We start from the raw sequence: 72089 nt of genomic DNA on the forward strand, positions 1-72089 counted from the left end.
ATTTCTCTGGAGGAATAGTCGTATTTTCTTGTTTCATTTTGTTTTAATCTTATTTCATTCTTTCTTATGAGCTATTGTTGGCTAGAGATTAGTTTAGGGTCCTTTTCTCAAAATAGTCCAGAAAAACACCAAAAGAATGACTTAATGGGTGTTATATGTGTAGGGACCCAAAAAAATCTACATGAAATGGTATGGTGCAAAGGTCTATAGACCCCATGGACAGGCCGTCGTTCAATCGATGAATTTCGATGGTGTTCGTAAAACCAAGGTATTTCTCTTAACTTTCTAAGTCTAGATGCAAATGACTGTCACATTGAAGATTCATCGACTGACCTATGGACCGTCGACGGGGTACCATAGGTCTTAACTACCAGTGATCCAACCCGACCCAGCCGTTAATACTAAAGGAAATAATGGTTCATATTCATTCCCACCTTCAAATTCTTTTAAAATCCCCTTCCTAAACCATTTTCTCCCTTTATATATTTCCTTTATCATTAACGATCATCCTCCCATATTCCATTTCACTTCCAAATCAAAATCCCTCACATTCCACAAAGTCTCACTTCCCCAATTCTCTTGTCTCTCCGTTGTTCTTTGCCTGGTGATCATGTTTGGGCGCATAGGATACTGTTTGAAAGTTCATTTCACAACCACACCACTCTAAACATAAGGTAGTTTGATTTCCTTGACACTTTAAATTCTCGTTCGTAATTGTTTAATAGAAATTCGGATGTTGGTCTTGATTGAAGGACTAAATTAATTGAAATATCATGCTTATAACCCGTGTACTACGTCCCTCAGAATGAAAGAATGTGTTTGTGTCGACTTATAACATGTCTAAATTGTGGGTAGTGTTGTAGTTTTTGCCAAATTTTGACATAGGGTTTTGTACTGTGGTTGAATATATTTGAAAACAGAACTCTAGTAATGAAGAAATGGTCGTCCGGGTGTCAAAATGTTATGTCTAAATTTGAATGGGTCTAAAGTGGTCAAAACTTGAACATAGCAAAATGGCCTGTAGTCTGTCTCAGACCATTAATATGAGATCCCTTTGACGGACCGTCGATGGATCAACGGGCCGTCGATGGGTTCTGTCAATTGAATTACTCTAAGATTTTTGAAGTTTTAAATGATGGAAGTGGACTACGGTCTATAGATTGATCGATGCACCATTATGCACGCCCACCATTTCCTTTTGAGAAACTGTTTTCACTAATTTCTATAAATATTCTAAGTATTAGACGTGTGAAGTTGACTGCGGTCCGTCGGTTGGTGGACTGGCCATTCTTCATGTCCGTCATTTCGATCTAAGAGGTCTTAAATGTTTGATTAATTTGACAAAAATTCTTAGTATCAAACGACAGACCTATCGACGGATTTTCAATTGATCGATGGACCGTCGATAGTGCCCGTCGACCTGAAGTTGAAGAACTGAACTGTGTTGTGATTTTTGTTCCTTTCTTTGCTCTGTTTATTTCGAGTATGTAGTATTGCTGAAGTAAGACTAATAACTGCTCCACAGGTACACAGAGCTCCCAAGAAGGAAGTCGTCTACATCAAATGGGGCAAATATAAGTTAGTTGCCCCATCGCGTCGGATGATTTAAGACTCCGAAAATGAACAAGATCCTACATATATTCGTTCGGGTACCACCACCCCAACATCAGCTGCACAAATCATTAGGGGTACACCTCGGAAGGTGGTTCCTGTCGTAGTCACTGTCTCCTAGTATGATGAGGAGCGCATACTGACTAGCCAACCATCCGGGGCTGCCTCTTGCTTTTAAGGAGCATCAGGCTTAAAATCTACTTCTGAATCAGGGTCGGCCGAATCATCTGGGTCAAATGTGGGCACTTCCTCAGGTTCCGCCTCCCAGGGATCCACTTGGTCGGAGATCCACAACTACCAAGCCTCGTATAATGAGGTTGATAGCTTAGAGTCTGCACCCGTACCTCGAGCAAATGAGCCTGCACCCGTTGTTGTGGAACCCAATAGGTGGTGCATTGATGGGAAGTACCAGGTATACATGGACACCAATATATTGAACGAGAAAGGAATGATGACCCGGTTGGTGACAGTAGAGTGTCGAGTTCTTACGAGGAGCTTGCACATGATACCCGAGGTGCACAAATTGTTTAACCATCACAAGTTAGACTGGATGGCATGGATTTTGGGTACCTACAATTATGAGTTAGTAAGGGAGTTCTATGCTGCCTATATGGATACTCTTAGAGGCTATATCGATAGGCGGGCAAAATCTACCAAACAGGACGCTCTCACCTCTGTACTAGTTTGGGGCTGCAGGGGTGACATCTCGAAAGCCACCCTCCATCGATTCCTATATGTCCCCACCACTGAGACACAATGGGCCCCCATTACTCCAGAATTCAACTACTTTAAAGCATCATCAAGCAGAGAGAGACCATGAAGAAATGGATAGCCTAACATTTAGAGACTATGTTGAGAGGGCCGACTTGGTGTTAGACCCCAGATGGTTGATTAATAAGGCCAATCTCACATTCATGGCCAAGTTTTTATGGTTGGTAGTCTGACATTGTCTATCACCGACAAATACCGATAATGTTCTTATTTGGGATAGGGTGGTGTTGGTAGCAGCCTTGGTGGCGAGGTTGGAGATAGATTTTACTAAGGTGCTGATCACAATGATCCACGAGAGGGATTTGAAGAACTCTAATACTTACCCCTTTTCTTGTCTCATCTTCCACTTGTGCAAGGATGGCAGAGTGCCAATTTTGCAATGTGATACAATCCGTAGTCCGGTGTTGACTGTTAATATAGGTCTCATCAAGGATGAGGCCAATGTAGAGGCACCACGAAGAGGGCCTAGAGTTGAGATGCATCTGTTGAGTGAGAAATTGGTGGACATTGTGAAGTTAGCCTAAAAGGCTGACGCTGCTACTTTAGAGCATGTTGACACCACCCTGTCCGATTCTGCTCATGCCGCCATTCGAGCCCCTAGATCATCCCGGTAAAAGCCCTCAGGTGCAGTACCGGTCCCCAGTACGGCTACAAGATTAGAGGCCCAGATGGACACTCTGCTTCTCCACATATAACCTTGGATGCAGAAATTCATTTATGAGGATGAGGATCGAATAGAGAAGAGGGTGGCCCAGCAGACTAAGCAATAAGTTCAGGCAGTTCACCAGCGCCTTGACGCCTTTGAGCTGAGGGTGCTAGCATGACCAACCCCTACCATAGAACTCACTAGTATTCAGGATGCGGTGGCTAGTTCGCGAGTGGATATGGACGCCATTCTAGAGATGAGAGAGAATGAGCCGAAGAGTGTGCCTATTGAGCTAGCAGAGAACACAGTGCATGGCGCTATTTTCAAGCCTTCTGTTGAGCCACAACCTAAACCACGTGGTCGTGCCATGAGGCACTATTCTATCCGCACAACTGATGATGGAGATGATGCTTGTGCAAGGAAGAAAGAGAGGATGGTCATTGAGGCTGCTAGGAGGACTTCTTCGGTGGATGAGGAGGCCCGACAATTAGGGCACGAGAGATTACTGCTGGGGCGTCTAGTTTCATACTGGTGATTGGTGATAGGAGCACCACTGATGGTGCGGAGATTGATGTGGGAACCACTGAGGGTAACCCTAGTACTGTTGTTGTAGGTTACGGGAAATCGGACCCGCCCACTTGTTGAGGGATTGTTGGTGCTATGCGCCTCAGGTTTGCTTTACCTACCACCATGTACATATGATTTTTTATACAAAGGGAACAATGGCATGCTCTTTTTGTTGGGGATGGGGTAAATGGAAAGTGATTGTTAGGGTGAAGTCTGAGTAGCCCAACTCACAATCTTCTCTTGGGGTTTTCTTGCCTGTGTTCTTTTTCCTCAAGAGACTAAGTAATTTTTTGTTAAACCGGCATGTCGTTATTTATACAAAGTATAAAAATATGAAAGATGAAACATGATGGTGGAGTTTAAATGATTTCCCATCCTAGAAAGTGCTTGCATGAATAGGTGAAAATGAGTTGAATTATTCTCTAAGCATGACATAGATAGGCACCCGCTGCATAACCCTCAAGTAACATCTAAACTAGGAAATCTGAAAATCTATAGTGTAATGAGATGTCAAGAGAGTTGAGCAGTTTGTAGTGTTCAACAGTTTGTACATAGCTAGAACTTGCCCGGTTAGTCCTGCAAAGTGAATCTATGTTAAAAGACTAGGAAAGTATCATAGGCCCTTTTTTGAATTAGGAAACATCTAGCCTAAAATGAATTTCACCAAAAGAAAGATTTATCCCTTTTGTTTCAAATTTTTTGAGCCTATAATAGACCTAATTTTTTTATCAGTAACTCACCTTCCCAAGGTTTAACGTTTTGTCCCCGGTTCCTTCTTGGACATGTGAACTTCGAGTTAGGACAAAAGCATAAGTTGAGGGTGGCTAATGAAGAAAATGACCTCGTCTTGTCCCTGACCTGACCTCGGGTATTATAAACCTCAACTCATGGAAAATCCATGAGTTGAGGGTGGCTATTATGAGTGAGAACCCAAAAATGGGTATGAAAAAAGTTGAATCTTGAAAAGAAAACAGAAAATGAATGAAAGATGTGACTCAGTGAAGTTAACTATTGAATAAAAAGGAATAGAAGATCAAAAGAAAATAAAGAAAAGGATTTGGATAAGAAAAACTTTAAAAATAAATAAGAGTCATACCCAAAAAGGTGATCAAAGAAAAGATGAAAAGCGAAGATAGGTAGGGTGTAAAAGAAATAAAAAGAGGTAGAAAGCTTAGCAGAAATGTCAAGGAGGGAAAAATAGTAGTAGAGCTATACCCATATGTACCACACCTGACCCTGAGCCTATGTTACAAGCCAAGAAAGTTTTACAGTGATCCTAGAGTCTAGTGTGGTGAGCCTAAGGAAAAAAAAATAAGGTCAAGCCTATGGCGACGAGTACTATCTATGTTTGAACTTGTTTTTGAGCTTGAGTGTTGAACAAAGATTCTTGTACCCAAACATAAAATTACTATGTGAAAAATTAGGATCTCTTTTTAAGTGGGGCACTAGTTGCGGTGTCGGAAAGTTGGTACCTTAGTGAGAGGCAAGACTGTAGAAGTGTTAGTGCATGGTGAGTTTGTGTCATGACATGATCCGCACGAGTTAGATTGTTGAACCTGAAAGAGTTAGCATGCACTAAAATAAAGAAAAAGTTGGGATTTGTAACCATCTGATTGCAAAAGCTTAAAATAGTATAATTTTGTACATGTGTTATTTTGAGTCATATTGCGTTTCTTAAGGACAAACAACAAATTTAAGTTGAGGGTGTTGATGTACCGTAGTTTCATGGTGCTCCCAATGCATTTTTCTTAAGATTTGTGTGGGCCTAATGCCTTTTGTAATAGTTTTAACATGCTTTTGTGTTTGTTTTATAGGAAAGATGTTCAGGCGGCAAGATGAGGAAACAACTAAAGAAAAAATGCAGAACAGGACTTATGAGTCCATTGACGGTCTGTCGTTCCATTGATGTACCATAGTTTGGAATCGAAGATGAGCAATTAAGGACATTAGAGACCACTCGGAGAAATGTGACTAAGTGTAGAACCACATAAGGAAACGATGATCCGTCTATTGATCGACGAACCATACTGCACAACCGTTGTTTTTATCAGAGAAGGTTCTAGTCCTGTATGTTTGAAAAATTAAAAGGATGCGGCGACGGAGGGCATCGACGGACACAAGATGCATAGACAGACCATACTGTTGTCCGGTTAATTGATTCAGAGAGGGTGCAAGATGAGGAGAGAAAAATTATTCTATGTCGTAAACGACAGAATGAGTCTACGAACCGTTGATTGATCGTAGGTCCGTCAGCTGGTCCATAGATTGAAGCCATGTGAACTGAGCAAGCTTTAATTATTTCAATTCCTTTTAGATTAGGACAATGTTTTCTATAAATAGGATATTAAAACCTCGTTTTTGGGATTAAAAATTGTTAGTAGTGTTCTAGTTTTTTTTGGAGATTAGTTTTTGCAAACTTTGGCAATAATCATTTTCTGAATTTGGTTTCAAGATTTATCTTGCAATTTCAAGTTGATTTTCTTTGTTTATTTTATTGTTGAAGTTATTTAATGATTTATTCGTTAAAACTTATGAATTGTTATCTTGCTTGCATGGGTAACTAAATCCATGTTGTGGGAACCATGGGTAAGTAACAAAGTAGACCTAGCAAATACACCATTCTCAAATAGGTTCTTGTATGAATTGATATTTCTTCCATTTAGAAGTCTTTTTAACGAGTGCACGCCTTAGAACTAGACTTATTGCTACTTGCCGGACCAATGAGGTAGTAATAGGAAAAGAATTATTAACATAGATTCTGTGGTATACTATCTAATAGGATAGTGCCGATTGGTGAGAAGTCAAACTAAGCTATACATCGATTATGATGTCTAATATGAAGTAAAGGTTAGGATTAGTAGCTGATACACATATAGACGGACCAAGGTATGGGGTGAAATTCTTTAGATGCCGGACCAAGGATTAGATATGCATAACTTATCACTTTACATACAAAACACTAGGGAAGAATTGCTATTGCTAGGAATACGTTGTTATGAACCTATGGGGAACACATATACCCTAGTTAGCGTCACAACTTGATAAAAAATCATTTTTAATTTTGTTTACTTGTTAATGTAGAAGTTTTAAAGAAACTTGTTTCACCCCCCCCCCCCTTTAATTACTTGTTTTCTGAAAAACCTTGGCTAAATAGACATAATCCTACATAAATTGAAGTTAAGTCAAAACCATTTTTCGTCGTGGGATTGACCCCAATCTACTAGTTGGGTTCTCTACTTGATTACGACCACTTATACTTCTTTAGGGAGGTGAAATTTAGGCGTATCATTTATGTGCTCTAATATGCTACTACACATGTTGACTTGACTTTACTTGATGATGTTGCTCTTGTATGATATATGGTCTTGTCTTGATGAATATGTGTTCATTGTCTCATATGTGATCTTGATTGTGCATACATACTTTTCAAAGTAAATTAGCATGATTGTGAACATATGTCCCTTTAAGCATGAATTCAATGTTTCATATGCATATGTTTCCATACTTTAAACAAGTGGTGTACTAACCCATGTCTCTATGTTTTCTATCAATATGTAGGTTCCGGCGATTGAGTTCCTAGGAGGCCGATTGAAGAAGACTTTGGATCTTTTTTCAAGTATTGGTAGGTTTTCATCTTCGAGGATGGTACCTTCTCTATGCTCTAGCCTTCAAGTTGTACTGTCATAAAGACATTGTTCATTTTTTTTATCAATTATATATTGATGTAAGCCTGTAATGGTATATTGACTTTGTATTAGCTATATCAAACATTTGTATTCATTTTAGATGGTTCAATACGAGACAAAGCATTAGACAAATTCCTATGAATCGAAAATGTTGTCTAAATGAGGAGCTTCTGTATGCTTCATGTGTGACGAGTCTAAGTAAACTCCTTATATTATGTGAGAGAAGTCTATGTAAACCTCACTATATATATATATATATATATATATCAATATATATATATATGTATATATATATATCAATATATATATATATGTATATATATATACAATAAATGAGGAGATTGTGTATGCTTCATATGTGAGGAGTCTAAGTAAACTCCTTATATTATGTGCGAGAAGTCTATGTAAACCTCACTATATATATATATATATATATATATATGAACAGTTTTAAATTTTTGCACTTTTTTAACCTACGAAATGTAATGACAAATGCTAATAGGCTAGTCTTAGTCCTCTGTGAGGACGACGACTCCGGTTACATCTAGGGGGTGCTCCCCTGTCCTGACAAACTTGCTATCAAAGTATGAGGTTAAAGAAATCTTAGGATTGATGTCTCATTGAACTACCTTTACGTAGAGTCTTGTTCATGGGTGTGAATCGCGCCGAACATATGAATGAGAGGCTATGTGACGTTTACGAATTCTCACTTATTGGAAATCTTGAAACTCGTGCCTTGAGAGTTAAAACTCTACATGTCCTTTTCTTCTAATACTTTTCTTGTGAATATCGGATATGACTACAATACATGAAGCCGCAAGAAGAGTGGAGGAAGATTTTTGGCTAATGCGAGAGTTCCTCCTCAAGATAAACAAGCCCCTCCACAAGGCAACCAAGTTCCTGCACANTATATATAAAGTTTTAATTTTCCACACTTTTTAACATATGAAATGTATTGAGGAATACTAAGAGGCTAGTCTTAGTCATGTCCGAGGACGACGACGCTGCCCCGATCATGAAAATCTTGGTATCAGAGCATGTGGTTAAAAGATATCATAGAATTGATGTCTCATATAACCACATCTAAGTAGAGTCTTTTTCATGGGTGTGAACCGCACCACTCTTATGAATGAGAGGCTATGTGACGCTTAGGAATTCTAACTTATTAATAATCTTGAGTGTCGTGCCATTTCCTTAAATTTCTAATCCTTTTCTTATGGATATAGTACGACTACAAGATGTGCTGCCGCAAGGAGAGTGGAGGAAGATTTTGCTAATGAGGGAGTTCCTCCCCAAAGCAACATAGTACCTCCACAAGACAACCAAGTGCCTCATGAAGAACAAGCTTTTGTCATTCCTCCACCTATGAAGGATGAAGAGATAAGGTAATCTTTTGTGACTTTTGCTCAAGCCATGACTACCCAAGCACAAGCGTTAGCTACTCAAGTTCAATCCATGGCGGCTAAAGCAAATAGGGAGGTTGGACATCTTGTTCAATAAAATTCTAGTGCCACGACTTCCCATTTTAGGGACATCACTAGGATGAACCCTCATATGTTCTTTGGGTCAAAAGTGAATGAAGACCCCACAACTTCATTGTTAAGGTCTACAAAATTCTTTATGCTATGGGTTTGACTTAGAATGAAAAGGGTGAACTAGCTTCCTATCAAATCAAGGATGTAGCTCACCCATGGTACACCCAATGGAGAGACAATATGTCCTTGAGGGCGAGTCCTATCACTTGGGAAGTATTTAGAAGGGATTTCCTTGATCAGTTCTTTCCTAGGGATAAATGGAAGCGAAAGTGGGAGAATTCATGTACCTTCGTTAAGGAGGTATGAGTGAAGAAGAGTACTCCTTAAAGTTCACCAAATTTTCCAAATATGCACCTTCCTTGCTTTCTAACCCAGATATTAGATGAGTCACTTTGTGATGGGAGTGTCTGAGGACTTAGTTGAAGAGTGTCGTTCGGATATGCTACATGACAATATGTATCTCTCTAGTCTAATGGTGCATTTTCATCAAGTTGAGGAGACTCGACTTAACAGGAAGAATAGAGAGTTTAAGAGGAAAAAGTCTTATGATGGAGGTATTTTCAAGGGTAGGCTTGATATTCAAGACAAGCCTAGGATCAAAAAAAGGGTTTCCAAAAAAGTCCCTTCAAATTTTCCTAAGTCTAATAAGGATAGGGTGTCTAACCCTAATCCCCAAAAGGCAAGAGGTTGAATTCCACCAAGTGACAAACCTACTTGTGCAAAGTATGTTAAGAAGCATAGGGGTGAATGGTTGGTGGGAACGGGAAATTGCTTTGGTTGTGGAAAAGAGGGCCATAACGTTAGGGATTGCCATAATATTAGGATTTAAGAGAAGGGTAATGGACAAGCAAGCATTCGTAGTTCTAATTTTCCATAGAGGAACCGCTTTTATGCTCTCCGCTCTAGAGGTGAACAAGAAGAGTCCCCCTATGTGGTCATCGGTATGTTAAAGTCTTCTCTAATGATGCTTATACTTTACTTGATACCGATTCTACTTTATCATTTGTAACTGCTCAAGTAGCTAAAAAGTTTAATGTTCTACCCGATATTTTGAAGAACCATTTTTGGTTACAACCCCGGTGGGTGACTCAATTGTGGATACAAGAATCTTTAGGAGTTGTCCTATATCTTTGCCCAATAGAGTTCATGGGTTGATTTGGAAGATATTTATATTGTTGATTTTGATGTTATTTTTGGAATGGATTGGTTGCATGCTTGTTTTGCTTCCATAGATTGTCGAACAAGATTGGTTAAGTTCAATTTTCCTAATGAAACCGTCTAAGAGTGGAAGGGGGCTAATTCAATTCCTAGAGGTCGTATCATTTCTTGTCTAAAGGAGTGTAAAATGATCTCTAAAGGGTGTCTTTACCATATTGTATGACTCAAAGATCTTGAGTCTGACATTCCTCCAATACAGTCGATCCCCGTGGTGAAGGACTTACCGAAAGTCTTTCCCGATGACTTGCCCAGAATTCCTCTCGAGAGGGAAATATACTTTGGTATTGACTTATTACTGGATACGAATCCCATTTCAAACCTTCCTTACTATATGGCTTTGGAAGAATCGAAAGAGTTAAAGCTTCAACTCAAAGATGTGTTAGATAAGGGGTTTATTCAAGCTAGTATTCCACCATGGGGAGGTCTGGTGTTGTTTTTAATAAGAAGGATAGGTCCCTTAGGATGTGTAATGATTATACCTAAATCGATAAAGTCACCATTAAGAACAAGTATCCTCTTCCTCGAATTGATGACTTGTTTGATCAACTCCAACTGGCAAGCTACTTTGCTAAGATTGACTTTACATCGGGTATCACCAACTTAAGGTGAGAGGTGAGGATGACCAAAAATGACATTTCAAACTAGGTATTGAAAATATGAGTTCCTAGTAATGTCCTTTGGTCTCACGAATGCTCCGACAACTTTTATGGACCTAATGAATAGGATGTTCCAAAATTACCTAGTTTCCTTTGTGATTGTCTTCATTGATGATATATTAGTGTATTCGAAAAATGAGGTAAACAAAATGGACAATTTGAGAGTGTTATTACAAATCCTTAAGGAACACTAACTATTTTCCACATATATAAAGTGTGAGTTTTGTTTGAGATCAATTGTATTTCTTTGTCATATTATCTCAAGTGATTGTATAGAGGTCGATCCAAAGAAAATCGAGGCGGTTAAGAATTGGCCTAGACCATTTACTCCAACCAACATTAGAAATTTCCTAGGTTAATCCAGGTATTATAGGAGGTTTGAGGATGGATTTGCTTCCATTGCTTCTCTTTTGACTACCTTGATAGAAAAGAATGTGAAACTTGAGTGGTCGGAGGCATATGAAAGAAGCTCCCAAATCTCAAAGGATAGGCTTACCTTCGCTCCAGTGTTGACTTTGCCGGAGGGTACCAAGGGTATTGTGGTAAATTGTGATGTATATCGAGTGGGCTTGGGGTGTGTTTTTATGCAACATGGGACGATAGTAGCCTATTCCGCTAGATTACTTTAGTTTCATGAGAAGAATTATCCAAATAACGACTTTGAATTAGCGGCCATAGTGTTTGCTCTGAAAATATGGAGGCATTACTTGTATGGTGTTCATGTGGATGTGTACACCGACCATAAGAGTCTTAATATGTGTTTACACAAAAGTAGTTGAATCTCCGTCAGAGAAGATAGTTGGAATTGTTGAAAGATTACGACATCAGTGTTCTCTACCACCACGACAAGGACAATATTAATGCGGATTCTTTGAGTCATATGACCATGAGTAGTGTGTCTAACGTAGAAGGGAAAAAAACCTAGTGAAAGATGTTAATAGGTTGGCTTTATTGGGTGTTCGGTTTGAAGATTCTAAAAAGGTGGTTTTTTGGTTCATAACAACTCCGAGTAATCCTTAGTGGTTGAGCTAAAGTCTAAACAACATTTTGATCCACTATTGATGTAGTTGAAAAAAATCGGTACTTATAAAGTTGAATGAGTCATTCTCAAAAAGGGGGATGGTGTACTAAGGTACAAAATAGATTATGTGTACCAGATGTTGATGATTTGAGGAATATGGTGTTAGAGAAAGCTGATGGATCCCGATATTCTATCCATCCGCATGCCATTAAAATGTATTGTGACCTTAGAGAGGTATATTACTGGGATGGCTTGAAAAGAGACATAACAAAGTTTGTATCCAAGTGCCAAAACTGCCAACAAGTAAAATCTGAGCATTTAAATCTTAGCAGTTTAATAAAAGAAATGGGTGTTCCCACTTGGAAGTGCAAAGAAATTAATATGGACTTTGTTGTTGGATTTCCTCAAACCCGGAGCAAAATGACTCAATTTGGGTTATAGTGGATGGATTTACAAAATCCGCTCACTTTATTCCCATTAAGTCTACTTATACAGTGAAAGATTATGCAAGAATCTATATAGACGAGATTGTGAGTCTTCATGGTATACCTTTGTCCATCATAACAGATAGAGGTGCACAATTCACTTCACGTTTTAGAGGTCTTTTCAGAAGGGGTTGGGTACGAAAGTAAAGCTTAGAACCGCTTTTCATCCCCAAATGGATGCTCAAGCAGAGCGTACTATTCAAACCCTAGAAGATATGTAACAACCCTAAAAGTGGATATGCTAAGTAATGCTTAATGTGTTCAGAAGGCCTACGATTAGATCGGGTTCACACGGGTTGATGCGCATAGAAACAGACCTCTGAACCCTTGCTACAGCGAATCCAACTAACTTGGGTATTTAGTTGAGCTAGGAAAGGTTAGGTCCATACATGTAGGGCTCCGGAATATGAAGATTTATCCGGACGAGTCTTTACTAGTCATAAAAAGGGCAAATCTTAAGTTTGAAGGGTATAGTGGTAAAATGGTCTTTTTCCAGGCTAAGGGTAGTATCGTAATTACCATAAATATTTAATTAATTATTTAAATAATAAATTTGATAGGCATTTTGGGGGAGAGAGGGCCGAAAATTTGCCTTTGAAGTAAAGTCTTGCTCCACCGTGGTTCGAACCTAGGTGGAAGCAATGATTTCAATTGTTTTTATTTAAATTGGTAATTAATTTAATTAATTAATATTTATTGGCTGATTTAAAATAAAAGGGAAATAATATTTTTACCATTTAACTAAACCTTATTTGACTAAGTCCTAACTAAACTCCTAATCCTAAGAAAACTCTCCTTACTCACGTGTATCTCTCAACACACAATCATTTTCTCTTATCTTTCACGTTCTCTCTGCCTAAACAACTACAAGAACAGAAAATTGACAAAATTTCTTCACACTTGAATAACTCACACAAAAATATAAGAAAACAAACACTAATCAAACACGTTAGGCAAAGAGAGGGTTTGTCCGTCGAATTGGTGTTGAATTTGAGGGGATTTGGACGTGATCTTTGGAGAAAGTTTTGGGCAGAAAGTCAAGGTTTTAACATCAAAAAGGTATGGGTTCTCTTCTCTCTTGTTCCATTTCCCAAGAGACCCCTAAGGTTCAGACGATATCTATTCCAAAAACTAGAATTGTTCCCCATAGCATGTCCTTGTCACTAGCTCCCATCGAATCATAGGTTGGGTATATTTGCTGGTAGAAATTAGGGATGTAATGTCTTTTTGTGATGATTATGTTTATGTGTGTATGTTCCAAATTATGTGAATATTGAGAATGTTTTCCGAAATTAAGTGAAAAATGATGTATGTGCAATGTGTAGCAGTGATAGACACTCTTGGATTCAAGTTCGAAAAATGACATGTTTATAGTTGTATTTTATGTGCACCAACTTTCTTAAATTGTGATGTTCATAAGTGATGTAAAAAAATGTTTATTGAGTGCAATCTAATAGTCAAATGAACCCATGAAAATGCACCTAAAGAACTCACTAAAAACTACTCCAAACGTCTAAACATTTAATGTGAATGAGGTGAGAAAGTAGGATGTAAAAATTTCCAGCATCTTGTTGAAGAGTTTTGGACAAGCTAAGGGGATTATCATGCTATGTAAAAATGAATTAAAATATGTGAGACCACTAAGAATCGAACCCATGACCTCACCATGTTAAAAATCATTGAAATCATTTGAGAAAAAGGGAATGTGGCATGTGGGATTCGAACCCATGTGCCTTGATCCGAGAATGAAGTTAAAAAAATAAGAAATGAGAGGAGTGGGATGCGAACCCACCACCTCTCAATCAGATTTAAGGAGTAATCTAAAAAAGAAAAATAAAAGGATAAGGCGTGTGGGAATCAAACCCACGACCTCTAGGCAGAACCAATGAAACTTAAGGAGAAAAATTAAAGTGGGGCTGTGGGGGTTCGAACCCACACCCCCTCGGCCCAGAGGAGAGAAATTAAAGTGAAGGAAATAAAAAGAAAATGAGGTTGTGGGGGCTCGATCCCACATCCTCTCAGGCCCAAAGAACAAAAAAAAATAGAGGGAGAAATCAAGGGAAAAATGAAATGAAGGCTTTGGGGCTCGATCTTGGGTCCCCAAGCCGTGTGGATCAAACCAAATATAAATAAAAATGTAAGTGTTGTCCAAGGGATTCGAAATCGGGTACCTTTGCCCAAATTCCGTATTGATACATAAGTCATATGTGAATAAATATTCAAAAATAATGTTGGGTATCTAGATCGTAATCAAGATCTTGACATACATAAAAGATGTATAACTATTGTATCACATGATCTTAGGAAGATATGAATCACATAAACGAACTATGAATGAAGTCTCATGGCTTGTATGTATCGACCTATAAGTCTAGTATTCACATAGAAGTAAGTGAACCTAAGATATATGTAATGAAATGATGAAATGAACAATGAAATGATGAAACCCTAGAAGGGTTAAGTAAGAGTGTGAAACACGCTAAATGACCAAGTGCATTGGCATATGATGAAATGAATATTCACGTCATAAGGGCTGAGTAACTATGAAGATCAAATCGTCTAAATTTAATTAATGTGGTGAGAATATGATAAGTGTATAATGTAAAAGATAAGAGCAATCTCAAATGAGCTTAAGGAAATGTTACGAAAAAGTACTCACCTATGAGAGTGCAATGTTAATGAAAAGACCAGTCTCTATGAACACTCTAATGAAAGTATTGAGAATAATACACTTAATACAAATGATGAGATGACAAGTCATCTATTGAGCTATGATGTCCTCATACTAGAAGCCAGCTTACGTGACTAATGAGTTGGATGTAATGGAACTTTTTACTGAGCACCGATAGACTAGCTATGAGCGGTGATGCCTGCTTTCAGGAAGGGCAGAGGTTCACGTAACTCACATGAGATGAAAATGTCTGGCATGCCGGGTATGGGTCTCCTTATAAAATTTAGTCTTTTAACTTATACTGTCGATATAGGGATCTAGCGGGGTTCAATTCCCATGTACGCTAGCATATTTTGGGTCACATTGGCCGGTGATCCACCTCTTTTCGGTGTGGGGGAAACATTGGATTCCATGATGCTCACATTATCTATGTTAGTTAAAGTTAAAGTTCCCAATGAATGAATGTGGTCAGCCTCAAATGATGCACATAATGAAATGAATGATACCAAAAGTGATAGGATAGAATGAGCAAGAGGTTATCTAGACTTGAGTAATGACATTAGTCATTCTTGATCATTGCACAGCGAACCCGATGAAAGTCTTAAATTACATCTTAGGTATAGCTAGTGTTCATACTAGCCTATTAAAGGAATGAAATAAGTATGTATGAATGAATGAAGCAGACTCTGTGTTTGTTAAAGAAGGCTCCCTGGTTGAGGTCCCATATGTTAAGCCCTCATTTTGGGAAATCTTAATGTCAATTCCATGATTTCAAAGTCTCATGGTATATGAATGAATGGTATGAAAGCTGTTATATGCTATATACAATATGTTATGTGCTATGTGTAAGATGTTATGTGATGTGTGCAATATAATAAGTATGATGATGCATGTTACTCTCATGGCATGAGTTTCCTAATCCAAATTATGAAAGCTCACTAACTTTCCTAATCCCATTTTAGCAAGTCCACTGACTTGACTTTCAATAATCATGTTGTTAGGAAAGAGCAGTTCTTACACATGCATATCCTTGGTGTATTCTTGAATATACCCATACTTATTACAAGTGTGTACTAATCCCACACAATTCTGCAATTTTAGGTGTAGGCACAAGTGGAAGCTAGATTTTACAAGTTTACGTTGCAGCTATCCAGACGTGGAGCTTTCATTCGGGCTTGGTAGGCCCTCATGCTTTAGAGGATGTCTACCGTTATTATCTAGCTTAGAATTAGGAACTATTTCTTTCATTAGATGATCTTATTATTAGATAGTTGATTGTGAACATTTATAAGTTTTAGTAGAATGTCTTATATTAATGTTAAGTAACAAAAATTTAAAATCTTCTGCTAAAATTAACCTAGATGATGCAACGATGACATATGTAGTCTTGTCTGCAACCTCTGAGAGGTTAACGACACCAATCTTGTTTGGGTCTAAACTCCGGTCGTCACAAAGTTGGTACCAGAGCCATGTTAAATTCCGAGGATAGTAAGTTTACATCAATCACATTGAGTAATTTCTAAGTCATCATAGTGAAGTGAACCACTATCCTGATTTAGAGACTGCATGATGCGTAGGAAAATTCCCTTCTTCTGATCTTATCGTGCATTTTCTAATGTCTCATTTCTTGGTTTAAGAGCATATCTAACATCAACTCTTGATATTTCGAAAGTTGAATACGAGGAGGAACGCAGGCAGAGAGATTGGAGGAGCAGCCGCTAGGGTAAAGAAAGTTTCTCCCCAGGCTCCAGCTGCTGGAATGGATATGCCTGTTAACCCAACTTGGTTGACTGATGGAGAAGTGAGGATAGCTTTGGTACAGATGGCCCAAGCCATAACTTTACAAGTTCAGGCTATGACAGCCCAGATGGAGCAACAAGGTGTTCCCAGGGAGATCCCACCTTCCAGCACCATGGCTAGCAGGTTAAGGGACTTCACGAGGGTGAATCCTCCTGTTTACACTCGATCTAAGATTGCTGAGGATCTCGAGGAGGAGTGTATGGCAGCTATGTTGCATGATAGCATGGACCTTTCCAGTCTTATGGTACATTTCCATCAAGTGAAAAAAAAAGCAGGATGAGGAAGCACACTAGGGTGGGGAATAGATAAAGGCAAGCTGAGGAGAATTTTTCAAGGAAGAGTAGAACTGAAATCAAAGATAAGCCCAGGTTTATAAAGGGACTCTCCCACCAAGGGAAGTCAAGTTCATTCAACGGTCGCTACGATAGGGATTCCGAGCCCAGAGTTAAGAGATACAATGTTGTTTGTGAAAAAATAAATATGGAAACTTTAGAAGGTGTATCGATTATCGGCATCTCAACAAAGTCACTACCAAGAATAAGTATCAACTTCCTAGAATAGATGACTTTTTCGACCAACTCCAAGGGTTTAGTTTCTTCTCGAAGATTGATCTTCGTTCAGGGTACCATCAACTTAGGGTTAGGGATGGAGATATCCTTAAGACAACCTCTCATACCCGTTATGGTCACTAGAGTTCCTAGTTATGTCATTTGATCTCACGAATGCAACTGCTGCATTTATGGATCTCATGAACAGGGTCTTGCATGAATACCTTGACTCTTTCATCATAGTATTCATTGATGACATTGTCATCTACTCTATTACCAAGGAAGAGCATGAACGATATTTGAGACTAACCTTGTAGGTACTTAGACAACATCAGCTGTATGCTATATTCAACAAGTGTGAATTCTGTCTTATATCAGTGACCTTCCTAGGTCATGTTGTGTCTGACAAAGGTGTGGAGGTAGATCACAGGGAGACTGAGGTTGTTAAGAACTAGCCAAAACCTCTTACTCCCACTAAAATCCGTAGCTTTCTAGGATCGGCTGGTTACTATCGCCGATTTCTGGAGGGTTTTTCTTCCATTGCTGTCTTACTGACAGCTTTGGCTAAGAAGAAGGCCAAGTTTGAATGGACAGAAACTTGTAAAAAGAGCTTCCAGGAGCTCAAGGACAGACTCACTTCATCCCCGGTGCTTACATTGCCTAAGTGTGGTGAGAATTACACTGTTTATTGTGATGCATCTAGGGTTGGTTTGGGTTGTGTTCTTATGCATGGTTTTAAGGTGATAGATTATGCGTCCAGCCAGCTCAAGGTTCATGAAAAAAATTATCCCACTCATGACCTGGAGTTGGCAGCTGAAGTGTTTGCACTGAATTGTGGAGGCACTAATTTTATGAAGTGCGTGTGGATGTGTTCAAATACCACAAATGTCTCCAGTATGTGTTCACACAGAGGGATTTGAGTCTAGCTCAGCGAAGGTGGTTGGAGCTGTTGAAGGACTATGACATGAATGTCCATTACCATCCAAGCAAGATAATATTGTAGCTGATGCTTTGAGTAGGATGAGCATGGGATGTAAAACCCACGTTGAGGATGAGAAGAAGGAGTTGGTGATAGATATATATACAGACTGGCTAGACTGGGTGCGCAGTGAGTTGACTCTACTAGTGGGGGTATTTCAGTTCATCCTAGTTCTAAATCATTCTTAGTAGTTGAAGTCAAGGAGGGTCACCATCGTGATCCTATGTTGATGGAGCTGAAGGACTCATTGTTGGTTAATATGAATGATTCTTTTGCTTTGGTAGATGACTACACACTTAAGTACCACAACCGGCTGTGTGTACAAGATGTGGATGATTTGCGGACTAGGATCTTTGCAGAGGCCCATGGTTCCAAATATTCCATACATCAAGGTTCCACAAAGATATATCATGATCTTAGGTAGATCTATTGGTGGGATGGAATTAAGAAGAAAATTGCAGAATTATGTGGCCAAGTGTCCTAATTGTCAACAGGTTTAGGCAGAACATCTTAAGCCTTGTGGTCTTACTCAGATTATTCAGGTTCCGACTAGGAAATGGGAGGCCATTAATATGGACTTTGTGGTTGGTCTTCCGAAGACTAGGAGACAACATGACTCCATGGTTATTATGGATAGGATGACTAAGTCTGCCCACTTTATCCCTTTGAAGTCTACTTACATAGCCGACGATTATGTACGACGTTACATTGATGAGATTTTGAGATGGCATGGGATACCTTTGTCTATCATTTTAGATAGAGGAGCTCAGTTCACTTCACATTTCTGGATATCCTTCCAGATAAGCTTAGGCACACAGGTTAAGCTAAGTACTGCATTTTATCCTCAGAATGATGGGCAAGCAGAGCGCACCATTCAAACATTGGTGGATATGTTGAGGGCGTGTGTGATTGAATTCAGGGGTAGCTGGGATGACCATCTACCTTTGATAGAGTTCTCGTGTAATAATCGCTATCACTCCAGCATTGGTATGCCACTGTTTGAGGCATTGTATGGTAGAAGGTGTAGGTCTCCAGTTGGGTGGTTCGAGGTTGGAGATTCATCTATCTTGGTTCCAGAGATCATTCATGAGTCCTTAGAGAATGTCAGGGTAATTAGTGACAGGTTGGCTGCTGCTTACACTCAGTAGAAGTCTTATGCAGACAACAGAAAACAACTCTTATAGTTTGATGTTGGTGACTAGGTCTATTCGATGATATCACCCATGAAGGGGGTAATGAGTTTTTTCAGGGAAGGGAAGTTGAGTACGAGGTATTTTGGGCCATATGAGATCCTACAACGTGTGGGTAAGGTGGCCAATGAGTTAACATTGCCTGCGGATCTAGCTTCTATTCATCTAGTCTTTCATGTCTTTATGTTAAAGAAGTGCCTAGGTGATCCATCATCGATTCTACATATTGAAGGTTTGGGGGTTGATGAAAATTTGTCCTATAAGGAGGTACTGTTGAGATTTTAGACAGACAGGTCAAGCGGATGAGGAACAAGGAGATTGATACAGTGAAGGTATTGTGGAGGAATCATCTTGTTGATGGTGCTACGTGGGAGGCCGCGGCCGATATTTGATCCCGCTACCCTCATCTTTTCAGCTCTTGAGGTTAGACTTCCTACCCTTAAGTCTACGTTTCCTTATCTCTCCATCCTTTGTTGCTATTGCTTGATTGTGTTTAGAAACTGTGTTATGATCTGACTGACATTACGCTAGATAGTTAGTTTTTATCCGGGGACGAATGTTCCTAATGGGGGGAATATAACAACCCAAAAAATGGATATGCTAAGTAATGCTTAATGTGTCACCAATGCCTACGATTAGACCGGGTTCACACGGGTTGATTCACGTATAACAAGACATATGAACCCTTGCGACATCCAAGCCAACTAACTTGGGGAGTTAGTTGAGGTAGGAAAGGTTGGGTCCAGCCATGTAGGGCTCCCAAATATGAAGATTTACCCGTATGAGTTTTTACCGGACTTTAAAAGGGGGAATCTTAAGTTTGGAGGGTCTAGGGATAAAATGGTCTTTTTCCAGGCCAAGGGTAGTATCCTAAATACCCAAAATATGTATTTAATTATTTAATTAATAAAGTGGAGGGGCATTTTTGGGAGAAGGGGCCGAAAATTTGCCTTTTAAGTGAAGTCTTACTCCACCCAGGTTCGAACCTAATGATTTAAATTTTTTAATTTAAATTGTATATTAAATTAATTAATTAATATTTATTGTCTATTTTAAAATAAAATGGAAATAATATTTTTACCATTTAACTAAACCTTATTTGACTAAGTCCTAAACTAAACTACTAATCCTAAGAAAACTCTCCTTACTCACGTCTATCTCTCAACGCACGATCATTGTCTCTTTTCTTACACGTTCTCTCTGCCTAAACAACAAAAAGAACAGAAAATTGACGAAAGTTCTTCACACATAGAACTCACACGAAAATATAAGAAAACAAACGCTAATCAAACACTTTAACCAAACAGAGGGTTTGTCTGTCGAATTGGTGTTGAAGTTGAGGGGATTCGGACGTGAACTTTGGAGAAAGTTTTGGGCAGAAAGTCAAGGATTGAACTTCAAAAAGGTATGGGTTCTCTTCTCTCTTGGTATCTTTCCCAAGAAACCCCTAAGGTTCAAACGAATCTATTCCGAAATTTAGGGTTCTTCCACGTTGCATGTCCTTGTCACTAGCTCCCATCGAATCATAGGTTGGGTTAGTTTTCTGGTAGAAATTAGGGATATAATGTGTTTTCGTGATGATTATGTTTATGTATCTATGTTCAAAATTATGGAATATTGAGCATGGTGTCCGAAATTAAGTGAAAAATGATGTGTATGAAATGTGTAGTCGTGATGTACACATTTAAATTCAAGTTCGAAAAATGACATGTTTACGGTTGGATTTCATGTGCACCAACTTGCTTAAATCGTGATGTTCATAAGTGATGTAAGAAAATGCTATTGACTGCAAACTAATAGTCAAATGAACCCATGAAAATACACCTGAAGAACTCACTAAAAACTACTCAAAACGTTTAAACATTTAATGTGAAAGAAGTGAGAAACAAGGCTGTAATAATTTCCAGCATCTTGTCGATGAGTTTCGGCCAATCTAAGGGGATTATCATGCTATGTAAAAAAGAATTAAAATATGTGAGGCCAGTGAGAGTCGAACCCGTGACTCACCATGTTAAAAAATTATTGAAATAATGTGAGAAAAAAGACAATGTGGCATGTGGGATTCGAACCCATGTGCCTTGATCAAAAAATTAAATAAAAAAATAAGAATTTAGAGGAGTGGGATTCGAACCCACCACCTCTCAATCATATTTAAGGGGGAATGAATAAAAACAAAAATAAAAGGTTGAGGCGTGTGGGTATCGAACCCACGACCTCTAGGTAGAACCAAAGAAACTTAAGTAGAAATATTAAAGTGGGGTTGTGGGGGTTCGAACACACACCCCCTTGGCCAAGAGGAGAGAAATTGAAGAGAAGGAAATAAAAAGAAAACGAGGTTTTTGGGGTTCGATCCCACATACTCTCAATCCCAAAAAATGAAAAAAAAAATTAAACAGAGAAATCAAGGGAAAAATAAAATGAAGGCTTTGGGGCTCAATCTTGGGTCCCCAAGCCGTGTGGATCAAACCAAAATAAATTAAAATGTAAGTGTTGTCTAAGGGATTCGAAATCGCGTTCCCTTGCCCAAATTCCGTATTGATACATAATTCATACGTGAATAAATGTTCAAACATAATGTTGGCTACCTAGATCAAAATCGAGATCTTGGCATCCTTACAAGATGCATAAGTCTTTATCACATGATCTTAGAAACATATGAATCACTTAAACGAACTACGAATAAAGCCTCATGGCTTGTATTTATAGACAATAATTCTAGTATATGCTTAGAAGTAAGTGAACCTAGGATGTATGTAATGAAATAATGAAATGAACAATGAAATGATGAAACCCTAGTAGGGTTAAGAGTGTGAAACACACTAAAAGTCCAAGTGAATTGGCATATGATGAAATGAACATTGACGTAATAAAGGGTGAGTAAATTTGAAGAACAAATGTCCTAATGTTAATGAATGTCGTGACAATATAATAAAAGTCTAACGTAATAGATGAGAGCAATCTCAAATGAGCCTAAGGGAATGTTACCAAAACATACTCACATATGAGAGTGTAAAGTTAATGAAGAGACCAGTCTCTATAAACACTCTAGTGAAGGCATTAAGAATAATACACTTAATAATAATGATGAGACGAGAAATCATCTATTTAGATATGATGTCCTCATACTAGAAGCAATCCTCCGTAACGTATAAGTTTAATGTAATGGAACTTTATACTGAGCACCGATACAGTAGCTATGAGTGGAGATGCCTTCTTTCGGGAATGGCGGAGGTTCTTGTAACTCTCATGGGATGAGACAGTCCGGCAGGCCGGGTCTGAGTCTCCTTATATTTCCTAGTCTTCGAACCTATACTGCCAATATAGAGATTTGGCGGGATTCAATCCCCATGTATGCTAGCATGTTTTGGGTCACTTTGGTCGGTGATACCACCACTTTTCGGTGTGGGAGAGACACTGGATTTCATGATGCTCACATGATCTATGTCGGTTAAAGTTAAAGTTCCCAATGAATGAATGAGGTCAGCCTCAAATGATGCACATAATGAAATGAATGATAGCAAAGGTGTTAGGATCGAATCCACACACGCAAACTTGATGAATGAAGAACATAAGGACTTTCAAGAGAAATAGATGAGAGATCTAGAGAGAAAAAGAGAGAAACCAATATTTTGTGGTAACAACCCGTGAGTAAACTTCCACGGCGGTGGGGTATATATTAATTATTCATAGTATTTTAGGTTACAGAGAATAAATGGAGAGTATTAAACCGCGTGAACATTAATATATGACAGTACATCAAACATTAATCCGGCTCCACAACCTAACAATTCTCCCACTAGGAGATTGATTCAGCATCCAAAAAATACATTCTAAAAAAAACTCTTCATCATCAATATCTTTACCGCACAGCAACCTCTGTAGCAACAACTACAGAAGACCAACCGAGGTTTCTCATAACCCAGTTTCCCAACATCAACACATTTTTCAACATGTCTGTCGGGTTCTTTGCACCCTTTATCATCTGTAAACACATATTACCATCCTCCACTGCCCTGCGAGTGAAATGGTACCGCCTTCTGATATGATTTGTCTTCGAATGATAGACTGGATTTTTCACCAACTGTATGACACTCTCGCTATCTGAGTAAAGAATCTTCTCGCTCTGCTTCTTGCCCAATTCCTCTAGATAATCTGCCAGCCATATCATCTCTTTCCCAACTTCAGCTATTGCCACATTCTCAGCTTTAGTAGATGAAAGCGAAACACATTTTTGAAGCCTGGACATCCAACTCACTGCTGTTCCACCTATGGTGTAAATGTACCTTGATGTACTCTTGCTCGAGTGCACATCCCCACCAAGATCAGCATCCACTAAACATTGTAGAGTCACCTTGCCTTTGCCAAAGCAAAGTGAAGTACTGGATGTACCTCTAATATATCTCAGAAGCCACTTCACAGCTTCCCTATGCTCTATCCCCCGGTTCGCCATGTACCTGCTAACAACTCCCACTCCATGTGCTATATCAGGTCTAGTGCAGACCATATCATACATCAAACTCCCAACTGCTGAAGTATATGGAACAAGTGCCATATGCTCACGCTACTCGGCTGTCTTAGGTGACTGCTCCTTTAAAAATTTAAAGTGATTTCCAATGGAGTAGTCCTTGGTTTAGCATCATTAACCCTAAATCTGCTTAACACCTTCTCAATGTACAACTCTTGAGATAGATTTAAAGTTCCAGCAGATCTATCCCGAGAAATCCTCATCCCCAAAATCTGCTTCGCTGGACCCAAATCTTTCATATCAAACGTTGCAGACAAACTTGTCTTCAGGTTATTAATCTCCCTCATACTAGATCCTGCAATCAACATATCCTCCACATACACGAGTAGGAAGACAATATGAATTAGTGTATTTCTTGAAGTAAAAACACAGATCCTTTTCCGCTTTGCAGAATCCACTCTTGGTAATGAAGGAGTAAAACTTCTTGTACCACTGCCTTGGTTCTTGCTTTAGTCCATACAAGCTCCTGGTGAGCTTGCACACCATGTGTTCCTTTCCTGGAACCACAAATCATTCCGAATGCTGCTTATAGATCTCTTTGTCTAGATCTCCATGTAAAAATGTTGTTTTTACATCCATTTGCTCTAGATGCAAATTCTCCGATGCAACAATACTAAACAGAATTCGAATAGAGGTTAATTTCACAATAGGAGAAAATATTTTAGCATAATCAATACCTTTCCTTTGTGAATATCCTTTTACCATTAAACGAGCCTTAAACCTTCTTTTGCCATCTGGTTCAGTCTTGATTCTGGATACCCACTTGTTTAGCAAAGCTCTCTTCCCTGCAGGTAACTCAATCAACACCCATGTGTCGTTCTTCACAAGTGACCTCATCTCATCATCCATGGCTCGCTCCCACTTGATCGAATCCTCCACCTGTAGGGCCTCATCAAAAGACTCTGGTTCCCCCTCATCAGTCAGCAATAGATAGTGTAATGAAGGTGAATACCTATATGGTGCCCTAATGGTTCTGGATGATCTCCTTAACACATGCTCAGGTGAAACTTGCTCCACTTAAGATTCTTCAGTCGGAGTTTGTTGAGTATTTGCTTCGACATCTCCGGGGTTACTCTTCTCCAACTAAACCTCAACTCCCACTTGCTATGTAATCTCTAGAACATTATGCTCTCTGTCCTTGTACATGATAGACTCATCAAATGTCACCTCACAATGTCTCAGGATCATTCTATTCTTGTCATCCCAAAACCTATAACCAAATAAATCAGAACCATAGCTATGAAGTAAAACTTCACAGCCTTGGAATCATGATTGTCTCTCCTTTCTGGATCAACATGAGCATAAGCAATGCAACCAAAAGTCCTCAAGTGTGAGTACTTGAGTTCTTTTACTGTCCACACCTCCTCTAGAATCTTGAACCCTAAAGGAAATGATGGTCTCCTGTTGATCAAATATGAAGCTGTGCTCACAGCATTCACCCAAAATGTTTTGGGCAGCCCACAGTGTATCCTCATACTCCTTGCATGCTCATTCAATGTTCTGCTCATCCTCTGAGCAATTCCATTCTTCCTTGCCTTACCAGGAACTGTTCTCATCAATCTTAATCCCTCAGTTGCACAGAATGCCTTGAACTCTGATTTTTCATACTCTCCTCCATTATCAGATCTTAGGCATTTGACTTTCAAACCGGTCAGATTCTCAACTTAAGATTTCCACTTCTTGAAAGTTGCAAACACATCTGACTTATTCTTCAAGAAGTAAAACATAACTTCGTACTGGAATCATCAATGAAGGTAACCTAAAATCTGGATCCTGCAAGTGATGATATTGGAGATGGTCCCCAAACATCTGTATGGACCGTTTCAACCGCACTTCCTTTTGCCCTCTAAGAGTCTTTGTTAAGCTTACTATTTTCTGTTTGACCATAACACATCTCTCGCAAAGACCCATATCAATCAACAGACTTCAGACCCTCTAATGCTCCTTTTGCAACTATCATATTCATTCCTTTAGCACTCATGTGTCCAAATCTGTTGTGCCACAAACATGAACTGGAAGCACCTTCAGCAACAACGTCCATGTTAATACACCCTGCAGTGGTGTACAAGGTTCCAGATTTGGTGCCACGAGCTACTACCATAGCACCTTTCACAATATTCCACAAACCTTTCCTAAACTCTGCTGCATATCCCTTGCAATCCAACTGACCAACAGAGATCAGATTTTTCCTGAGCCCAAGAATATATCTGACATCCTCCAATGTCCACTGGTTTCCCGATGTGTTCTTTATGCAAACATCCCCCTCAATCTCTAAGGCTTTATTTTCACCAAGATACACCTTTCCAAAATTTCTAGATTTGAGATTTTGGAACAACTTATTCTTGGAGACGAATGGAAAGATACACAAGAATCCAAAATCCATGATTCAACCGGGCTATTCACACTAAGGATTAGAGCATCCCCAATGTCCTCTGCAGAATTTACAGAATCATTGTCATTTCTAGATTTCTGATTCAGTTTCTTCTTTGGCTTTGTACAGCTCGTCCGGAAGTGCCCTTTTTCTCCATAGTTCCAACAAGTCGCGTTTGATCTGTTTAGAGATTTTCCTCGATTATTTGATTTTGATCAACCATGTTGATTTTGGCCTTTCGTCTTCTTTCTCTACCTTCAGTCAATGTTGAGAGCATTGCCCGATGAATCTCCCACTTCTCATTTGCGAATACTTTCGCTAAGGACAACATCACGGATTTCATCAAACTTCAGTTTCTCAGATCTACGGGAACTGCTAATAGCAGCAACAACAGTATCCCAAGACTCGGGCAGAGATGACATCAAAATCAATGTCTTAATTTCATCTTCGAAATTAATATCCCTAGAATTTAGTTGACTCAAAATCATATTGAACTTATTTATATGATAAGAAACAAATCCATTCTCAGACATCTGTAAATTGAACAATCTACGCATCAAATATACCTTGTTCATCGCCGATGGTTTTTCATACATGTTTGACAGTGTCTTCAACAGATCGGACGTAGTATTCTCCTTCACGATTTTGAACGCCACGTTTCTTGACAAAGTCAACTGGATCAACCCTAGATCCTGGCGATCCTTCAGCTTTTACTTCTCCTCCGTCATGGATTCCGGCTTAACCCCGGTCAACGGTTCGTGAAGATCTTTCTGGTACAGATAATCTTCGATCTGCATCTTCCAAAAACTTAAATCGGATCCATCAAAATTCTCGATTCCAAACTTTGAACTACCCATCTTCAGTGATCGTGTTTAAACTCCTTAGCTCTGATACCAGTTGTTAGGATCAAATCCACACACACACACTTGATTAATGAAGAACATAAGAACTTTCAAGAGAAAGAGATGAGAGATCTAGAGAGAGAAAAAGAGAAACCAATATTTCATGGTAACACCCCGTGAGTAAACTTCTATGACGGTGGGGTATATATTAATTATTCAGAGTAGTTTAGGTTACAGAGAATAAATGGAAAATAAATATTGCAGCCTAAAATATTAATTAGGCTCCACAACCTAATAGTGGGATGATCAAGTGGCAATCTAGACATATGTAATGACACTAAGTCATTCTTGATCATTGCACAGCGAACCTGATGAAAATCTTAAATTACATCCTAGGTTTAACTGGTGTTTAGACTAGCCTATGAAAGAAATAAAATGAAGTACGTATGAATGAAGCAAACAGACTCTATGTTTGCTAAAGAAAGCTCCCTGGTGGAGGTTCCATATGTTGATCCCTCATTTTGGGAAGTCTAATATGTCAATTCCGTAATTCCAAAGTGTCATGGCATATGAATGAATGATATGAAAGATGTTATATGCTATATGGAATATGTTATGTTCTATGTGTAAGATGTTATGTGTTGTATGCAATATAATAAGTATGATGATGCATGTTACTCTCATGGCATGAATTTCCTAATCCAAATTTGGAAAGCTCACTATCTTTTCTAATCCCATTTTGGCAAGTCCACTGACTTGACTTTCCATAATCATGTTATTGGGAAAGAGTTGTTCTTACTCATGCATGTCCTTGGTGTGTGCTTGCATATACCAACACTTAGTACAAGTGTGTACTAATCCCATACAATTCTACAATTTTAGGTGCAGGCACAGGTGGACGCTAGAGTTTACATGTTTACATTGCAGCTATCCGGACGTGAAGCTTTCATCCGGACTTGGTAGGCCCTCATGATTTCGAGGATATCTACCATTATTATCTAGCTAAGATGTAGTATTTAGATAGTGGAGCATGATCCACTAGTGTTTCTTTCCACTTTTATTTCAGACTTTATTTTGGTGCCATTTTTGCTAAAAATACGTTTAATGGAATTAGGAACTATTTCTTTCATTTGATGATCTTAATGTTAGATGGTTGACTGTGAACGTTTATGAGTTTAAGTAGAACGTATTATATGAATGTTAAGCAAAAAAATATTCAAATTTTCCGCTAAAAATAGCCTAGATGAAGTAATGATGACGTATGTAGGCTTGTCTGCGACCTCTGAGAGGTCAACAATGCCGGTCTCGTCTGGGGTCTAGACTCCGGTCGTGACAAGATACATTAAGAGCTTGTGTGATAGACTTCAAATGGAATTGGGACAATCACTTGCCATTGATTGAGTTCTCCTATAATAATAGTTACCATTTGAGTATTTCCATGGCTCCATTTAAAGAACTTTATGGTAGGAGATGTAGGTCTCCGATTGGATGGTTTGAGGTTGGTGAGTGTTCACTTCTTGGTCCCGAAATAATCTATGAATATTTGTAGAAGGTTGTTGTTATAAGGGATAGGTTGAAAATAGCATATAGTTGGCAAAAATCCTTTGCAGTCAATAAAAGAAGAGATCTTTAATTCGAAATAGGTGATATGATGTATTTGAAGATCTCACCCATGAAAGGGGTGATGAGATTCAAAAAGAAGGGGAAGTTAAGTCCCCCGTATGTGGGTTCCTAGAGGTGTTGCAAAGGATCCTAAAGGTTTCATACAAATTGAGGTTACCTAGTGAACTAACTTCCGTTCATCCAGTATTTCATGTCTCCATGTTAAAGATGTTTATTGGTGATTCTGTATCCATTTTTCCTATTGAAGGGCTAGGTGTTGATGAGAGACTTTTCTATGAAGAGGTTCCAATGGAAATTTTAGATTGCCAAGTAAGGAATTTGAGAAACAAAGAGGTGGCCTCCGTGAAACTCCTATGGAGAAACCACCTACTTAAGAGAGCAACATGAGAGGCCGAGGCTGACATAAAGACCCGTTATCCTCATCTCTTTCCTAACTAAGGTTAGGTTTTCCTAATAATAGTGAAAATAATAAGTTTGAATTTGACTTGTTTTGCAAATATGCATATTTATGGAAAAAGGGTCATGTTAAAATGAGTTTTCTTGTGACAATGCGCTTTTGCTTGATTTGCACTTATTTGTGTAAGTGATGTATTTTTTCCTTTATGAACTAGCATTGAGCATGTTAATCTGTTGTTAGAAGTTTTGCAATAAATAAATTGATGATCATGTTGATATTGAAAACGAAATTCTCATGTTGAGATGTTGAGCTCTTATATATGGTAAATTGTGATTTGATTTGCTATGCATAAATTCCATGTTGTTATGTTGATTTAGTTGTAAATCATATTATTATATGTTGTTGTTTGTTGGGCTGCTAGTATAGAGTAATTCTCACCATATAAAAGATTTTTTGTGTCATTCGCGGATGAATGTTCCTAAAGGGGGAATAATGTAACATTCCGGGACTCCAAGACCTAATCTAGAACCTTACATGATGAACTAGTCCTTTTAACACTATTTTAAGACCTAAAATAATGTATCTGAAATATTCAGGAAGTTTTAGAGTTAAATGTCAAGGAACGTCCATGAAATTCGGTGAATTGTGAACTAGACACTAGTGTGCCTTAGCATGTTTCATGAACTTTGTAGAGTCGGAATTCAACAAAATTTGGTAGAAAGGTGTTAAACATGTATTAGAGTGTGTTTAAGGTCGAAGCGTTTGGGTAATATTTCCCAAAGACCACCCTAGGGGTCCTTGAGAAGGACCCTTCCAAAATGACCCAAAAGCTATCAAATGACAGTGGCTACCTATGAAACCAATCGACGAACCGCTGTCTGATCAATGAGGCCTCTATGACTCCTTAGGTAATTCCTTAGTCATTTTTCAAAAATCTCCAAAAAAAAGACTCTTTGAACTCATCGACGCCTTGCCAGTACGATGGCGTTGACGCACCTACCATCCGTAGGTCGAGGTGTCATCGCTTTGTCTGGTTTTCACTATTATGTTTTGGGTTAGTCCAATTAGTTTGTTAGTTTCTTAGGTCGTTAATTAGAATTTAGGGGAAGTTTAATTAAGTTAATTAACGGATATAAAGATTTAACCCTCATTAAACTAACCTAACACACTTCAAATCCCAAACTTAAAATCCTCTTCCATCTCTACACTTTGTCTTTCTATTTTCCATGACTCAATTGTAGATCAATTCAAGATCAATATGGCACCAAGATTCAACTTTTTCTCCATCAATCTTCAGTAATAGATAAGGATGGAAGTTCTTCACCTTTGGGACTCCTTTTGTCACGACCCGAAATCTAGAATCCGGATCGCAACAGGCATCGCTGACCTCTATGAGGTCGCAGACAAGCATCATCTTCCATTCATCACATTCATATGGTTATTTTTAGAGGAAAATTTAAAAATTTTAAACGTATGAAGTATACATAGACTTCATATAGTTATTCCATGAATTCATCATATACTGTGCTCAACATAAATATAACAACCATCTATCATAAGAATTAATTCGAAACAGAATAAGAATATATCATAAATACCTTCGCCAAACACAGACTTATTACAATAGATTCTAAATGAAAGTACGAAATAAATGCTAGAGACAACATCCACTAGATTTTTCGAAAACTAAGGCTAGACAAAAACTATAGCATCCTCGAAATCAAGAGGACCTACCAAATTGTCTGGAGAAACGCTAATGTCCAAACTGTTGCAAGATTCGTCAATCTGTCCCTTAACCTGCATGTATAATATATTAAATAGTAGGGGTTAGTACGCCACTTGTACTAAGTATGGGTGTATGCACACATAGACATAAGGCTATGCATGATCAAAGAAAGCTCTTCCTAAACAACATGCTCTTTCTGGAAAGCCCAGTCACTAGACTTCCCAAAATCGTTAGTTGTGAATTGTGTTATAAATATGATGTATTTTAATAAATTAAAATCACACAACTAATTTTCTATATGATTACAAGACATTAGTATCATCAACATAATTTTAGAACAACTCCGGCGAAGATTTAAGATCTTTGATCCTCTTAGGCCGAGAGCTCCTCTTTGTAAACTTATTTTTCAGTCTTTTTCTTCTTATTTTTTGTAGTTCAATAATTTCTTTGGTCCTAAGTTTACTTACAAGTGCAATGATTCATGGTAGTCAAATACCCACAATGAAACGATGTAAGTAATCCAAGGACTAAGGAATGATTTTCCTACCTTATAGTGAGTCATTCTTTACAGTATATATTTATTAACTTTCATAAGCAATTCTATATTCATCATGCCGTTGATTTCATTACTTTCATGTTTTATAGATTATGCATTTCATATACACGACACTTTGGAATAGTTGATGTAACATAAGACATCTTAAGGGAGTGCCTAACATATGGGACCTCAGTCCGAGGGCCTTCTTTAGCAAACACAGAGTCTGCTTCATTAATTTATTTGTACTTCACATTATTCATTTCATTCATTCATAGGCTTATGTAAACACCAGCTATACCTAGAATGAAGTTTAAGACTCTCATCGAGATCATGAAGTGTAATGACCAAGAATGACCTAATGTCATTACTTGAATCTGATTTCACCTCCTGATTATCTCGCACAAGCACCTTCACTATCATTTATTTCATTATATTTCATACTTTGAGGATGGCATAATTATTTATTTGGGAACTTTGACCTTAACCAACATTAATCATGCAAGCATCATGAAGTCCAGTGTCTACCCCACACCGAAAAGCGGTGGAATCACCAGCCAAAGTTACCCAAACATGCTAGCATATATAGGGAGTCGAACCCTACTAGATCCCTATATTAGCAGTATAGGTTCAAAGACTAGGAGATATAAGGATACCCATACCCGACATGCCAGACACTCTCCTCTCATGAGAGTTACGTGAACCTTCGTCTTTCCCAAAGAAAGGCATCACCGCTCTTAGCTAGCCTATCGGTGATCAGTATAAAGTTCCATTACATTCAACTCATACATAATCGAAGCTGGCTTCTAGCATGAGGACGTCATAGCTCATTATATGATTTCTCATCTCATCATTAGTATTAACTGTGCATTAACTTCAATACTTTCATTAATAGGGTGTTCATAGAGACTGGTCTCTTCATTAACTTTGCACTCTCATAAGTGAGTACGTGTTGGTAACATTTACTTAGGCTCATTGGAGATTGCTCTCATCTTTCACAATAGCCTCTTATCATGTTGTCACCATTTTCATTAGCATCATAGATTAACATAATTACTCACCTCATTACGTGAATGTTTATTTCTTCTTTATCTTCTAGTGTTGACTAAAGCATTACGGAGGCTTGCTTCTAGATTGAGAGTTTTTTACTCTTTTGATGACTTGTCATTCTTACTTTATATTGATGAAATGTGAATTGTCCTTACATAACATCCTTACTTTAAATTGATGAAATGTGAATTGTCCTTGCATATAATCCTTACTTTTCATTGATGAAATGTGAAATTTCCTTACATATCATCCTTACTTTACATTGATGAAATGTGAATTGTCCTTACATATCATCCTTAGGTGTTAATGTGACTAGTCGCACACATTCTAACACCTTCATTCGTGAGTATTCTTTTAATATAGTAGCTTAGGTGTAAGTAAGACTTGTCTCACTTCCTTCAATACCCCATTCTGGTCACTTACCTAATTTAGACCCCATTAATTATGTTATAAATCACGCTACTTCTTTACTTTATTGTAGTAATTTCATTTCATCGTTTATGGACGATGAGCACTTCTTTCATTGAGTTACATATGTTCATAGTTCATTCTTTTAGAGCATGTTGGGAGTTGTCCCAATGGATGGAAAAACCTTGGTTATTGATTCATTGAATTAATTTAGAAGCGCTTATAATATATTTGATACTCTTACTATACAAGATTGGCATATGATTAGTATTGGCATAAACATTTGGGTATAGATTACATAACCATCTTTGCTGGCATAGGCCAATTTTACATTCTTTCATGCTTGGTTGGATATGTATATTGTTCATTATCCAATCTTTTAATTATTTCACATAATATTATAGCCATTTGCATGCATCCCGTTTTTACAATGTTAGCCATTTTAATGGCTTAAACTAAACAATTAGTCAAATTATGATTTCATGGAGATCTTTTCAGCCAACCTTATAACGTAACATTAGGCATAACGTTTTTAAACATCTTGAACATCATAATATGATCATTTAGTGAACACAACATCATAAAAAATTCACATTTACAGTAGGTATGCACAACAAACCGTAATAATCTTCATACATAACACATTCGGACACATGTTAACATAGTATCATTCCCTTAAACAATCTTGGTTCATGACGTTTGGGTAACATTTTTAATACATGTTGGAAAGCATCATTTTAATATTTTATGAAATTAACACCTTCATAACGTCACAATAACAGCAATGCAACATTGGGACTCCTTTCCCCAAAGGGTTCTACAAATTTGCTTTCCAAAAGTTGAGAAACACATGGGTTTCATTCTTAATCCGATATTGATCTTTCTAATTGTATTTTTCTTGGTTGATTTTGATTATTATGGGTATAATATGATTGATTATGGATTAATTAGTGCACTTCTTGATGTTAAACCTAATTCTACAGAATAGATCATTAATTGATCCTATTTCCCTAATCATAGGTTATGAATTGATGTTTAATTGAATAGTGATGATGCAATTGACTTATTTCTTGTGATGATTACTATTATATGATGTTATTAAGCCTATTAATGGATTAATATGGTTGGTCAATGGTAAGACCATGGAAGGAGGCTTGTGAAGGTAAATTGGCAAGACTTATGATCTTGAATCCTTACTTCAATTGTGATGTGTTGTACTTGATGATGGTGTTAAATTGAAGTATTAATTATGGTTATATTATCTAGGTGATGGTATGATGAATGTTATTGAAATGTCTTGATTATATGGAATGTGCGATTTTGTTTAAGATATGATGATATAAGGTTGATTATGGATCACTTATGTGTCTTACTATAACATAATGATGATAATGTGTTAATCTCACATATGAGGGTTGTATTGGAAGAAAGTTCTCATGCAATTCAAGATAAGCTAATGATTATGATATACAAGGGGTTCGTCTCCTATGACCTATACTAAGATATGATGATTAATGAAGGCTTAAAGACGTTTCAAAAAGGGACTTTATCTTAGCACCAAGTGAATTAGTTATGAGAGGTGTCCCTTCCAAATATGGGAAGGTAGTTTCTTATGATATAGAGATTACAATGCAACTGTTCATAAAGAGGGTCTCAAGTATGTCTACTAGTTCTTGAACTATGTTGCCCCCATAGGAAGACTAGCTAGTGGATCCACCTATTATACTATGTGAATGTTTTGGTTCTACCTTGTCAAGTAGACCACCTTCTTTCGGTGTAGAATTTTATGACACCAGATTCCACATTTAGCTCATGTGATCTATGTCGGGTAAGGCAATTCTTCCCGAAATAAAATGAATGTAATAATGTGAAATCTAACTAGGATGACTTGAGGGGGACTCTACTTATGCATTGCACTAGTTTGAATTGAGGGAAATCTTAAGAGGATGTTCTTATGCTTTTAAGACTATAATGGTATGCAAATGTTACATGTTGATGTTCCTATATGATGATAGTTTCACTTATGAACATGTTATTGGTCTATATTGCTGAATATGATGATGACTACTCATGATGCTTTGTTATATGAAGGTAGAAATTGCCTGTGATCCCTTGCTAGGTTTACTTGTTTGTGTGGGTTTATTGGACTTCACTTTATCATTGCACTTGGAAGATTGGTAATTTGATATAAGTGAGGGTCTTGGATATGTTATAATGTTATGAACTCTTATACATGCTCTAATATAAGAGTTCATAACATTATAACATATGCAAGGCACTTCCTCAAAACAAATTAAGAGTTCATAACATTATAACATATGCAAAACCCTTATTCATAACATTATGTTAGAGTTGTTTGGTTATATGCTCTAATATGCTACTACACATGTTGACTAGACTTTACTTGATGATGTTGGTCTTTTATTCTATATGGTATTGTTTTGATGAATATGTGTTAATTGCCTCATATGTGCTCTAGATTGTTCATGAATGCTTTTCTAAGTAAATTGGCATGGTTTTGAACAAATGTTCCTTTAAGCATGATTTCAATATTTCATGCGCATATGTTTCCATACTTAGTACAAGTGGTGTACGAACCCATTTATCTATGTTTTCTACCAATAAGTAGGTTCCGGACATTGAATTCCTAAGAGGCCGATTGAAAAAGACTTGGGCTCTTTCTCCAAGAATTGGTAGGTTCACATCTTCGAGGATGTTACCTTCTCTGTACTCTAGCCTTGAAGTTGTACTATCATAAAAACATTGTTCATTTTTTTATCATTTGAATATTGATGTAAGCCTATAATCGCATATTGACTTTCTATTGCCTATGTCAAACTTTTGTACTCATTTTAGATGGTTAAATATGATACTAAGTATTATAGTACTTCCTATGTATCAATTATTTTTTTTAAATGATGAGCTTATGTAAGCTTTATATGTGAGAAGCTTATGTAAACTCCCTATGTAGTATGCGAGAGGTCTATGTAAACCTCACTATATAGATATATATGAAATTTTTAATTTTCCGCACTTTTTAACCTATGAAATGTAATGAGGAATACTAAGAGCTAGTCTTAAGTCTCTCCGAGGAAGACGAGGCTGGTTACGTATAAGGGTTGCTCCCCGGTCCTGACATACCTTTTCGTAGTTTATTGCCAAGGTTTGGGTCCTCCACGAGGACCCGTAGGGTGGACCTTGGGGAGTCATACCCAGACCTTGAGAACATAATAGATTTTCATCTCGGTGTTAGAGTCCTATCTATTAATTTACACGCCAGACAACACATAAAACATTTCAAGGCGCATAGGCACACACAATAACTAGTTTCCAAACGTCTTCGACGTTCTTTGATGTTTGACTCCCAAACTCTATGAACTGACTTATAATGCTAATATTCATAATTTTTTACCTTATTAACTCATTGCAGACATGATAGGATCTAGTTTAACCTAATTCATTTTGATGGTTGTAAAGTTCTCCCTCACTTGGATAACATTTGTCCTCAAATGACACCAAAACACTTTCAACACTTCCAAGTGTAAAGGCTCAAGACAAGCACCTCTTAAACATACCACATCATACATAATACACAAAAATTAGAAGGAAAACCAACGTCACATAAGCAAGACACTTAAAACACAACAAGAAAGAGGTTCAACATCTATAATTTTTTCATGCATTACAACTCTACGTTTTCATTTTACATAAGAGAAACTTTCTTCTATACATATTATCATGCCAATTACATTATTTCTAATCACATTATGACCATTTCTCCAGAAATACAATTATGCAACAATTTCAAAAACTTCACTGTTAAGCACGCTTAGAAGTTCACTCATACAATATTTAAGCAATTCACTATAGAGGCATAACAATATAAAAGGAAAAATCATTTAAGGTTAATTTACCATATAAATATAATTTTATGACAATATGCAAAATGGAAGGAGAACAGTAAAATTAATTTTCACTTAGACTCCTAAACAAATGCAAAATTCTACTAGAAGTTCTAACTCTCAAGCTTGAATTGAATAGAAGAGAAAAGAAAAGATTCATCAACCCAACTATTTACCATACTCTCCCCATCTTAAACACTATAACTTACCGGCACCTTCATCCTGATTTGCTTTGGCTTGGAGGTGATTAAACAACCACGATGTGTAGTAATAGTAACCACACCTCCACTAAGAGCTTCCTTGGGTTCTCTCCCTCCAGCAGCAATGGTAGGAAAATCTCTAACATTGTGATCATCCTACCCACAACCAAAGCACCCATTCGTTCCAGATAGACACTTCCTAAAATGTTGCTTCCCACAATTTGATCAAGTAGGTTTATCACTTTGACAACCTCCTCCTGTCTTCATAGTTGGCCTTATAAGCATTAGCAAAATCCATATTTGGAGACCTCTTCTTAAACCTAGGTTGACCTTGCCAATCAGTTCTTCCACTCTTAGTATCTCCACCTCTCCTCAAAGCTTAGACTCTTTATTAGATTCAGCATACATCATAAGCCTAGATAGAAGTCATGTCACCATGGAGCATTTCCGTACAACACTCTTCCTTCACAAGGTTTGAAACACCGGTCACGAATCTACTCATCTCATGTCTAAAGTTAGACACCAAGGATGGAGTTTGCTTAGACAATAGGGTAAATTTCAATGAATACTCCTCAACACTAATGTTACCTTGACTAAGGTTTATAAACTCCTCAACCATAACCTCCCTCTTCTCACGGGAAAGTATCTTCCTAAGAAGTAGTCCTTAAACTCTTCCCATTCTATAGGACCCGATTCAGCCGGCCTATTATCTTTCCATTGGGTGTACTACACTTGAGTAGCCTGTAACACTTCGAAAATCCAAGAAGAATATTGAAGCTTAACATAGATGCCATGGTGTCTAAACACTGTTTCAAGATCTACCCCAAAGAATAGAGGTCATTAAGAAGTTTAAAAACCGAAACGTCTGATAACGTCCATGACTTTTGGAAACTAGTTCTAAGGGGTACTAGCGTGCCTTGTCCTATCTTACTAGCTTTTAAGAGTTTGAAATTCACAAAATTAGGTGGAAGGGTGTAGAACTTTTTAAAAATGAATCGTGGTCGAAACGTCCGCGTATGGCTCCCCAAGGACCAACCAAGGGCCCTTGAGGAGGACCCTAGCACGTAGGGGGAAACATTGCCTAGGCAGTTTGCAACCACGAGAGGGCAACGACGGCTCGTATGTTGATCGATGGAACATCGATGCAAACCATCGTCCTACACTTAGAAAAAATGATGGAGTCTCTTAGATGCAATTTTTTTGGACTCAACGACGGTTGTGCAACACGGAAGGGCACAGTGACCGTCGACTCACAGACGACCCGTCGTTTGGTGTCTCGTTTTTGAGGGTTGAGTTTCATGCACAACTTAGGTTAGTTTCATTTCATTAATTGGTTGGTTAGGTGATTAATTAGGGGTTTAAGGGAATCTATTTAAATTGATTATGCCCAAATATAAAGACCCCAACCCTCATTAATTTAAACACAACTCACAAAATAAACTATTTTCCTTCTCTCTTGTTTCCAATTGTGATTAGTTGTTTTTAAGCAATGATGTTATTTTGGAGTATTCCTTGTGTTAGGATTCATAGGGTGGTATGATGTTGAGTTGAAATGTCTTTACTATGTTGTGAGTTTAATTAGGATGTATGTGTTATAAGGATGGTGATGACTATCAATATGCCTTATTATGATATGAAATGCAAATGTGCTAACCTGACTTATATGAATTGTGATGAAAGGTTAATACTCATGCAATTATTATTGAGCTATGATGATGATGGTGATGATACAAGGGATAGACCCTACGACCTAAACTAAGCTATGATTGATAATTAATGACTTCAAAACATTTAAATAAAGGGACTTAGCTTAACACCGAGTAAACTTGACAATGAGAGGTAATGACTTCCCTAAGAGGAAGATTCACCCTATTGTTTTACATGAGATGTTGACTTCCCAAAGAGGAATACTCATCTAATATATTCCCATGAGAGGAGACCCAATTCCCAAGTGGTATGAAGAGGTAATATACTATATCTTAGTTCTTGAACTATGTTGCCCCCATAGGAAGACTAGATATTGGATCCACCTAGAAAGCTACGTTTATGTTTGGTTTTACTTTGGCCGATAGACCACCTTCCATCGGTGTAAGGTTTTACAACACCAAATTCCACACTTAGCTCTTCTGTTCTATGTTGGTTAAGGACAGTATTCCCGAAATTGACATGAAATTATGAAATATAAGATAAGGTGACTTGAGAGGTTTAACTTAGCCTAGGTAGGGGTATGGGACTCTACTTATGCCTTTTACAAGTTTGCCTTGATGGAAGTTTTATGAAGATTATATTATCTATGTGTATGATAACATGATGATGATACAATATAAATGATATTGTATGATGATTGTCCTCTTGATCATTTAATTGGGTGTATTTTTAAAGTATGATGTTATGTATATGTATCCTTAAGGGTTATATTATGTGAAGTTTGACATTGGTTATGGTTTCTTGTTGAGACTACTTGATTGAGTAAGGTTATGGGGTATTGCTTCGTCATTGCACTTGTTAACTTGATGAGGATTCATGAATAGTTGTATTGATTATTATTATATGGTTAACTCTTATTCATGCTTGTGATGTTATTTCTTGATGATAGGGTGGTAGTAGATCCTGGGTTCAAGCATGTTGGTATACATATACTTGTTTGAGTTAGTAAGCATGTTTAGTTGATTGGTATGACTTGGTTGGTTGTGCATGAGACTTTTAAAAGGGTAAAATGGCATGTTTCGCTAAATGTCCCTTTTTAGCTTGTTTTGTTCTTATATGTGCACATGGTCTCATACGTAGTACATGTGGAGTACTAACCCCATTTTCTTACTTTTTCCCAAATAGTTTAGGTTTCGGTCGTTGAATTGAAGAAGGCTTGGATATTCTCTATCATCCAAGTGGTTATGTACTCACTTTTCGAGGGGATGCCAATATCTTGCTTATGAAGTTGATTTGTTTTTCTAAGAATCTTATGTTCATTCCCCTTTCATTTGAGTACAACTTTTATAAGCCCATATGTGGCTTCTTAACATTTGCTGTAGCGATATGCCCAAATTGCTATGATCATTTAGATGTATGAGGTGACAAAATCTTTGAGACTATCTTTCTATCTTATATATATGTATGTGAAATAAGAGTAGAAAGTTATGTAACCTTCCTATACGAAGGGTCTATGTATACTCGATATGACTATTTTATGTGTATGTAGAGAACTATGTAAACCACCATGTAGATGTAATGAAAAGTTTTAATTTTTCCATAATTTTAACATATGAATGTAATGACATGATACTAACAGGCTAGTCTTAGTCTTAAAGAGGACGACGATGTCGGTTACGTCTAGGGGGTAAACCCAGATGTGACAAACTTATGAATAGAAACCTATGTGATTCCTTGGAATCACTCTCTTTCTTCGAAATCCTATATTGTGCCATTAGAGTATACTTATGGTGTACATTTGCATCTAATCCTATTGTTGTGCTTATAGGAAGAATGAACACTCGAAGGAATGAAACACAAAGGATTGAAGAGGAAATTGCCAATGCAGGAGATCCTCCACATGGTGAACAAGTTCCTCCACCTAAAGAAGATGCTAATATGGAAAAAACTTCGGTAAATCCTCCGCCCTTGATGGACGGAGATATAAGGGCTTCCTTCATCAATTGGCTCAAGCCACCGCTGTTCAAGCCCAAGCTATGACGGCCCAAGCCAACCAGGAGGTTGTATCCCGTCCTCATCAACAAGTCACTACTATGACTTTCCGTCTGAGGGACTTCACTCAAATGAACCCTCCTACCTTCTAGGGGTCATAAGTTGATGAAGACCCCCAAAAATTCATCGATGAAGTCTCTAAGATAATTTTAGGTATGGGATTGTCCTTAAGTGAAAAGTCGAGTAGGCCACCTACAAACTCAAGGACGTGGCTCAACCATGGTCTGTGCAATGGAGGGATAATAGGCCATTTAGGGGTTGTCTGTTGACTTGGGAGATCTTAAGAAGTCTTTTGTAGATTGGTTCTTTCCTAGGGAAATAAGGGAGGAAAAAGTGGTGGAGTTCATTAACCTTCAAGAAGGAGGAAGGAGTGTTAATAATACTCCTTGGAATTCATAAAATTGTCAAAATATGCTCCTTATTTGGTTTTCGATCCTAGAGATCAAATGAGCCACTTTGTGACAGGGATGTCGAAGGACTTACAAGAGAAGTGTCATTCGGCCATGCTACATGACAACATGAACATTTCCCATATTATGGTTAATTCTAGAAGGTTGAGGAGACATGGTCTAAGAGAAAGAGTAGTGATGCTAAAATGGAAAGATCATATTAGGGTGGTGTTACAAAGAATAGGCTTGAGATCCAACACAAGCATAGCTTCAAGAAAAGGTTATCTAATAAAATTCCATCCACATTTCCTAAGGCTCGTGATGATAAGGTGCCTAATCCTAGAGACCAAAAGGGAAGGACTGGGAACTCCCCAAATGACAAGCCCACATGTGCCAAGTGTTGAAAGGGTCATTTTGGTGAGTGCTTGGTAGGAACCGGAAATTGCTTAGGTTGTGGCAAGAGTGGTCACAAGGTGAAAGATTGTCCAAATTTGAAGGGTCAAGAGAGGGCTTCCCAAGCTCAATCAAGCGGTTCTAGTTGTGCCCAAGAAGAACTTCTTTTATGCTCTCCGCTCTAGGGGTGAGCAAAAGACTTCTCCCGACGTGGTGACCTGTATGTTGAACGACTTTACTATTGATGTGTATTCTTTACTTGATCTGGGTTCTAGCCTGTCATTAATTACACCTCTTGTATCTAAAATGTTTGACATTTTACCGGATTTTTGGCATGAACCTTTTATAGAGTCTACACCGATGGGTGAGTCAGTTGTTGCAAAAAGGGTGTATAGAGATTGTCCTATAATGTTGCCCAATAGAGTTTCTCATGTTGATCTAGTAGAACTTGATATGCTTGATTTCGACATTATATTGGATATGGAGTGGTTGCATGCATGTTTTGCCTCTATTTATTGTAGGACAAGAGCAGTGAGGTATAACTTCCCAAATGAACTTGTTGTTGAGTTGAAGGGGGGAAATTCTATTCCTAGAGGTCGTATCATATCTTGTCTAAAGCATGCAAAATGATCTCAAAAGGGTGTCTATGTCACATAGTAAGAGTCCATGATTTAGAATACAAAATTACTCTAATTAAGTCGGTCCCCGTAGTGAGTGAATTTCCAGAGGTTTTCCCTAATGACCTTCCCGGTATTCTTCCCTAACGGGAAATTGATTTTGGTATCGATTTGCTAACGAAAATGAATCCCATTTCAATTCCTCCATATCGGATGGCTCTGGCCGAATTGAAGGAATTGAAGGCTCAACTCAAGGATTTGCTAGACAAGGGAATTATAAGGCCTAGTATTTTGTCGTAGGTTGCTCTGGTGTTGTTTGTAAACAGGAAGTATGGGTCCTTGAGAATGTGTATTCACTAGTGCCAACTCAACAAGGTCACCATTAACAATAAGTATCCTCTCCCTCAGATTGATGACTTGTTTGATCAACTCCAGGGGGTGAGATACTTTTTGAAAATTGACTTGAGATCGGGGTATCACCAACTTAGGATGAGGGGTGAGGATATACCAAAGACAGCCTTTCAAACCCGATAAGGGAACTATGAGTTCTTGGTAATGTCTTTCGGTCTCACTAATGCTCCGGCGGAGTTTATGGACCTAATGAATAGGGTGTTTCGAAGTTACCTAGATTTATTTGTCATTGTCTTCATTGATGATATCTTGGTATAGTCGAAGAATGGGAGTGATCATATGGGTCATTTGAGGTTAGTATTGCAAACCCTTAAGGAACATCAATTGTTTCCCAAATATAGAATGTATGAGTTTTGGTTGAGGTCGGTGGAATTTCTTAGGTATATCATCTCTAGTGAAGGAGTTGAGGTAGACCCAAGGAAAACGGAGGCGGTGAAAAGTTAGCCTAGACCATTGACTTCAACAACATTAGGAGTTTCTTGGGTTTAGCATGTTATTATCGGAGGTTCGTGGATGGTTTTGTGTCCATTATGTCTCCCTTGACTACTTTGAACCACAAGTGTAGGAAATTTGAGTGGTCGGAAGCATGTGAGAAAAGCTTTCAATTGTTGAAAGATAGGCTTACTTCCGCTCTGGTGTTGACCTTACTGGAGGGTTCAAAGGGGTTTGTTGTGTATTGTAGCGCATCCTGTGTGGGTTTATGTGTGCGCTTATGCAACATGTGAAAGTGATAGCCTATGCTTCTAGACAACATAAGGTGCATGAGAGAAACTATCCCACTCTTGACCTTGAGTTAGCAGCCATGGTGTATGCTTTAAAAATATGGAGGCACTACTTGTATGGTGTTCATTTTGATGTCTTCACCGACCACAAAAGTCTCCAATATGTGTTTAACCAAAAGGAGTTGAATCTCCGACAAACAAGGTGGTTAGAATTGTTGAAATATTATGATATGAGTGTCCTATATCACCCCGACAAGGCCAATGTGGTTGCAAATGCTCTAAGTCGTATGACTATGGGTAGTGTGTCACACATAGATGAAGCCAAGAAAGACTTTGTGAAAGAGGTTCATAGGTTGGCTAGGTTGGGTGTGGGTTGGAAGATTCTTCGAATGGTGGATTCATGGTCCACCATAACTCCGAGTCATCTTTAGTGGTTGAGATGAACTCCAAACAACACCTTGATCAACAATTAATGGAGTTGAAATAATTGTTTCTCGGCAAGTTAAATGAGTCATTCTCTTTAGGGGGAATGGTGTGTTAAGGTACTAAGGGAGATTGTGTGTTCCCGATGTAGATGGGTTGAGGGACGGGATCCTTGAGGAAGCCAGTGGGGCCCACTACTCCATTCATACGGGTTTGACAAAACTGTTCCAAGACCTAAGGGAATTATATTGGTGGGAAGATACGAAGAAGGACATAGCGGAGTTTGTCGCTAAGTGCCCAAATTGCCAACAAGTAAAAGCTTAACATCAAAAGTCGTGGAAGTGGGTTTGCCTCAGAATCAAAGGCAACATGACTCTATATGGGTGGCTGTGGATAGGTTGACCAAGTCTTCTCGCTTTACTCCTGTCAAATCTACTTATTCGCCGGAAGATTATGTTAGGATCTTCATAGATGAGAGTTTCTGTCGGCATGGTATTCCGTTATCCGTCATATCAGATCGGGGTGCACAATTCACATCTAGGTTTTGTAGGTCATCCAAAAAAGGGTTGGGTACTAAGATGAACCTGAGGACCACTTTTCATCCCCAAATGGATCGTCAAGCGAAACGTACTATTCAAACCCTTGAGGATATGAATAGGGCATGTATTATTGATTTCAAAGGGAATTGGGATAAGCATTTGTCTTCGGTGGAGTTTGCTTATAATAATAGCTTTCAGTCATCTATCTCAATGGCTCCTTATGAAGCCTTGTAGGGTAGGAGGTGTAGGCCTCTATTGGATGGTTTGAAGTGGGTGATCCTTCACTTCTTGGTCCCAATTTGATTTATAAGACTTTAGAGAAAGTTCATATCATAAGTAAACGGTTTTGATCGACCTATAGTCGAAAAAATTATTATGTCGATCATAGGAGAAGGGATTTGGAGTTTGAAGAAGGTCATAAGGTGTGTTTGAAAATTTTACCTTTGAAGGGGTGATTAGTTTTTGCAAGAAAGGGAAGTTTAGTACTCAATATTTGGGTCCCTATGAAGTCTTGCAAAGAGTTGGTAGGTTGCCTATGAATTGAAACTTCCTAGTGAATTTACTTTGGTTCATCCGGTTTTCCATGTTTCCATGCTTAAAAAGTGTATTGGTGATCCTGAGTCTATCCTTGCTATTGAGGGTCTTGGTGTCAAGGATAACCTCTCTTATGAGGAAGTTCCAGTTCAAATTTTTGATAAGCAAGTCAAGAAGATAAGGAATAAAGACGTGGTTTCCGTAAAGGTTTTAGGGAAGAATGACCTAGTTAGTCCAACATGGGAGGTTGAGGCCGACATGATGTACCGTTACCCTCATTTTTTTTTTATAATTAAGGCTAGACATTCTTTTTAATACTATAAATATGACTAGATATTGAAGTTTGATGATTTTTGGTGAAGTCTTGCAAAAATGTGCATTTTTGGGTTGCATTACAGTTAGTTGGTTCCCAAAACTTGAAATTTTTGCCTTTTGGTTTGTTTGAGTTAGTTGTGCATTTTTATATGGTGAGTCTTTAATAAAATGATATATAGCATGTTGTTGGACTGAAAATTGACATAATTGGCTCATTTAAAGTATGTTGAGGTCATATTGTTATTCTGAGAAGGATATTCCTCATGATGTAATGTTGAACCTCATGTGTGGTAATTAATGTCTTCAAACTTCCTTGTTGAAATGATATGAATTATGTTGTTATGTATTCTTGTTTGGTTGGCTGCTAGTTTTAGTCTATTCCTTCCAAAAGAATTTTGTGTCATTCGGGGACGAATGTTCCTAGAGGGAGGATAATGTATCATTTCAAAAATCCAAGACGGGTCTTAAATCCTAAGATAGGTTCCATGTGGCCTAAAACTGTTTTAAGAACTATTTTAATGAATATAGGTCATTTAGGATGTTTAGGAACAAAAACATTCAAGAACTTCCATGACGTTTGGAAACTAGTTCTAAGAGTTACTAGCGTGCCTAAACCTATTTAACAAGATTTTAGAAGTCGGAAATTCATGAAATAAGGTGGAAGGGTGTATCACATGTGTTCAAGGTGATTTGTAGTCTAAACCTCCGGGTATGACTCCCCAGGGACCAAAAAAGGGCCCTTGAAGAGGACCCTAGCTCGTAGGAGGCAACACTGCCTAGGTAGTGTGCAACCACGAAAGGCAGAAGACGGCTCGTGTATGGATCGATGAGGCTTCAATGACAAACCGTCGTCCCACACTCAGCAAAATTTTTTGAGGCTGACAGATGCACAGTCTCTGAACTCAACGACGATTGTGCAGCACGGAAGGGAGGGCTGGTCGTTGATGGACCAATGACTCGTCGGTCGAGGTCTCGTCAATGGGCCTGAAACTTTCCTGCCTTTTATAACTTGGTTTAATATAATTATTTAAAGGGGTTAGGTGGTTAATTAGGGGTTTAAAAGAATCTAATTAAGTTAATAAACCCCCATATAAAGACCCCAACCCTCATTAGTCTAAACACAACTCACAAAATAACCACTCCTCCTTCTCTCTTCTTTCTATCTTTATTGAAGACACCATTGAATACAAGGTAGGGGGAGGTTTTGGGGGCATGAAAGGGACTACTTCACAATCAAATCTTCATCAAACATCGAGATATGGTATCTAATTCACCTTTGAGACTTCTTTCCTTGAAGGGCTCCTTCAATGTATTTCTAAAAGTTGAGTTTTCAAGTGGGTTTCATCTAATTTCGAGTTTGATGTTATGAACTGAGTTGTTTATGATATATTTAGTATATAATGAATATATTAAAATTTATTTTAACTTGATTATGATAATTTTTGATAGTTTGGTCTAAATTATAGAATATGATCCTTAACCCTTAACCCTAGGTTGATAAGTATTAGGTTGTGATTGATTCGATTGACTTGATTTTTGGTTAAATCACTATTAGATGAAGTTCTTACACTAATCATGAACAAATTAGGATGAATTGTAGCCTTTCATACTAGTTCTTGAGAAGTGATCTTGATTATGAGAATTGACCTAAGTATCGTGTGTAAAGCTTTAATTTAGTATTGAATTATGGTTTAGTGACTCTTCTAGCCTTGTTATCATGTGGATAATTGAATTATGATTATGTTGTGACCTAAATTGGTTGTGGAAATGGTTGATGGTAAGACCTTGATGATGAATTATGAAGGAGACTTGATATGTCTTGTAATCCCTTTTCCTTACTTCAGCTTGTGGTTAATTGTGATTAAGTCATTATGTTGTGTTGGAGTATGACTTATTTAGGATTGATTGGGTGGTATGATGTTGACTTGAAATTTCTTGATTATGGTTTTGAGGTTGAATAAGATGTAAATTTTATAAGGATGGTGATGTATATCAATGTTCCTTATTATGAAGTGATATGTAATGTGTTAACCTCACTTATATGAACTGTTATGAGAAGACTATACTCATTCAATTCTTATTGAGCTATGATGATGATGATGATTATACAAGGAATAGACTCTATGACCTAAATTAAGTCATGATTGATAATAAAGAATTAAAGACATTTCATTAAAGGGACTTAACTTCGCACCGAGTGAACTTGACAATGCGAGGTGATGACTTCTAAAAGAGGAAGATTCAACCTATAAGTTCTACATGAGATTTTGACTTCCTAAATAGGACTACTCATCCAATATATTCCCATGAGAGGAGGCCCCAATTACCAAGAGGTATGAAGAGGGAATATACAATATCTTAGTTCTTGAACTATGTTGCCCCCATAGGAAGACTAGCTAGTGGATCCACCTAGAAAGCTACGTTTATGTTAAGTTTTACATTGGCCGGTAGACCAGCATCCAACGGTGTAAGGTTTTACAACACCGGATTCCACACTTAGCTCTTGTTGTCTATGTCGGTTAAGCGAAGTGTTCCCTAAACTAAAATGAAGCAATGAAGTATAAATTAACTAAAAGGACTTGAAATGTTTGACTTAGCCTAGGTAGGGGTATGGGATTCTACCTATACCTTGCACTGGTTGGCCTTGATGGAAGCTTTAGGAAGTTTATATTATGTATGTATATGATAATGATGTATATGATGATAATATGTTGATGTTACAATATAAATGGTATTATATGATGACCATTATCCATATGAATATGTATTTGGATTATGTTACTAAAGTTGGACATTGGTTATATTTTCTTGTTGGGGTGACTTGATTGAGTAAGGTTATGAGTGTTTGATTGGTCATTGCACTTGTTGACTTGATGAGGATTCATGACTAGTTGGATTGCTTATTATGATATAATTAATTTTTATTCATGCTTGTGATGTTATTCCTTGATGATAGGGTTGCAGTAGATTATGGGTTCAGGTATGCTGATATGCATATTACTTGTCTAAGTTAGTAAACATGTTTTGTTGCTTGGTATAACTTGCTTGATTATGCACAAGACTTTCAAATGGTGAAATAACAGCGTTTAAACTAAATGTCCCTTTTTAGCATGTTTTGACCTTATATATGCATATGCTCTCATACTTACTACAAGTGGCGTACTAACCCCATTATCTTCCTTTTTCTCAAAAATTTTAGGTTTCGGTCGTCAAAGGCTAATTTGTGGCGACTTGAAGAATACATGGATATTCTCTATCATCCAAGTGCGTAGGTCCTCACCTTTCGAGGGTGATGCCAATATCTAGCTTATGGAGTTGCTTTGTTTCTATGACTCTTATGTTCATTCTATTTTCATTTGACTACGTTTTGTATAAGCCTATATGTGGGTTATTTACATTGATGTAGGTCTATGCCCGAATTGCTATGATCACTTATATGGTACGATATGAGACAATCTTTGAGAGTGTTATCTATCTATCTATCTATCTATCTATCTATCTATCTATCTATCTATCTCTCTCGCTATCTCTCTCTCTCTATATATATATATATATATATATATATATATATATATATGCAATAAAATAAGAAGGCTATGTAACCTTCTGATACGAAGGGTCTAGGTATACTCGATACGAATATATTATGTGTATATAGAGGTCTATGTAAACCTCCAAGAACATGTAATGAATAGTTTTAATTTTTCCTCATTTTTGACCTAAGAATGAAATGATGTGAGACTAAGAGGGTAATCTTAGTGCTCATGAGATGACGACGACGCCGGTTATGTCTAGGGGGTAAACCTGGATGTGACAAAGAGTGATTCACGTACTAAGAATAGGGGTTATAGGGGTCAAACATCTGTATGACCCCCCCCCCCATGGAAAACCTAAGGGGTCCTTGAGGGGGACCCAAAAGTATCCCTCAAATGTGCAAAATTTTAGCAACACATGATTTCCATCTACAAGACGTGGTTTGACCCACACCCCATGATTTGGTGTCTTAGGTCAAGGACTGCATCAAGATTGTAATTTGAGCTTCAGTTGCAATTCACAAGACCAAAGGATGGCCCGTCAACCCATCCACGGTCCGTGGATGGGGATCTGTCCATGTGACACTATTTAGAGCTTAAGTTTTAAGTTAGACTTTTGGAGTTATGTTAGTACTTAATTAGGGGTTTAAGGAGGTCGGTTGGTTAGGTTATTGTCCACTTATATAAGTAGAATACACCCCTAAAATATTCAGTTTAACTCATTCATCAAAGATCCCAAATTGCTCTAAAAATATTCTCTTTCTAGAAGATGAAGAAGAATAAGAAGACGAAGAAAAGAAGAAGGTGGAGGAGGAAGAGGAGAAGAATAAGGAGAAGGAGAAGAAGGAGGAGGAGGAGGAGGAGGAGGAGGAGGAGGAGGAGAAGAATAAGAAGAAGAAGAAGAAGAAGAAGAAGAAGAAGAAGAAGAAGAAGAAGAAGAAGAAGAAGAAGAAGAAGAAGAAGAAGAAGAAGAAGAATAGGTTGGAGATGAAACGCTTTGAATCTTCAAGTTCTTCTAAAACCCCCTCCAAACTTAGAGCAGAAAAAATAGAAGTTCTAAAACTGTTAAAATTGTCTAAATTTTGATCTCTCTCGGATAAAATCAATACTAAGCTTACAAAGTCAACAAGTATTTATAGTTTTCAAAGATTAATGGTGGTTCAAATAACTCACTGTAGTTAGTTTGAATTGTTGATCAAATAGGCAATATGCCCTTTAATAACTTTATCGCTGTCTTGTGCTTTGTCCAAGCATCTTCGTGTTTTGGATCATTGGGCGCTATAGTACTTCTTCGTACAACTTCTCGGTGATGCCCCAACTTCTCCTTTAATCTGCTGATTTAATCTTTCCTTTAGGGCTTAACACACTTGAACAAAAGGTGATCTTTAGACCTGTCGGCTATCCATCTAGTGGCCTTGGTAATCTGAAGTCTACATTTCTTCGTTCTTTACAACCTTTTAATCCTTTTTTTCCAAGTAATGTCCATGCATTTCCTCAAATTCAAAATACATAAAACTCAAGGTTACGAGCCTTTGACCTTGAGTTTTATGCATTGTTAGATCGAGGGGCTACTCTCTCTATTATAACTCCTTACATAGCAGACCAATTTACTGTTCGACCAAAAACTCTCTCAGAACCTTTCTAAGTCTCTACTCCAGTTGGTGACCCAATTATAGCTAGACGGGTAAACAAAAAATGCTCTCCCACACAGTCTCTTAGAACGTTACCTCAAAATATGTTATTGAGTTAGAAATGGTAGACTTAGATGTTATTTAGAAGGAGGCTTGTTCGTCTTAAGTTTCCAAATGACCAATTTTAAAATGGAAGTGTATTAGCTTAGCGCCTATGGGTCGATTTATTTCTTACCTTAAGGCCAAAAATATGATCTCTAAGGGTTATATCTATCATCTAGTTTCGGTTAAGGATTCTAGCTTTGAAACCCCAACTCTTGAGTAAGTTCCAGTAATCAGTGAGTTTCCATTAGATCTTCCCGGAGTTCCTCCAGAATGGGAAATGGACTTTGGAATAGATCTCATTCCAGATACAACACCTATTTATATTCCTCCTTACAGAATAAATTGACTTGAGCTTAAAGAATATAAAGAGTTGTTGAAAGACCTTCTAGATAAGGGCTTTATCAGACCTAGTATTTTGTCGTGGGTTGCATTAGTGTTCTTCGTAAAGAAGAAAGATGTTTCTCTCAAAATATGCATTGACTATAGACATTTGAACAAGTTCACATTCAATAATAATTATCCCACCCCAGGATTGATGACTTGTTTGACCAACTTTAGGGTTATTGTAAGTTCTTAAAGATAGACCTATGATCGGAATATCATCAACTAAGTGTCCGAGATAGTGACATTCCAAACACAATCTTCAGAACTCGGTATGGTCATTACGAATTTGTAGTTATATCGTTTAGACTAACAAATGTTCCTGCAACTTTCATGGTTTTGATTAATAGAGTGTTCAAACAGTACTTGGACTTATTCATTATCGTCTTTATTTAAGATATCCTCATTTACTCTAGGAATGAGGAAGAATATGCGAGTGATTTGTGAGTTGTTTTGTTGACTCTCAAAGATCGACAATTATTTGGTAAGTATAGCAAATACGAGTTTTTTGTTGCTATCCGTTGCCTTTCTTTTGTTACATTGTATCTAGAGAAGGGATCCAAGTTGATTTGCAGAAGATAGAATGAGTGAAACAATGACCCACACCTACCTCTGTTACAGATATCAGAAGTATCTTAGGTCTAGTAGGTTATTATAGAAGGTTCATTGAAGGATTTTCATCCATAGACTCACATTGACTAGGTTGGATAAAAAAATGGTTAAGTTTCAATCAGATTATTGTAAGAAAAGCTTCGCAGAATTGAAAAATTTATTGACTACAACTCTTGTCTTAACTCTACCAGAGGTTTTATATGGTTATATGATATTGTGATGCATCCAGAGTTGGCCTAGGTTGTGTGTTGATGCAGCGAGATAAGGTTATAACTTTTGCTTCTAGACAACCTAAGGTGCATGAGAAGAATTATCCAACTCATGACCGCGAGCTTGAAGCAGTGGTTTTTGCACACAATATGTGGAGAAACTATTTGTATGGTGTTCATGTAGATGTTTTCACTAAATCTAAGATCCTTCAACATGTCTTCACCCAGAAAGAGTTGAATCTTCGGCTGAGGAGATAGCTTCAGTTCCTTAAGGATTATGATATAAGTTTGCATTACTGTAACAACCCAAAAATCCAAGACCTATAATAGGTACTAATAGGTTGATTAATAATCACTTTAGAACTAAATATGTATAATAAAATTGTTTGAGAAGCATTGGAGCCATTGGATTAAATAGAAGCCTTAACGTCCGCAAACTAGCAAAATTCAACTAGTTGACGTCCCTATGCTTGGTGAGGTTTTTTAGGGTCATAAAGTACAAAACTTGTAAAAACACTTTGAATAGGTAGAATATATTATGGAGGGTCAAATAGCTCAATCACGACACCCCAAGGATCACCGGAAGTGTCCTTGGGGAGGACCTGAAGTTGGGCGAGAAAGCTGCCAAGGCAGCTTGCGCGCCGACAGATTGTGGTGGTTGTTGCGCATGGCGCAACCATCACGTTTGAATATGGAGTTGGAATATCGATTCGGGTCTGACACGGATCCTACTGGCTCATCTAAAAGTTTGAAATTAAATTGGGGAATTAGCCTCGCGACACGCACCTACTTCCCAGATATCGTAAAAGTCGTATTTTGTGTGTTATGACTTCAGAAATAAACTCATTTAAGTGAGTGGTATTTTTGGTAATTAAATGGGTGACTATATACTATATTAGGGTCAGTTTTAGGTACATTCCACCACAAAAATCAAGTCCCACAAGTTGAACTCAAAAATCTCTCTCTCTCTCCCAAATTCTCTTTTCCTCCAAAACTCCATTGAAGACCAATAGAGCTCAAAGAATAATATCAAGCTTTAAAGTTTTTAAACCCAATTGAGTGTATTTATCATTTATGATGTATGGTTTCTTTAACTCTTGGGAATCCTTTCCCAAAGAGGTCCTTCAAAAGAGGATTTCTAGATCACCCAAAACAAAGGTTTTTCTCCTCACATGGGTCTTTTTTCTAAAACGAAATTGTGAGTTAATTGTGACATTTTATGATGAATTAGTGTTGTTTAAGTATGAATTTATGGTCAATTGATGAATTCCTATGAGTTTTCCCTTGACCCATGTCTTTCCCCCAAATCCCTATATGCTAGGATTGATTTAGGTGAATTGTTGAGGGTGACTAACATATACCTTCTTTACATTAATTTTAGTTATATTTATAATTCATGAATTTCCCTATTTAATATGTTGGTTTTGAGTTCTTGTGCATTGAAATATAAATTCCCATGAAGGGCAATGAGGTATGATCTTGATTATCATTTGATGTCAATTATGGAAGGTGAAATCTACTTATATGATATTGATGGTATAGTTAATTGTACTGTTGTGATGTTGGTGAAAAGGATCCCTTATATCTAACCCTAGATATATGAATTGTATGTGAAATATTTAATTATGTTATGATGTGATCATAACATGATGGAATGTAGTTTCTCATTATTATAGTATTGTGTCTAAAGTAAAAGGATATTTCTCACTTGTGACAGGTTATGAGATATCATGATAAGATGTTTACTTAAAGGTCTAAAAGAGACTAATGTTAACTTGTATGATGTTATGTGATGATTTCTATAGGGAATAGTTACTTAGCACCGAAAGGGCATGTAAATGAGATGGAGGTCTCACGTTAATAAGTCTGATCTCCCACATGGGTTTCCTCACGTTAGTAAGTCTGGATTCCCTAGTTTTGTGTTATCTCATGAGATGGAAACCTCCATTTTAGTAATTCTAGGTTTGTACCAACAATCTCCTTGACCCTTAACTCTGTTCCCACACAGGACACTAGCTTAGTGGATCCACCTAATTAGCTATGTACGAATGGTTACACCTTAGGCAAGTGTTAACCATATTTTTTTGGTGTGGGAGTAGGACGCCAGATTCCATGTAGCTAACATGGTCTCATGTAGGATACTACACTTCTTTCCATAACGCTAAAGTAAAAGAATAAGTTAAGTATGTTAACTCTTAATAGGGTTGTCTTGAAGGCTTCTACATATGGTAATGGAAGGTATGGGACTTTTCTTACTCATTGCACATGTGGGGTCCTAAGGGTTAGTTCTAGTAGTGTCCGTTTTATGATTACAACTATGATCATGGTTATGCAGATAAGCTATGACTTGTATTGATGTATTAATCATGTTATGATGAATTATGAGAATATGTTGTAAGTATGAAGTGGGTTGCTTAATTTGATATTTAGCCTTGGATAGCATTATGGGGTTCTATCATTGGCATTGCACAAGTATTGTTAGGGTGATCTACATGTTGGGTTACATTATGTTGAATTGACTTATTATGCTTTTGATATATGCATGTTGAGTTCAATTGAAAAAAAAACATGATTTTGACTAAATTTTCCTTTTCTCATGCATTGCTGGTTTCATGCATAGGAGCTATACTTAGTACATGTCGTTTGTACTAGCCATATTTTCTCCCTTTTCCCCAAAAATTTTAAGCTTGGGCCATTGAGGCGATTTGTGGTCATTGAAGAAGAGTTGTCTCTTTCCAAAGTTAATTGGTGAGTCCTTATGGGTTCTGATGATAAAGACACTCATCAATCCTTATATTTCTCTATGTTTTGAGACAATTACTCCATTCTCATTTTGAGACTTTCATTGTAGCCTATATGTCATATTGTAATAAACAAGGGCTATGCCTAAACTATTGTGATTCATTCTTTAGATGGTTTGATGTGAGACAAAGTATTAGACTAAATTCTTATATTTTGTATGTTTTTATGCGAGAAGCTTATTATGCTTCTTATATAGAGGTCTATGTAAACCTACTTGCTATATAAATTTTTTTTTTAATTTTACCCGTATTTTCTTACCTATGATGTGCTATGTCGAACGCTAAGGGCTTATGTTAGTCGTCGTACAGGACGACGACACCGGTAACGACTAGGGTGTACTTTGGGTCCTGACAAACTTTGTATCAGAGCATTATGTTAAAGTAAATCCAAGGATTGATGTTTCACTAAACCACGTCTATATAGGGTTTTTTCATAATTGTGAAGCGCGCTACACTTATGAATGAGAGACTATGAGATGCTCAGGAACATTCACTCTTTTGTTATTCCTTGGTCATGCCTAAGAGTCCTAACTATATTTAGTCCTTTCTTCTTATCTTTTTATTGTGCTTATATGAAAAGAATACAAGGAGGAAGATTGCTCGAAGGGCCGGAGAGGAGAATTTAATGAGGCAGTACCCCCTCAAGCTCCTTAAAACCCTCAAGTTCCAATTTAAGAAGGCGGTTATGTCTAATGTTGAGATAAGGTCGGCCATTCGTAGATTGACTCAAGTGTTGACTACCCAAGTTGCTAGGGATGCAAGCGTCAAGGATTAGGGATTTCAAGGATTAGGGATTTCACAAGGATGAATCCCTCTACTTTATGTTGTTCTAAGTTGGAGGAAGACCCAGAAGGGTTCATTAATGAAGTGTTCAAAGTTCTTGATGCTATGGGTGTTTCTTTTCAAGAAAAGGTGGAACTAGCCGCCTACCAAATCAAAGAGGTAGCTCAAGTTTGGTATGAGCAGTGGAAAGATGCGAAGCTGGTTATAGAAGACTGGATTACTCGGGGAGCTTTCAAAATGACTTTCCTTGATAGGTTCTTTCCCTTGGAACTAAGAGAGAGGAAAAAGTCAATAAGTCATCAACTTTTGTCAAGGGGGTATGAGCGTGAAGGAGTATAGCCTAAAGTTCACTCAACTATCCAAGTATGCTCCGACTATGGTTGCGGATTCTAGACCTAAGATGAATAAATTTCTATGGGGATATACGATCTTGTGGTTAGTGAGTGTAGGTAGGCTATGTTGATCCCTAGCATGGAAATCTCTCACCTCATGATTCATGCCGAACAAATGGAGGAGCAAAATCTTTAGCAAGTTGGTGGAGTTGAAGAAGGTAAGAATTGAAGATGGGAATTATTCAATGTCTAAGTTTGAGGTACAAGACAAAACAAGGTCCAAAAGGAGGTTTTCCAATCATGGACCTTATATTTCTCGAAGGGTCAACAAGAATAAGGTGCCTACTCCCAAGACCCAATAGGGGAAAGGTGGAAGATCTTATGTTGAGAAGCCTTTTTGTGCAAGATGTGATAAGAGACATACTGGTAAGTGCCTAGTTGGAACAGGTAATTGGTATGGTTGTGGAAAGAGTGGTCACGTGAAGAGATATTGCCTATGATGAAGTCTCAAGGATGGTAAAATGCTTAAGATCAAGCAAGTGCGCCAAATACGGATTCTCCCCAAAAGATTCACATCTATGCTCTCGGATCCCGAAGAGATCAAGAGAGCTCACCGGACGTGATCACCAGTTTGTTAAAATTATTTTCCTTTGATGTATATGCTTTGTTGGATCGGGGAGCTACGTTGTCATTTGTGACCCCTCTTGTAGGCATGAGTTTGATATACTACCCGATATATTAGATGAACTTTTTTCGGTTTCTACCCTGGTGAGTGCTTCCGTGGTGGTTGATAGATTCTATGAAGGTTGTCTTGTTTCCTTGACCAATAGAGTTACATTGGAAGACTTGATAGAACTTGATATTCTAGATATTAATGTCATATTGTTAATGGATTAGTTGCATGTTTGCTTTTCTTCTATTGATTGTAGGACAAGGGAAGTCAAATTTCAAAATTCCAACTGAACCCATTTTTGAGTTGAAGGGAGGGAGCTCAAATCCTAGGGGTAAGATCATTCATGTCTAAAATCTTGCAAGTTGATTGCAAAGGGTTGTATTTACCACATAGTGCGAGTTACGAATATTGAATCCTAGTTCTCCCCAATAGAGTCGATACCCGTAGTGAGGGAATTTCCGCAGGTCTTTCCCAATGATCTTCTCGAAATTCCTCCCGAACGGGAGATTGATTTCATCATAGACCTGTTGACGGATACGCAACCATTTCAATTCCTCCTTATCGGATGGCCCCAGCTCTATTGAAGTAGCTAAAGTCTGAACTTAATGATTAGTTATATAAGGGCTTTATTCAACCAAGCATATCGCCATGGGGTGCTCTGATAGCGTTTATAAAAAAGAAGGATGGGTCATTGAGAATGTGCATCGACTATTGTTAGTTAAACAAAGTCATTATAAAGAATAAGTACCAGCTCCCTAGGATTAAGAACCTATTTGATCAACTCCAAAGAGCGAGTAACTTTTCGAAAATAGACTTGCGGTCGGGTTATTATAAACTTAGGGTTAGAGAAGTTGATGTTCCAAAAATGGGCATTCTGAAAAAGATATGGTCATTCTGAATTCCTAGTTGTGTCATTTTGCCTAACTAATGCTCTGGCGACTTTCATGGACCTCATGAATCGAGGTTTTAGAAAGTATCTAGATTTGTTCGTAATTGTGTTTATTGATGATATTTTGATGTACTCAAGGAGTGAGGATGATCATATGGATCATTTGTGAATAGTTTTGCAAGTTCTCAAAGATAACCAACATTTTGCAAAATTTAGTAAATGTGAATTTTGGTTGAGATCGATACCTTTCCTTGGTCATATTGTCTGTAGTGAAGGGGTCGAGGTTGATATGAGGAAAATGGAAGTGGTCAAAAGTTAGCCTAGACCTTTGAGTCCTACTGATATTCGGAGTTTTCTAGGATTGGCTAGTTACTATAGGAGATTTGTTGATTGAGTTTCGTCTATTGCATCTCCATTAATGGCCTTAGCCCTAAAGAAGTTCAAGTTCGAATGGTCGGTATCTTGTGAGAAGAGATTCAAATTATTGAAAGATAGAATCACCTCCGCTCCGGTATTGACCTTATTTTTAGGGTACCGATAGGTTTGTGGTTTATTGTGATGCCTGTTGAGTGGGTATAGGATGTGTGCTCATGAAACATGGCAAAGTCTTAGCGTATGCCTCTAGAAAACTCAAGCCACATGGAAAGAATTATCGAACACACGACATTTAGCTTGCAATAATGGTATTTTCCCTAAAGGTTCGGAGACACTATATATATAGGGTGCATGTCGACGTGTTCACGGATCATAAGAGTCTAGAATATGTGTTCACCCTAAAAGACTTGAATTTACATCAAAGAAGATAGTTAGATCTCCTAAAAAACTATGGTATGAGTGTCCTTTACCAGATTGTGGTGGCTGATATTTTGAGTCAAGTGTCAATGGGTAGTGTGGCTCATGTGGTTGATGAGAAGAAAGAATTAGTGAAGGATGTTCAATGGTTCTCATGGTTGGGTATCCGATTAGAAGAATATTCAAAGGGTGGTTTTATGGTTTTTCACAACTCTGGGTGGTCTTTAGTGGTGGATGTGAAATCTAAGCAACGTCTTGATCCCCTATTGATAGAGTTCAAGGAGTCGGTCTTTAGAAAGAATAATGAATCGTTTTCCCAAGGGGAGTATGGGGTACTTAGGTACCAAGAAAGGTTGTGTTCCGGATGTCAATGGTTGAAGGGAGAAAACCATCGAAGAGGCTCATGTCACCCGATATTCCATTCACCTGGGGGCCACCAATATGTATAATGATTTGCATAACATTTATTGGTGAAATGGAATTAAAAGAGGGATAGAAAATTTTGTTGCTACATACTCGAATTTCCAACAAGTCAAAGCCGAGAATCAATGGTCGGGAGGCTTTACCCAAAATATTGACATTCCCACTTGGAAGTGGGAAGCTGTCAACATGGACTTCGTGGTAGGTTTACCTCGTACCCTTCGACAACATGAATCATTATGGGTCATAGTGTATAGATTGATGATATACCGTGGTTTCACAATATTTTTAATGATTTTTCCTTAAGTTTAGTGTGTGTCCAAAAGAATTTTTGTATTGATTTTTATGTAATATTCTCTTTATTTGCAGGAAATTTGTCTAAAGATGAACGTGGATGTTTTTTAGCAACAAATGCAGAAAAGTTACCACATACGGAGCTTGTGACGGTCCGTCGAGCCTGTGACTGTCCGTAGGTAGCATCATAGAGAAGGTGCTGAAGGAAGATGGGGAAGTCTGACAAAGTGTGGGATTATGGAGTTCATGATGGACCATTATAGCCAAGGCGGTCAGTCCTGCTGGTTCGTCCTGATGATCAGAGAGTAGTCGCAGAACCCAAATTCCAAGAAGTCTAAGTATTATGAAACGGAGACCCTCGATTGACCATCGTTCTTGTAACGCTCTGTCATGCCTGTTCCTCGAGGGTAATGAAGAAAGAAGCAGAGGGATGTATAAAGTATAAGATGACGTAGTCCATAACAGCCCGTCGTGAGTACCCTCAACGTTTTGTCCTACAAAACCGTCGTGTCGGTCAGAGACCCCTCTCCTTAGGGTCTCCATACTTTTTCTAAGTGTCCAGAACAACCGTCATGGTTGTCACAGACCCTTGTCCTAAGGTTTTCCCACTGTTTCTTAGTGTCCTCTGACGGACATCTACGATTGACTGTCATACCCTCGACCATCCGTCCTACACAACTGTCGTGTCGGTCAGAGACCTCTCTTAAGGGTCTCCACGAAGAACATCGACGACAGACCGTCATTGTCGCGACGGTCCGTCCTTCTTATCCGTCATACTTGTCAGAGACATTTCTCCAAGGGTCTCCACATCAACATAGTTGAAGTAAGACATGACGGACCCCCTGAAAGTCCGTCGTACTAACGACGAGCCGTCACCTGGTCCATCATGTTTCACTTTTAATGCAGAAAAGTCATTACATCTTAGCTCTTATATTTATTTTGTTTCGTTTTTTCTCGTCTTGTTTGCTCCTTCTCATACTAATATTGATTATGTACAAGTGCTATCTCTTATGCCACCAAAACAAGATCGAGTTTACGCACGTGGGCGTTCAAAGTCTGTCGCCCTGTCTTCCCGCCTGGTCATAGGCTCTGATGATGAGCATGACCCCAAGTACGTGCCCCCAGGCACTGCCACTCCATCACGAGCTGCACGTGCTACCAGCGCTATGCCTAAAAAGGTTGCGTCCGGCGTAGTCACTGCCTCCCAGTCTGATGAGGAGCGCACACTGACAGGCACACCTTCTGGGTCAGATACACATGAAGAAGGAGCGTCTTGCTCATTACGAGTTTCGTGGTCGGAGAAAGCCTCAGGGTTCGCTGAAGTTCCTGCACCCACCACAGTTGCACAGTCTGCCTTGTCTGATGAGGCTGACAGTTCTAATTCCACTCCCGGCTCACCAAATCGTGCTCTCACCCCGTTTGCCGACCAGCAAAACTGGTGGTGTATCGACGGGCAATATCAAGTTTATTCAGACGCAAAGTCTCTGAATGATAAAGGAGTCATGACACGCACCCTTGCACTAGAGAGGCAGGTCCGTACGTGTAGTCTCCCCACCATTCCAGAGATCCACAATCTCTTCACCAGACACCAACTGGAGTGGACACGAGTTCCTTGGTCCGTTATAGTGAGGAGTTTGTCCAAGAGTTCTACGCCTCTTACGTGGCTACTCTCAGATCACAGATAGATAGGCGGGCTACCCCCTCCAAATAGGCCCCACTTGAGCATGTCCTAGTATGTGGCATTCTGGTCGATATCTCCTTGCCTGCCATCCGCCGGTATCTATGCGGCGAGGATGTTGATGCCAACCGGACACCTTTTACAGCCGAGTTCGACTACCGGTGGCAAATTGTAAAAGATGGCCAATGCTTTCGTTAGCCATCGCTGAGAAAGACCATCAAGAGGTGGATGGCCCTGCACTTGTCTGTTGATGGAGAGGGTGCCGACTGGGTAACAATGCTAAAACATGGATACTATTGTACAAAGATTTTGTAGTGAGTCATAGTGCGTCGCTTGAGGACAAACAACGAATTTAAGTTGAGGGTGTTGATATACCGTGGTTTCACGGTATTTTTGATGCTTTTTCCTTAAGCTTAGTGTGTGTCCAAAAGCCTTTTTGTACTGATTTTTATGTAAGTTTCTCTTTATTTGCAGGAAATCTATCTAAAGATGAAAGTAAAAGTTTTTGAGCAAGAAATGCAGAAAAGTTACCACCTACGGAGCTTGTGACGGTCCGTCGAGCCTGTGACGGTCCGTAGGTGGCATCGTAGTGAAACTGCTGAAGGAACATGGGGAAGTCTGACCAAGTGTGGGATTACAGAGTTCATAACAGACCGTCATAGCCACGACGGTCCGTCCTGCTGGTTCGTCGTGATGATGAGAGAGTAGTCCCAGTACCCAAATTACAAGAATCCAAGTGTTATGGAACGGAGACCCTCGACGGACCGTCATGCTTGGAGCGGTCCGTCATACCTGTTCATCGAGGGTAATGAAGAAAGCAACAGAAGGATGTGTAAAGTATAGGATGACGGAGGCCATGACGGCTCGTCGTGATTACGATGGCCCGTCACGAGGTCCGTCAATCCAACCGCATTTTGACATATTTTCAGCAATTAGAGTCCTTCTTTTATTAGGTTTTTATTTTTTATAAATAGTTCGAAAAACCTCGTTTTTGGGGTTAGACTCTCTTATAGTTAGACTCTCTTATACCTAGACTCTCATATGGTTAGACTCTCATCTAGTAAGGTTCTCTTAAGTTAGACACACTGTTAGTAGACTTTGTGATGGTTATAATTTTGGAGAATCTTTAGCCTTCGATTAAAATCAGTAATTAATCCACTTTTTTGGAATTGATTGTTGGTGCATTTGTTGATTAATCAAGTGAACTTCTGGATTTTATTATTTCTCATTGAAGTAAGTGCAGGAATTCTTATATTACATATATGAATATTGTGATTATGACTATGGGTAACTAAACACCATAACTAGGGTTGTTGGAACCATGGGTGAATAATAAGATAAAATCTAACTAAATAACAATTCTAGAATAGTCTCTTGCATGTATTGATGATTCTTTCGTTTAGAATTCTTTTTAACGTATGGCCAACGTTAGAACTCGCCATAATGCTACTTGCCGGACCAAGGAGGTAGATAATAGGAAAAGAATTATCAACATAGATTTAGTGTATACTATCTAATAGGCTAGTATTGATTGGTACGAGGTAATAACTTATTCAAATATCGAATATAATGCTTAATATAAGGTAAAGGTAAGGGTTAGTATAGCAACACACGTAGCTGGACCAAGGTGTGGAGTGAAATTTTCTACATGCCGGACCAAGGATTTAGAAATACATAACTTATCACTTCGCATGCAAGATATTAGGAAAGAATTGTTATAGTTAGATATCAAGTTAGGAATTTGTGGGGAACACTTAAACCCTAGTTACTTTGATTAATTGATTAAACTCCAAGATTTGAATCTGTTAGTTGGATACTTTAATTTAGTTAGTTATCTTTAAAGATTTAGAAATAAAAATCCCCCTTTTGTTGTCTTTTGTTTTCTAAGGAAATAATTGACTAAATAATAGTAATAATAGATTGAAGTTAAGTTTGAACTATTTTCCTCATGGGAACGATCCCAACCTCATTTGTTGGGTTCTTTACATGATAGGACCGCTTTACTTCTTATTTTAGAAGTAAGTTTGAGAGTATCAATTGACCAAGTCATCCCACTACCTTCCTGTAAAGGTTTCTTACTCTGAGGAGGAACATGCTAAATTTTATGTTAAGGAAAATGGGAAGTTGCATGGGGACCCCTTGTCCATCATTTCGGGTAGCAGAACTAAATTCACCTCACATTTTTGGATATCTTCCAAGATGGACTTGGTATGCGAATAAAGACTAGCACCGCTTTCCATCCTCAAATGAATGGACAAGCGAAGCGCACTACTTAAACTCTAAATGATATGTTGAGGGCTTGTGTGATTGTTTTCAAGGTCAATTGGGATGATCACCTACAAGTAATCGAGTTCTCCTACAACAATAGCTACTATGCAAGTATCGGTATGGCACCTTTTGAAGAACTTTATGGAAGAAAGTGACAGTCCCCGATTGGATGGTTTGAAGTGGGTGAGTTTGCAATTCTTGGTCTTGAGTTAGGGTATGAAGCCACAGAGAAAGTTTGACTCATAATGGAGAGGTTAAAAATGATTTTTAGTCGGCAAAAGTCTTATGCCGACAATAGAAAGAGAGACCTTGAATTCGAAGAAGGATATTGGGTGTATGTAAAAATTTCACCCATGAAAGGGGGGTGATGAGGTTCGGAAAGAAGGGGAAGCTTAGTCCTCGTTATGTGGGTCCGTATGAAATTGTGAAGTGAGTTGGGAGTGTTTCCTATGAGTTTAGGTTGCCAAATAAGTTGTCCATGATTCATCCCGTGTTCCATGTTTCTATGCTTATGAAGTTTGTAGGTGATCTGATTTCCATTATTTCTCTCAAAGGCTTAAGGGTAAAGGAGGAACTATCCTATGAAGAGGTCCAGGTTGAGGTTTTGGATCATCAAGTTAAGAAATTGAGGAATAAGGTGGTTGCCTCCGTAAAAGTTCTATGGACGAACTACCTTGTTGAGGGAGCTACATAGAGGCCGAGGCCGTAATGAAATCCCTCTATCCTCATTCCTTACTCCTACTAAAGGTTGAGGTTAGTAGTTCCTCATACGTCTATTATGTATAATATTGATCTTATCATGTTTTTCTAAATATATGTGCATATTATAGTAGAACATCATGCTTAAGTTGAGTTCTTCTGTTTCCATGAAAAATATTTATTATGTTGGTTTTTTCTTAAGTGTGTTGTGTGCTATAAGTACTCATGCAAGATTATAATGATCATGGTTTATGTGGTGTTGATAAAAATATCATCATGTAACTTTTAATGTTCATTTTGAGCATATATTGAAATGGAGAACGTAGTACCTCCTTAAGCTATACAAAAGATTGAGCTTTTGTTTTGGTATATGTGTCTTAAGTTCCTATTTGTGTATGATATGTTTTTATGCTTAAGGGAGTTTAAATATCCTCCTATTACCTGTGACTCATTATTATTTTGGTTGTGGTTGGCTGCTAGTCTTGAGTCCTTTTGCTTTTTCCCAATAGAAGGTTTAAGGTGTCATTCGGGACGAATATTCCTAACGGGGGATATTGTAACACCCCAGAAATCCATGACCTATAATAGGGCCTAATAAGTTGAGTAATAATGATTTTAGACCTAAATTATTATAAACAAATTTTTTGAGAAATATTGGATCCATATGATTAAAGAAAAACCTTAACGTCTGGAAACTAGCGAAATAAAAATAGTTGATGTCCCTGGGTTTGGTGAAGTTTTCAGAGGGACATATGAATTCCAACACTTTTAAAAATACTTTGAATAGGTGTAAGGTAGTATGTAGGATCAAAACGTACAATAACGACAACCCAAGGACCACCGGAAGGGTCCTTTGTGAGGACTTGATGTTGGGCGAGCAAGCTGCCAAGGCAGCTTGCAAGCAGGCCGGTTCTAGTAGCTTTTGCGCATCGCACAGCCATCACGTGGGAATCTGGAGATATCCTCACGACGTGAGTCTTACACGGACCCTCTTTCCTCGTCTTAAAATTCAAAAAAAAATTGGGGAATTAGTGTCGCAATGCGCACCTACTTCCTAGATATCGTAAAAGTCAAATTTTTATTGTTCTGTATTCAGAAATAAACCCATTTAAGTGAGGGGTCTTTTGGGTAATTTAATGGCTGACTATATAATCTATTAGGGTCAGTTTTATTTCCATTACAACACAAAAATCAAGTCCCACAAGTTGAAATCAAAAATCTCTCTCTCCCAAATTCTCTCTTCCTCCAAAACTCCATTCATTACCAATAGAGCTCCAAGAAGAAGATCAAGCCTTAAAGTTTTTCAAACAAATTTCGTGGCTTTCTCATCTATAAGTTATGGGGTTTTTCACTCTTTGAAATATTTTCCCCAAGAGGTCCTTCAAAAGATGATTTCAAGATCCCCCAAAACAAGGGTTTTTCTCCTCACATGGTTCTTCTTTCTAAAATGAAATTGTGAGTTAATTGTGATGAATTATGATAAATAATCTTTTTTAAGTATGAATTGATTATCAATTCATGAATTCCTATGATTTTTCCCTTGACCCATGTATTTCCGCCAAATCCCTAATTTCTTGGATTGACTAAGGTGAATTGTTGAGGGTCATGAACATGTCCCTTGTTTACTTTGATTTTAGTTATGTTAACACTTAATGAATTGAACTATTTCATATGTTTTGGTTGTGAGTTCTTGGGTATTGAAGTATGAATTACCATGAAGGGCAATGAGGTATTATCTTTATTCTCATTTAATCTCAATTATGCAAGGTGAAATCTACTTATGTGATAATAATGCTATAGCTAATTGTGTTGTTGTGATGTTGGTGACAAGGACCCCTCATACCTTACCCTAGATCTATGAATTGTCAATGAAATATGTAATTATGTTATTATATGATCATTATATGATTGAATGTAGTTCATAATTATAATATAGTGTCTAAAGTGAAAGGATAGTTCTCACTTGTGATCACCTATGAGCTATTATAATAAGATGTTTACTTAAAGATATAAAAGAGATTAATGTGAACTTATATGATGTTATATGATGATTACAAAAGGGAATAGTTTCTTATCATAGAAATGGCATGTAAATGAGATGGAGGTCTCACGTTAGTATGTCCAATCTCCCACATGGGTTTCCTCACGTTAGTAAGTCTGGATTCCCTAGTTATGTGTTATCTCATGATATGGAAACCTCCACTTTAGTAATTCTAGATTTCTAGAATAATCTCCTTGACCCTTAAGTCTGTTCCGACATAGGACACTAGCTTATTGGATCCACCTAATTAGCTATGTACGAATGGTTACACCTTAGGCAAATGTTAACCATCTTTTTGCGGTGTGGGAGTAGGACACTAGATTCCATGTAGCTAACATGGTCTCATTTCGGTTACTACACTTCTTTCCATAACGTTAATGTAAATGAATAAGTTAAGTATGTTAACTCTTAATAGCGTTGTCTTGAAGGCTTCTACATATGGAAGCGAAGGTTTGGGACTTCTCTTTCTCATTGCACATGTGGGGTCCTAAGGGATGGTTCTAGTAGTGTCCTTTTTATTATTACAACTATGATTATGATTCTTTAGATAAGCTATAGTAGTATTAATGTATTAATCATGTTATGATGAATTATGATAATATGTTGTAAGTATGAAGTGGGTTGCTTAATGTTATATTTAGCCTTTGATAGCATTACGGGGTTCTATCTTTGGCATTGCACAAGTATTGTTTGGGTGATCTACATGTTGGCTTACATTATGTTGAGTTGACTTATTATGCTTTTGATATATGCATGTTGAGTTAAATTGAAATAAAAACATGATTTTGACTAAATTTTCCTTTTCTCATGCATTGATGATTTCATGCATATGAGCCATACTTAGTACATGTAGTTTGTACTATCCCATATTTTCTCCCTTTCTCCCAAACATTTGAGGTTCGGGCCATTGAGGAGATTTGTGGTCAGTGAAGAAAAAGAGTTGACTCTTTCCTAAAGTAAATTGGTGATTCCTCATGTGTCACGACCAGAGTCCAGACACCAGACGAGATCGGCGTCGTTGAACTCCCATAGGTCGCACACAAGCCTACTTACGTCATTCTTACTTTGTCTAGGTTTATTTTAGTAGAAAATTGGAAAATTTTTGTTTATTAACATGCCTAATAAACTTTCTACAACATACGTAATTTTTCACCATCAACCATCTAACTTTAAGATCATCAAATGAAAGAAACAGTTTATTATAACGATAAAGATGTACTTGCCAAAATGGCACCAATATAATGTCTGGAAAAAAACGAGGAAGAAACTCTAGTGGAACTTACTCCACTAGCTTAATCTTACAACTAATCAATAATGTAAATGGGAAAGCATCCTCTAAATCACGAGGTCCTGCCAAGTCCGGATGAATGCTCGATATCCGGATAACTGTAGCGTTGATACTGTAGCTCTAGCGTCCACCTGTGTCTGCACCTAAAAGTATAGAGTTTTATAGGGTTAGTACACACTTGTACTAAGTATGGGTATATGAAAGAACACTCCAAGGACATGCATGAGTAAGAATAGCTCTTTCCTAGCAACATGATTATAGCATGTCAAGTCAGTGGACTTCCAAATTCAGATTAGGATAGTGAATGAACTTTCCAAATTTGGATTAGGAAAGTTTATGAGCTTTCAAAATTTGTATTAGGAAAGTTATGCCATGAGAGTAACATGCATCATCATACTTAACATTTTGCACACAGCACACAACAGCGTACACATAGCACATATCATAATTCCTATAACACATAACGTTGCTCATATCATTCATTTGTATGCCATGAGACCTTAGAATCATGGACTTGACAATAAGACTTCCCAAAAAATGAAGGCTCAACATATTGTACCTAAACTAGAGAGTCGTCTTTAGCAAACACAGAGTCTTCTTCGTTCATTCATACGTACTTCATTTCATTTCATTCGCGGGCAAGTGTAAACACCAGCTAAACCTAGGATGTAGTTTAAGACTTTCATCGGGTTCGTTGTGCAATGACCAAGAATGACCTAATGTTATTACTTGAATCTAACTCACCTCTTGATTATCCTATCCTACACCTTTGGTATCATTCGTATCATTATGTGCGTCAATTGAGGCTGGCCTCATTCATTCATTTGGAACTTCAACTTTAACCGACATAGATATGTGAGCATCATGAAATCCAGTGTCATGAAACCCCACACTGGAAAGAGGTGGAATCACCGGCCAAAGTGACCCAAAACATACTAGCGTACATGGGAATTGAACTTCCGCCATATCCCTATATTGGCAGTATAGGTTCGATGACTAGGAGATATAAGGATACCCATACCCAGCATGCCGAACAGTCTAATCTCATGAGAGTTACGTGAACCTCCGCCTTTCCCGAAAGAAGGCAACACCGCTCATAGCTAGTCTATCGGTGCTTAGTATAAAGTTCCATTACATTCAACTAATACGTCATGGAAGCTAGCTTCTAGTATGAGGACATCATAGCTCAATAGATGTTTTCTCATCTCATCATTAGTATTAAGTGTGTTAATCTCAATACTTTCATTAAAGTGTTCGTAGAGACTGATCTCTTCATTAATTTTACTCTCTCATAGGTGAGTACTTAATGGTAACATTTACTTTGGCTCATTTGAGATTGCTCTCTTATTTTACATTAGCCTCATATCATGTTATCACCACATCATTAACATTAGCACATTTGCTCTTCATAATTACTCACCCTATTTTACGTGAATGTTCATTTCATCATATGCCAATGGACTTGGCCATGTAGTGCGTTTCACACTCTTACTTAACCCTTCTAGGGTTTCATCATTTCATTATTCATTTCATCATTTCTTTGTTCATTTCATCATTTCATTGTTCATTTCATTGTTCATTTCATCATTTCATTGTTTATTTCATTATGTGCCAATGCACTTGGCCATTTTGTGTGTTTTACCCTCTTACTAAACCCTTCTAGGGTTACATCATTTCTATACATACATCTTAGGTTCACTTATTTTTAAACGTATGCTAGACTTATGGGTCTATACATACAAGCCATGAGTCTTCTTTCATCGTTCATTTAAGTTATTCATAACTTCCTAAGATTATATAGTACAAGACCTATGCATCTTGTATGTATGCCAAGATATCGATTTTGATCTAAGTAGGAAGCATTATTCTTAAATATTTAATTCACGTATGATTCTGTATCAATACGAAATTTGGGCAAGGGAACACAGTTTAAAATCCCTTGGACAACACTTCACATTTTTCTTTTAATTTAATTCCAGTCCACGTGACTTTTGGACCCTAGATCGAGCCCCAACATCACCATTTCCTTTTTAGTTCTATCCTTTGAAAATTCTCTTACTTGGGCGAGGGGTTGTGGGATCAAACGCCCACAACCCTTTTTTTTAATCTATTTCTCCTTGTCTATTTCGAGTTGGCGATGAGGTTGTGGGATCAAACCCCCACAACCTTTCTTTATTTTTCTTTTATTCTCCTCCTTAAATCTACCTAAGAGGTGGTGGGTTTGATTTCCACACGCCTCCCCCTTTATGTTTCTTTAATTTTCCTCCTTAAATCTGCGTGAGAGGTTGTTGGTTCGATACCCACAAGCCTCCCCCTTTAGTTTTCTTTTATTCACGTCCTTAATCTGCCTAAGAGGTCGTGGATTTGATTCCCACATGCCTCCCCCTTTAGTTTTCTTTTATTCTCCTCCTTAATATTCCTAAGATATCGTGGGTTCGATTCCCACCCGCCTCCCCCTTTATTTTTCTTTTATTCTCCTCCTTAAATCTGATTGAGAGGTGGTGGGTTCGAATCCCACTCCTCTCAATTCTTATTTTTTTCTTTTAAGTTACATTTTCCAGCCAATACCATGGTTCGAATCCCCGTCAACACATTTCTTTTTACTTCTTTATTCTCATGGTTTTTAACATGGTAAGGTCACGGGTTCAATACTCCATGACCTCACTTATTTTAATTAATTTTTTTTTGAAAATTTTTAACCCTCTTTGCTGATCGAAATTCATCACTAGAAGCTGGAAATTTTCTTTTAATTTTTCAGCATCCTTTCATCAAGTTACTCCTTAGTTCTTAGTGAAATTTCGTAGTGCATTTACAACGTTTTAGGTGTGTTTTCATGGATTCGTTTAGACAATAGATTATCCCTCAAATCAGCCACATTTCAACTCATATTAACATCACATTTTCATCAACATGTGTACATGAAATATAAAGAACTATCATGCCATTTCAAGTCCTAAACAATGAAGAATAGCCACGACAACACACACATACACACGTAATTACATTTTAGGAAACATCAATTTAAGTCACATATTCCAAACATACATATAAACACATAATCATTACAAAAACACGTTTCATCCCTAGTTTTCTACCAGCAAACACAACACAACCAACCTATGATTCAATGGGAGCTAGTGACAGGGACATGCACTGGGGAACAATCCTAGTTTTTGGAATAGATTCCTCTGAACCTTAGGGGGTCTATTCGGAAAGGGACAAAGAGGGAAGAGAACCCATATATTTTTGACGTTAAAATATTGACTTGCTTCCCAAAAACTTCACCCAAGAACACGTCTATGCCTCTTCAATATCAACTCCACTTCAATGACAACCTCCCTTAGACTAGTGTGCAATTAATGGTTGTTTTCTTGTAATTTCGTCTGAGTTCTTCAAGGGTAAAGAACTTGGTTTATTTATATAATTTTGTATACCATTTTGTCAGAGAAAAAACGTGAGAAATAATAAGAGAGATTGAGCGTGAGGGTGGAGAGATAAACGTGAGAGTGGGAGTTGTAGGAGGCTTAGGAGTCTAGATTTAGGACTTAGTGAATAAGGTTTTGTTTATTTAATAAAATCTGATTTTTATTTTATTTTAAATCAGATAATGAATAATAATTATTAATTAATTTCATTAATTCAATATCTTGAATAAAAAAATCACTTTAATTCATTGCTTTCACCTACGTTCGAACCCGGGTGGAGCAAGACTTCACTTCAAGAGCACAATTTCGTCCCTCTCTCTCCAAAATACCCCTACACCTTACTAATTAAGTAATTAATTGTATATTTAGGGTAATTAAGATACTACCCTTATCCTGGAAAAATACCATTTTACCCCTAGAACCTCCAAACCTATGATTTTTCCTTTTTAAATCAGGTAAAGACTCCTTCAAATAAATATTCATATTCAAGATCCCTACATGGTTGGACCCAACCCTTACAAGATCAAATAACTCCCCAATTTAGTTGTTGTGAACCCTGGTCTAATCATAGGCATTCTTGACACATTAAGCATTTCTTATCTTGTACATTTTAGGGTTGTTACATCATGAGTTCTGAGGATAAAGCCACTCATCAAGCCTTATTAGTTTTAAATATGCTTTGAGACAATTATCCATTCTGATGTTGAGACTTTCATTGTAGCCTATATGGTATATTCTAATAGGCTAAAGGCTATGCTTAAACTATTGCGATTCATTCTTTAGATTGTTTAATATGAGAAAAAGTATTAGACTAAATTCCTATGTATTGTATGTTGTTTATTCGAGAAACCTATGTATGATTCCTATGTAGAAGTCTATGTAAACCTCGTTTCAATATAAACAAAACATTTTAATTTTCCCATATTTTCTTACCTGTGATGTGCTATGACGAATACTAAGGGCTTGTCTTTGTCCTCATAGAGGAAGACGACGCCAGTAATGACTAGGGTGTACTTTGTGTCATTACACGTACCATCCTGGTAAGGTGAATGAAGTAGCAGATGCTCTTACCAGATTATCTTTGGGTAGTGTAGCCTAGGTTAAGGAAGAAATGAAGGAACTAGTGAAAGATGTTCAGAGGCTTGCTCGCTCGGGAGTTCTACTTATGAGCATATCAAATAGTGGTGTAACATTTCAGAATGGGGAAGAATCTTCTTTGGTATTGGAGGTTAAGGAAAAGCAAGAGTGTGATCCAATCTTTCTTTAACTTAAGGGTGCAGTCTATAATCAGAGAGTGGAGGTAAAACCCCAAGGGGGGAGATTGTGTATTTCGTTACCAAGGTAGATTATTTGTTCACAATGTGGGTGAGTTGAGACAACATATTCTTACAAAAAAACAATAATTCCATATATTCTTTACATTCAGGTGTCACTAAGATGTAAGAATCTATAGGAAGTCTATTCGTGGAATGGCATGAAGAGGGATATAACAGATTTTGTTAGTAAGTGCCCCAATTTCCAGCAAGTCAAGGTAGAACATCAGAAACTAGGGGGTATGAATCAAGACATAAACATTCATACTTGTAAGTGTGAAGTTATAAATATGTATTTCATCATAGGGTTACCCCGTTCACGCATACAACATGATTCTATTTGGGTGATAGGTGATAGCATAACTACGTTTTGTCGCTTTTTGGCAGTCAAGACTACAAATTCAGCAGAGGACTATGCCAAGCTTTACATTAGTCAAATTGTGAGGTTGTATGGGGTTCTTTTGTATATCATCTATGATAGAAGTCCTCGGTTTACCTCTCATATCTTGAACTCATTTCAGAAGGGTCTTGGTACTCAAGTTAACCTTCCCACAACATTTCCTCCGCAGAAAGATGAACATGCAGAGCGTACAGTTAAGACCCTAGAGGATATATTAAGAGCTTTTGTGATCGAATTCAGTGGTAGTTGGGATGATCACCTTCCTCTTATTGAGTTTGCCTATAACAATAGCTATCATTCCAACATTTAGATGGCCCCTTCTGAGGCATTGTGTGGGCATATATGTAGATATCCTATTGGTTAGTTTGAAGTATATGAAGCTTCTATTAAGGACATGATTCAGTCGTTTATGCTATGGAAAAAGTTCAACTCATTAGAGATAGACTTAAGACAATCCAAAGTCATAAGAAATCGTATGCAGATTTAAGAAAAGGGTTTTAGAGTTTCAAGTTGATGA

This window comes from Solanum pennellii, chromosome 1 (assembly GCF_001406875.1).
Source record: "Solanum pennellii chromosome 1, SPENNV200".
Classification (NCBI taxonomy): Eukaryota; Viridiplantae; Streptophyta; class Magnoliopsida; order Solanales; family Solanaceae; genus Solanum; species Solanum pennellii.